Source organism: Poecilia mexicana, unplaced genomic scaffold, assembly GCF_051168715.1.
Source record: "Poecilia mexicana isolate PSO_F unplaced genomic scaffold, ASM5116871v1 scaffold_4, whole genome shotgun sequence".
NCBI classification, from domain to species: Eukaryota; Metazoa; Chordata; class Actinopteri; order Cyprinodontiformes; family Poeciliidae; genus Poecilia; species Poecilia mexicana.
In genome coordinates, this window is record NW_028263373.1 from 6896286 (window position 1) to 6966565 (window position 70280).

At 41.5% G+C, this 70280-nt stretch overlaps 5 protein-coding genes across 6 annotated transcripts; 1 reads left to right on the top strand and 4 right to left on the bottom strand.

Moving 5' to 3' along the window:
• Window positions 1-413: 413 nt before the first annotated feature.
• LOC106920904 (flavin-containing monooxygenase 5-like) lies at window positions 414-5903 on the bottom strand. 2 transcript variants are annotated; one of them, XM_014992221.2, is made up of 11 exons: window positions 4769-5903; window positions 4302-4435; window positions 3656-3844; window positions 3412-3577; window positions 3194-3336; window positions 2903-3102; window positions 2175-2408; window positions 1909-2030; window positions 1235-1307; window positions 1086-1155; window positions 414-1007 (listed from the first exon to the last, which is right to left on the bottom strand). In XM_014992221.2, the coding sequence occupies exons 2-11, from the start codon at window positions 4431-4433 to the stop codon at window positions 648-650; spliced, it is 1689 nt and encodes a 562-aa protein (XP_014847707.2). In that variant the 5' UTR covers window positions 4434-4435; window positions 4769-5903; the 3' UTR covers window positions 414-647. The 2 variants fall into 2 exon arrangements, with proteins under 2 accessions (XP_014847707.2, XP_014847717.2); XM_014992231.2 differs by having other exon boundaries at window positions 4302-5903.
• Window positions 5904-5990: 87 nt separating this feature from the next.
• Window positions 5991-13195, bottom strand: LOC106920895 (flavin-containing monooxygenase 5-like). The gene is made up of 11 exons (XM_014992210.2): window positions 13089-13195; window positions 11354-11492; window positions 11068-11256; window positions 10813-10978; window positions 10343-10485; window positions 10011-10207; window positions 8612-8747; window positions 8283-8502; window positions 8087-8159; window positions 7723-7975; window positions 5991-6986 (listed from the first exon to the last, which is right to left on the bottom strand). Exons 2-11 carry the CDS (start codon window positions 11483-11485, stop codon window positions 6837-6839), a joined length of 1659 nt encoding a protein of 552 aa, XP_014847696.2. The 5' UTR covers window positions 11486-11492; window positions 13089-13195; the 3' UTR covers window positions 5991-6836.
• A 3265-nt stretch (window positions 13196-16460) lies between these two features.
• On the bottom strand, window positions 16461-21502 carry LOC106920877 (flavin-containing monooxygenase 5-like). The gene is made up of 11 exons (XM_014992182.2): window positions 20633-21502; window positions 19925-20063; window positions 19468-19656; window positions 19215-19380; window positions 18953-19095; window positions 18660-18859; window positions 18019-18154; window positions 17714-17933; window positions 17542-17614; window positions 17194-17446; window positions 16461-17094 (listed from the first exon to the last, which is right to left on the bottom strand). The coding sequence occupies exons 2-11, from the start codon at window positions 20054-20056 to the stop codon at window positions 16939-16941; spliced, it is 1668 nt and encodes a 555-aa protein (XP_014847668.2). The 5' UTR covers window positions 20057-20063; window positions 20633-21502; the 3' UTR covers window positions 16461-16938.
• Window positions 21503-22238: 736 nt separating this feature from the next.
• Window positions 22239-29674, bottom strand: plpp6 (phospholipid phosphatase 6). Its single transcript, XM_014992157.2, has 2 exons — window positions 28575-29674; window positions 22239-25776 (listed from the first exon to the last, which is right to left on the bottom strand). The coding sequence occupies exons 1-2, from the start codon at window positions 29056-29058 to the stop codon at window positions 25409-25411; spliced, it is 852 nt and encodes a 283-aa protein (XP_014847643.1). The 5' UTR covers window positions 29059-29674; the 3' UTR covers window positions 22239-25408.
• Window positions 29675-31199: 1525 nt separating this feature from the next.
• Window positions 31200-36517, top strand: prdx6 (peroxiredoxin 6). The gene is made up of 5 exons (XM_014992169.2): window positions 31200-31404; window positions 32580-32736; window positions 34873-35016; window positions 35657-35803; window positions 35961-36517. The coding sequence occupies exons 1-5, from the start codon at window positions 31313-31315 to the stop codon at window positions 36084-36086; spliced, it is 666 nt and encodes a 221-aa protein (XP_014847655.2). The 5' UTR covers window positions 31200-31312; the 3' UTR covers window positions 36087-36517.
• Window positions 36518-70280: the final 33763 nt, after the last annotated feature.

Sequence of the window (70280 nt, forward strand, 5' to 3'; positions counted from 1 at the left end):
CATTAAATGTGACTTCTTACTACTTTCCTTATCAATTACAGACTATAACGTGACATCATTGGAGGCTGCAGTCACTTAAACTAAATGTTTTCAACCAATTTTGAGAAGATTTGCAGTAAAATCTGAAAACAAAAGTGGCGATATCTTGATTTTGTGTGAATTTTGCAGATTTGTTAAACACTGGAAGAAGTTATTGATGTAATTTGGAGTCTAAAGAGCCACATAAGATAAATATTACCAGGCCAGGACATTTAAACTGCATTTGCATCAACACTGCAACAACCTTGCTATCTGGGCTTTCCAGTTGTGATGTTGCACATTGTCAAAGAAATCATTTACGGTTATTCTCTGCTAGAAAATGATGTATGCTACGAAGAGGCAATATTGGATAATTAATAACTTAACGCAATAAATCTTCATACGCAATGGAAATTTAAGACAAATAAGTATCACTTTACAAGGGTGTGATTTTTTTTTTGTCAGTGATTATCTTGATTATCTTAGCTTGACATTCGTATGTTCTCGGTAAAGAAACACAAAACAAGACAAACCCATGTCCAGATTATCTCTGACTCCCTGTGACGTCTCTTTGGTGCAGCGACTCCACATCAGTTCTTCTAAGTGACGATTATTTCAAGTCTTTGAGGTTAGTCAGGGAACCATAAATCACACAGAAAACTCTTACTCCTGCTCAGCGTCTGGGTGGCACGTTGGACTAATGGGACAATCTTATGTGACAAAAGCAAAGCCACAACCATGGTTCCTGCACACGCCGTTAACCAGGGAGAACAGAGGAAAGACCTCCGGACCTCTGGTTCTGGAGCCGCTCTGCTCCTGAAAGGCTCAGCAACCCGCTCCCACTGCGTGAGGACAGCTCGTCTGGCTCCTGCCCACTGTCCAGGCCCAGTGAGGCGATACTGGTAAGGAGTGCAGGGACCGAAGAAGATCTTCGCCCAGAGGACTGGGTCTGTTAGGAGCAGTCTCCAGAGATGTGGTTTAACACCAATCTGTGAGGAAAAGCTTATTAGTATTCGGTTGTCTGTGTCTTAGATGCCGGAAACAACAAAGTGTTAGGAGCTGCTCACCTCCTCGGCCATGAAATCCAAGTAGTGGATGAAATCAACTTGGAGAACGGCTTGTTGTGGGTTAGGGAAGCTTGAAAAAACACAAGAAGGAATGCAAGTCAACTTATTTTGGCGTAAAAATCAACTTTGAGTGTGAGAATGACGGCTACCTGTGCATGTTTAGCCTCCTATCAGCTTCAAGGACTTCAAGCATTTTCTGCGTCGATGGGAGACGAGTCAAACCTGAGACATTAAACAAGTCGTCTTCTTCATCCCCAAATTAGTTTACAGTGTTTTGCAGTGATATTCAGAACTCTTGAACTGTTTTTAGATTTATTTAAAAAATTTAGATCAATAATATAATAGATGTTTTTGAACTCTTTACAAATTAGCTCAACCTGAGAATGGAAAACATTTGAGGACACAAAAAAAGTGCTGCCAGAATTTTTCAATTGCATTCATTTCAGGGCTTTGACTAGACCATTCTAACATGACCGGAATTTGATCGAAGCCCTCTGTTGCAGCCTTGGCTGTATCTGAGGTCGCTGATGTGTTGAAAGGTGAACACTTTGCCCCAGTCTCAAGTCATTTGCACTTTCCGACAGGTTGACTGTGGAAGGAAGACGGAGGGAGAATCCACACATGCTTGTGGAGGAAATGTATGACACACTTTCAGATTTTTATTTTTTTAAATTCTGAAAACCAATTTTACAATTAGGAATTGCCTTTTGTGGGTCTTCACACATAATTATTTTTAAAATACACTGAAGTTTGTGGGCTTAACGTGTCAGAAGGGCTAGGAATACTTTAGTAAGTCACTGTGTGTGTACATATTGTGTCTTACCTGAAAACACCTTAACAGCCCAGCGGACCTGCATCTCCACAATCGGCATGATTGGTCCCTTTACTTGGAAAAGACCCATGATGGCCAGCGTGGGTTGTTGCAGAGATGGAGGAAACACTCTTCTGAATTATGAAAAAATAAAAGTAAATAAATTAAGTAAACTTTCATGATACAAAGCACACGCTTTACCTCATGTTCTGTGACGTATCTCGTCTGTGCCCCTTAAACACTGAACTTTTCTCGTAAAGTGTTCCGCGTTGACTTACTTGTACAGCGTCAGCTCACGGTGTGGCCCTTCAGACAGAGCAGAGGGCAAGAACGGGAAGATTCCTTTGTATCCTGTGCAAAAGACCACGGCGTCAATGTTGTCTTCAACTGTCCCGTCTTTGAATGTAACTCCTGAGTCCTTGAAAGCTCGTATGTTGGGCTTCATGATAAGAGCGCCCTGGAGAATTCGACCAGGAAGATCATCATTGACCAGAGGCCTTTTGTCCAAAAGTCTGTGAAATAAATTGCAAAAGAGATGTTTATTGACAATTATTTGCAGGCTGCTGTGCAATAGCGCCTGCAAATTTTTATTTAGTCGTTTCAGTATTTTCTACATCTTTGGGTTTTTCTTCTTTTTCCCCCAGATTTCATGTCTGGTGCTTGACCTTGCTTTATGTTGTGTATTGCTGTAAGGTTTTTACCTTTTCCTTGATTTGTGTTTTTGTTTTTCAGCTGAACTTATAGGCTATACTGTGAGGGACATTTGAGATGCCCTTTCACCTATTGACCGGATAATCTGGTGCAGCTCCCACATTGCCCAACAGTCTGGTTCTGAATGATTGCTTGATTGACTTCGTGCCAGAGTGGTCCTCAAAACCAAACTCAGGCAGTTCCAGCTGGTATAAAAGCTTTTGCTGCGTGCTTTGCTAATTTGTCTGCGTTGAATTCAGCTTCTGTTGCTTTTGAGTAACAGTCAAAACTAGTCGATCGAGTCAAACTGTGATACCTGTGTCTGGGCTTCAGACCATAGAGTTCATGGTCATAGTTCTGGTTCAGTGCTCTCTCTCCTGCCCAGTTGATTAACGTCTTGGGGAGCAGCTGCAGCAGCAGGATGTTGAACCTGGAGATCAACGCCATATCCACGGGCAGGCCGCCACGGGCCATTCTGCTAATCACCCAGAACCCGTCCCGAACGCTGAGAAACGTCTGAGGAGGGAGGAGAATGTTAGACGTCGTCGTCGTCTCTCTTAGCTTCTCCAACAACGTGGCAGTTCTCCTGCGTCTGTCCTGCTCTCACCTTTTCTGCGGATCTGCTAATCTCTACCGCAATATCCCCTCCGGAGTTCCCAAAGCCAACGACCACCACCCTTTTACCCCTGAAGGAATCTGCGTCTTTATATTCCGAGCTGTGAAGAAGCCTGCCAAGGAATGTTTCGTGTCCTGGAGAGAAAACATAACAGCTCAATGGCAAAGGCTTTTTATGATAGTGTGAATTTACTGAAGTAACCTTAATACCTTGAAAATCAGACAGGGGTAAGACCGGACGGGTGTAATGTCCTGAACACACCAGAACCGCATCAAAGATGTGTCTTTCTTCCTCATTGTTTTTGTTCGTGGTCACTACATCCCACTGACCAGACACTGAGAAGTCTAACCTTTGTGTAACGCTCCTCACAGTGGTCTGAAGTGTGTGCAGAAACGCAAACATTAACATAGAGATCAACTACCTTTTCAAAGGCAACAACGGAAAAGGACGGACCTGCAAGCGAATGTGTTGGAGCAGGTGGAAATGCTCAGCGTAGAGCCTGAAGTACTGCAGCAGCAGGGAGTTGTGCATGTAGTTGGGATAGTCATCAGGCATGGGGAAATCACTGAAGCACATCATCTCTTTGGAGGTATTCACCACCAGAGAGCGGTAGATGCTGGATCGATCTGGTTCAGGAGACTCCTGCAGGCCCAGAAAAAAAAAAAGAAAGAAAAAAAAATATGGGAGCTTTAAAGAAGACCATTACTGTACGTTACACACTTACAAACACAAAAGACTTCATTGTTCTGAAGTGGAAGAAATTGAGTTCAATGTTTTTATTTTTGTAAATTAGAGGTTTGCATTTCTATTTAACTCCCTTTAAACCGTGAAACTCAGTGCAGCTGAATGCCTTCAGAATCAATTTAACCAAACATTCATGTGAAAGAAGGTCCTCTGGTAAGACAGGACAAAAATCAAATCAAAAACTAAAACTACACATCAACCTAAACCCAATTCTCTAAACTAACTAAAAGAAAAATAAAAAATGAGATAAAATAAATGCCTGACTTGAAAATGTATGTTTACCAAACAGCCTTAGGTTTTTCTTGGGTAGCAGCTTGACTAACAAGTTCTAACAAAATTACTCCACCTGTCCCACCTTAAATTTCCACAGGCCACCAATGTCATCACTACTTTCAAAGCAGACCGGGTCCAAGCCCTCCTCCAGGCAGACTTTGACGCAGGCCAGACCCGAACTGCCTGCTCCGACTACCGCCACACGGCGAACCATCGCTGAGGGGAAACGGGGTTGTCACAGAGGTTTCATCTTGCAAAACAACGTTTCTGTTTTCCGCAACAAAACCATCCTCACACAATCACTCTGTTTTGTTTCAATAAAGTTTTATTCAAAAGCAAAAAAAAAAAAAAAAAGTTATGTACTTCCTCGATTAGCTGTGAAAATGACACAAAAAGTGTTTGAATAACATCAAAAACTAAAATCTGTGTGAGTTACTGAACAATACAAAAATGAACGTAGCAGCAGTTAAGAATGATTAATTACCATTACATCATTTCACTAGTATTAGCTTGCAAAGCATGCATGACCTTAGACTTTACTTTACTCACCTGGACTCCACAGAGAGACAGAGGCAAGCTGTTGATTTGCAATTATTTAGCAACAATACTCATATTTTTGCAGTCTGTGAGAAATGCTACATGTGCTCAACAGCTTTTGTTGCAAGCTGTGTAAAAGAAAAGTTGCCTTCAGGCAGCAGCTGCGGCTTCGTCACCAGTCAAACAGTAAAGCAGAGGAGGGACTTTAACCCTCCGTGGTGCTGAGGGGATTATTTGTAGCGACCAGACAAGATGGTACGCTTAAAGTATTCTTTGCAAGATTTTAAACATACAAAGAAAAACAAACTGTTCACTGTGAACAACAAAGTAAGTTTTCAGAAGGTATAAACATCCTGTCTGTGTTCAAGTCTGAGAAAATACTGATATGTCTTCTGGCTACATCAAATATTTGAGCTGAACTAAACTAAACTAAACATGAACTCTAAAACGTGAACTGCATAATAAAAATATAGAGATCTGAATATAGACTTATTATTGGATTGGAATAAACTGAACTAATCTGAACCAAAATAGATTTGATAGTTTTGTGAAATAATATTTGCCCCCTAATGGTTACTTTTATTGTTTTCTTACTTACATTTTGCATCAAGGTTAAACATGAATAAACATAATATGCATTTTCAAATTATTATTTTTTTTAAAAAGGGGAAAAAGTTGTTCAAACAACCTGGTTCTATGTGAAGAAAAAAAAGAAGTAATTTCCCCCCCAGACATCGTAAGTTGTGCCCCTCCTTGGAGGCATTTACGGGTTAGGGTCTTTTTTGACCCACTCTTTTCAATATAAAAATATTCAATATTTTTTTAAATTCAGCCACATTGAAGGTTACGTATGAATGGGTAACTTTTTTAAGCCACGCCACAGAAGCTCAATCATATTTAAGTCTAGACTTTGACTAGACCAATGTGATTCAACAGAGATTTAAAGCCTTAAGAATGACTTTGTAATCCTTCTTTTCACGTTTTCATTAGATCAGGCCATGGTATGTTGCTTTTTGAGAGGTTTTGAGTTTGGGTTATAGTGTTTAAGTACCTTGACCAGCTGAATACGACCACATTTGTGGCTGCCAGCGAAAACAGAGCTGCAAGAGAGGTTTCATTTTACATTAAGATTTTCTAATTGCTTCTTAGAGTGAAAATAGAGATAATAAGCTTAAGACAGAAATAAGAAATAGAAAAACGAGCACTCAATCAAACTCTGGGTGGAAAAATAGTATTAGCAGCACCTATTGCTTTAATGTTCCTTTAAAACATTTATTCAAATGACAAAAGCCTCGTGTTCACTGAAAACACCAGAAGTTAGTAGTCTATATGAAAAATAATGTAATATCAAAAAGACAAAAAGAAACATGTCAGTTTTGTAATGGTAGCATATTTATGGTGATGACAGCGTCTGGTTGTTGGTGCAGGAGAAGAGCTGCAACAGAAACTGTGCAGAGTTTTTAATAAGTGCAGGCAATGTTTAAACCACAGGAGGGAGGAATCTATGGAGAAGTCAAATTGCGGCTCTTAAACCTAAGAATACGATTTACAACCTGAATGGTTGAACTTTAAACATAACTTGTTGTTCCAACCATAAACCTACCCCTAAAATGCACAAGAGCTGGGTTTGAAATGAACAAAGCAGGTTCACATTATTGTTTGGAATGCTTTTTGTACAATATAATCAGAGCCCAGTTCATTATAGGAAGATCTGATGTCTTTATTTTTGCTTTCCCTGACTTCTTGTGTCTCTCGCTCTGTTTTTCTACTTCCGTGGTTCAGGAAGGTGAACTCTGCCTGTCAGCTTTCTGATCCTGGCTCCATATCCTCCCTTCTTGTCAATAAACAATGATCTTCAGCACATCAGTGGTTTAGTTCTGGCCTGCTTGTAAACGGTTAAACTGCAATAGTTTATGCAATATGAAACTTTACTTCAGTGCAGACTAGAGTGAGTGTCACCAGCGTTGCATGTTAAAGTGAAAAGAGCTGCATTGTTCGATCTCAATAGATGGGGGTTACACTGCTGCATGACTGACAGATGTCCAGGGTTAACATCAGAGGTTCTGATCTTGGGGTTTCTTTAGACGGTTTGTGGATGAAGTTTGGACATCAGGGTGGGGATGAGGGTGGGACTGTGAACTTGGATGTAGTAGACGGCGCTTCCTCCAGCCACGAGCAGCAAGCTCCACTTGAAGAGGCGGCCTGCTGTCGAGCTCTCCTGAGGCCCCAGCTGTGGGAGCACACAAACAGTTATTGTCTGAATTTACTCGTCAATCGGCATGAAAGTCAAATTGATTTGGGGCTTTTGATGATGCATTAGAAGTGTTCTTTCTTTAAAGATGGCCTGATGATATACAATCAACAATATTTAGATGTAGAAATCAGGTCGAAGGGGTAATTTATTGTGGATTTTCCCGAAACATGATCAAATTAAACATACAGGTTCAGAGACGTAGGTCTGAATCCTCCCAGAAGCTTAAGGTTGGCCAGTTTGATCCATCCTGAAAACACTTTTAAAGTATGTTTGAGATTATTGAACTCTTGGATTGCGCAAGTGTGTCCAATTTTCTAACCATTTGTACTAAATGAACCTCTCAGATGGCAGGAAGTTAGTTAAAATGAACAGGAACGGCTCATGAACCACATTTCTTCGAGACATCCCCCATTTATGGGGTGACTGTGGCTCTATGGGTAGAGCTGTTGTCTTGTGATCTGAAGGTTGTAGTTTCAATTCCAGATTTTTCCTGCCACATGTTGATGTGCCCCTGGGCAAGGCACTTAACCCCAAATTGGAAAAGCGCTATATAAGTTCAGTCCATATACCATTTAATTCTTTTAACAATGAATGAAGTTCTGCGTTTTATTGTAATGTAAAAAAAAAAGAGAAGCAGTTAAAAAAATATTAGAGTGGATGATGACTGTATGTAAACTTGTGACCAGGAGTGTAAAAAGCACTCGTTTCAGACCTGTCGGGTCCTCAGGGGCTGGTACATCCGGTCGAGCTGCGTGAAGATCGCCCTGCGGGCCCCGTTCCATTTTCCCGGCCCCATCAGTCGGTACTGGTAAGCAGTGATGGGCCCCCAGAAAACCCGCATAAACAGGGGGAAGTCGGTGAGGAACAGCCAGAGGAGACTTGGGCGCACTCCGATGTCCTGCGCTAAGTCGTCCATGTACTCGACAAAGTCCACCTGCAGGGGCGTCAGCCTCGACACGACGTAGCTGTAGGAGAAAAACATGTAAGTTTATAAACCATTTCAACAGAACTAAAAGCCTTGCTTTTTAGTAATGTTAAGAACCGTTCATCTAAGTCATAATGAACGTCGCTCATACTTTTTCTCAATATTTCTGGTGTCCTTCTCAACAGCCTTGATCATGGTTTGATTTGAGGGAAGCTTCTTATGTCCTGAAGGCCCAAAGACAGAAAGCCGACATTTGACAACTGGACCTTCACGTCTGTGCAGAGGTTGGGACAAGCAAGTAACATTTACACCGTTTAAAGATGGCCTCTGTTGAAGTGAAGCCTCACCTTTGAAGACACGAGTGACAAAGCGGGCCTGCATCTCAGCCTGTGGCATGATGGATCCGTCAGAATGGATAAAGCCCACGATAGCCAGAGTGGGCTGCTCAAGGACCGGGGGGAAAACATGTTTGTAGAGACCCACACGGTGCCCCGACTTGTACATGACGTGCTTCGGCAGGTAGGGGAAATCGTAGTTGTACCCCGTGGCGAACACAATCAAATCCACCTGTGAGAGGAAATACATTGGTTAAAAGGTTGTTGTGGTTTTTTTTGGGTTTTTTTACCTCAGGGAAACAAAAGGCTGTGACAAGCGTCTCGTCAAATTTTCCTCTAACATTTTCCGCAGTGCTGCCATCATCGAAGACCACGGTGGAGCCACGGATCTCTTTCAAGTTTGGCTTGACAAGGACTGACCCGGACAAAATCTTGAAGGGAAGGTCATCGTTGATCACTGGAATCTGGCTGAAGAGTCTTGGGAAAAAGAAGAGGAGACATGATTGAATGTTGCAAACATGATGAGATCCTCTGAAAATCAAGTAGAGATAGTTTATTTTCTGAACTGCAATCAGGTAATGCAGGAGCAACCATGGCGGCTATTGTCTTGTAACAATTTTCTTGGCATGTTTTTCTCTTTTCATTTTGAAACGGTGGAAATAGAATCAGTGTTTGTGTAACATCGTGGGGTGTGGTGAGGCACACTGCTCTCTAGTGTTTGATACTTTAGGATCTTTGCAGCACGTCTTTAGCCTTTCTCTCTCTCCTGCCACATCCTGACTGATTACTGTTAGTAAAAAATGTTTTGTCTCAATGGAATTGCTGTCCATAAATTTGGATACTTCTTCTTAACATTTTATTTATTTATTTTTTTTTTTTTACCCTATATTGAATATTGAATAAATAGATTTACATTAAAAGTTGTTATCTTTCCCCACATTTTGCAGAGCAAGATTATGACACTGGAGTTACAGAAGAATTAATTTTCTGGGCTTTTTACCCATCTTAACCAGGTCTGTCTTAGTGGCGCGCAAAGAGATTTAAAATCAATTCCACTAGTGTCAAACTCCAGACCTCCAAGACTCTCTGATTTAACACAGACGAACCCAATAGTTGGGTCATTAGTAGAACATTAGCAGAATGAGAGTTTGATGCCCTCGTAGTCTAAAAAGTTCCTTTCTAACTTAATACTAAGCAGTCCTGTTTCTTGCTCCCACTAAAGATTTGATCAAATCCAGAACTGATTACACCGGCTCCTGCTCCGACAGTCTAACACAGTTGGGAAAACACGTGTTGGAGCTTTACCCCCAGATAACCCCGGCTGAGCTTAACCCCTGGTAGGTGGTGTATGTCAAAGCAACAAAGTATGCATACCTATTTCCCACAGTGCGGTTAATATTTTCCTGTTGGTCCGCTGACTCTACTGACTCCAGGAGACACTTGTGTCTGGCTCAGTTAACCCTCAGCGGCAACTTGAGCTACACATTGCAATCTAGTGGATTCTTAGGCGCCTATCTGTCCAAAGTTACGTTTTGGCAATTCAAGCTGCTCTTCTGCTGGATTGGACATAATGGCTTGTTGTTCTATAGCTGAAACCAGAAAGCTTTGATGACCATTGGAGCAGCTTTTAGACCATGCTCTCCAATAGAGAGATGCTGCAATTTAGTTTTGCTGAGGAAAACAATTATCTGCTCAGAAAACGACGATTGACCCCCTCATCATAACATTGTAGCATCCTACCTGTGTTTGGGTTTGAGGCCATACACCGCGTGGTCGTACATGGCGTTGAGCTTCTTCTCCCCAAGCCAGTTGAGAAAACTCATGGGCAGCAGCTTGAACATGACATGGACAAAGCGCGTGTTGAACCTGTCAACCGGCAAGCCGTTGTCGGAAACCTGACGGATGACCCAGGCACCGCTGCGAGTACTCAGGTACACCTGCAGGGAAAGTTTCAAGGACAACAAGTAAACGAAGCCGTTGATGAAAGTGTGCACCGCATTTTACAGGGAGTTCAAGACTTTCAATGTGGCAACGGTTGGGAAACCCCTTCCCCCCCAGAAAGACTTCCCGACCTGCTCTGCTACTCTGCTGCCCTCCACGGCGATGTCTCCTCCTGAGTTGCCGATGCCGATGACCACCACTCTCTTCCCGTGCATGTCCTCGGGTCCCTTGTAGTCCCAGCTGTGGAAGTATTTTCCTTCAAACGTCTCAATTCCTGCAACATATTGGAAAGATACTCAAGCGTGTGGAATGCAAATAGCGAGGATGATTAGCATTAAAACAGCAGCTTATGAAATTACTTGTACATTTTTCACATGTTATAAGTGAAAAATCTGGAACGTGTACTTCTTTAAAAAAAAATTGATATTAAGGAAGTATTCATTTAAAACAAGCTTATAAGTTAGTTTGGCCTATTTCAAGTTAATTGCACCAGAAACTAGACAAAAAAATAGAATACTTGATAAGATTTTGTGTTTTTGTAGCATAATATCAAACAGTTCAAGAATGAATACTTGCACAAGTGTTTCCCACCATGTATTACCTGGAAAGTCTTTTAGTGGCAGGTTGGGGTAGTTGAAATGACCGGAGCAGCAGATGACTGCATCAAAGATGTGCCTCTCCTCCAGTCCATCTTTATTCTCTATCACCACCTCCCACTGACCGGTACGGGAAAAGTCTGGTCTCTGCGTGACTTTCTTCACCGAGGTCTAAGTTATAAGCAAAGAACAAGGAAAAGGTCAACAAAGCTCTCTGAACAGCTCCAGAATGATTTAAGGTCTTCTTCCTGTGCATTTACCTGGAAACGAATGTGTTGCAGTATTTTAAAGTGCTCCGCGTACATCCTGAAGTACTTCAGGATCTTAGAGTGGTGCATGTAGTTTGGGTAATCACCGGGGATGGGGAAGTCACTGTAGCACATCATCTCCTTCCAGATGTTGATGGTCAGGGAGCGATATATGCTGGCCCTGTTTGGCTCCGAGACTTCCTGGGAAGACAGAGAATCGAAAGTAAATTTCCTCCTTTCCTCGGGGAAATCTGCAGGATTAAAACGATCTCCTCAGCAGCAGCCGGCAAATTCTTGCCTTGAACTTCCAGAGCCCTCCTATGTCGTCGCTGCTTTCGAAGCAGGTCGGCTCCATGCCCTCATCCAGGCAAGCCTTGACGCTGGTGAGACCAGAGGGGCCCGCCCCGATCACTGCCACTCTCTGCACCATGATGGAGCTGCAATAGGGCAGGAAGAAAGAAAAACTAGAAATATAATACAGTGTATAAGATACAGTAGACAAGATAAAATATTAATTTAAATTGTTCAATCACATTAAAGTAATGATGTGTCATAAATTCACTTTAAAAAGTCTTTTTAGCTCAGACTAGAATTACTCCCCCCACCCACAATTTTAGGGTTTTAGCATACAACTAACAGAGATATGTCTCAAAACTAATTACTAACCAGCTAATCAAGTTGGTTGCTTAAAGTAGGAAAACATTTTATGTGTGGATTATAAAATGTTTTCACCCCTCGCCGTTGAAATCCTGAATCCAACCTTATTTTTCCCAAACTGCCACCATTCCTAGAAGGATCTGTCTCTTTTGGAATGTGCTTACACATTTCAACGGATTTTGACTACGTTCCCTTGGCAAGACGCAGCTTGAGCTGTCAGCAATGTGGAAAAATGGTCGAGTCTCAGGTAATTTAGATGCGGTTTTCTCCAGCAATATTTTTCATATGATCACGAAATAAGAAAATATTTTTTATGCTTTAAAAAAAAAATAAAAATGTTACAATCAGCGCTTTTTGTCTTCAATCCTGTTTAAATGTTCAGCTTTGAAAAACTATTGTTCATGTTACTCGTATGCAGGTAATGGTGCAAGTGTAGCATTAGTAAACAGAAACAAAGCTAAATTAATGTCTTTTTTTTCTGGCAAAAACCATCTTACAAAGTAGTTTCTAAATGTGATCATATGTGATTTCAAAGCTGCAGATATCAGTTTTACGTGATGATGAAATCAGAGCACAGCACCAAACTGTTGCTCAGCTGAATTCACAAACATCGTTACAGTGCAAGCATTTAAAGATAAGTTTGAGTTTTGATAAACATGGCCAATACTTGAGGGGAGGCAGCCCTTTGTGGCTTCCAGATAAAACCCTCAGTAATGCTCTTGATTGCAGCCAGAGTCATAAAACAAGTTCCTAGAAGCCGCATGCAGAACAAAGGTTTTGCTTTAAATCACTTAAACCCAATGACCCTGCAAATTGTTATATCACATCTATGCAGTTCATGTTAAGACCTGTCTTTTTTCTTCCTGATGGAACTTTTTGCCTTGTCCAACTTTGGTCTCTTTGTTTTATTTAAAACTGTTTGGTTAATCCTTACATTTTTTCTTTTTGCACAGAAATACTTTGATTGCATTTTTCTTTCAACAAAATAAGCATAAATATGTCAAAGGCAATATATATGCAAAATGAAAATTATGTTCAAAAACCTTTTGCACAATGTTCTGATTTTTCATTTGCATGAATAAACTAACGGCGTGCATTTTCTTCTCAATCAAATTTATGTTCAAGAAAACGTAAAAGCTAGTAAATATTCTTACCTTTTAAAACACCGTTTGGAATGTTCTGTGTAAATGCATCATAACACAATCCATACGAAAAATAATAACGATGCAAAAACATTGCATTGATTTGCAACAATCTCATTATTTTCTTCATGACTTTAAAGAACAGGCATGTTAAAGATTAAATGATTTAATTATGAAAAACAACAAAAGAGCTGTAAACAAACAGGTTTTCTTGCAGCAGCTTATTTGTCTTACCTTGTGTGCTTCTTGGCCTGTCTCTGGAAAAGGGACGAATCTCATCAGAGCGCCGACTTTTATACAGACCCGCTGCTGACTTTTTTTTTCTCCTCCAGGCAACAAAGACACCCGACTGTATCTGCATACAGTCTGTGGATGACAGGATTATGAACGTTTTCTTTTGTCGATCAGAGAAATATACAATTAGTTAATTTATGGAAGTATTTTTAAAAATTATTTTAGAGAGTTTTCAGTGGTGCCGTAGTACAAACTATTGCAACTGTACTCATAAGTTTGGGTTGTGTGGTTTAAAAGGGGCGGTCCAAACTTTGAGGACCTGATCCTTCGATGCCGGGAAAACCGTGAGCTGTTAGACAACCGAGGAAGAAAAAACATGTCAAGCGTCGTTACAAATATGGTGAGAACAGTGTGGCCAGGATGTGCTTTTTTTTTTTTTTTTTTTTTTTTTTTAATAATGATAATAATAAAAAAAAATACATGGTGTTATTAATTACTCTACTGTCGACTGTCTGATGTGCGCTCGCTCGGACACGCGCGTTACTCGAACCTGTTTGAGAGGTTGCGCGTGCACGCCGCCATCTAGATGCGGGTTTATACACGACAGAGCGTGAAATGAATCTAAAAACACGAAGTAAAAAAAAAAAAAAAGGTTGAATTCTGCAGTTCGTGGTGCTCGTCTGTGCAGCTGCATCGTCTGTCCTCAGTCTGTCTACTGACGTCTGTTCAGCAGGTCGCAGTTTCGTCCCTTCCTCAGTCACTCAGTCCTTCATCACACTGACTGACTAAAAGTCAAGGTCACAACTGACTGAGTTGTATCGCTTTAATTCCCAAATCATTTTATGTGAACCAGATTGCACTTGGTAAGTCTACAGTAGATGGAGTCAATAAATTGGTTAATGTGTACAAACTTTCCCAGTTTATGAATGTCAACTATTCAGTAAACTATTGTTTACTCAGAGATTGCCTCTGATTGCCTTCCAGTCTGTGCTCAGACAGGACGGTTCTCTTGACGAAACTGGGACTATGGGTCATGTCCTTTGTAAGTGCTTTTCACATCAAGTTAGGGTTACTGTTGAATGACGTCCGGACCTCACATCAACACTTTAAACATCTCAGTTGCATCTAGAAGATGCTTTTCCCCCTCCGTTCAGCATTTCTAAAGATAGAAATTTGAAAAGTATATTTGTATTCTGTCCTTTTAAGTATATGATTCCTCCAGGAATGGGAAAACATACAACACAATAAACCTGTTAAGATAGGTTTATAGTAACTTTGGAGGAGCTGCAGAGATCCACAGCTCAAACGGGGGAATCTGTTGACAGAATTATTGTTATTATTGCACTCCACAAATCTGGCAAATAGAAAACTAGTGTTGAAAGAAAGTTTGTCCATAGACACCAACCGGAAAGAAGGTGAGCTGCCTAAAACGTTTGCCTACACTGACAGTATAGTGTGTTAAAGAAAAGTAGCAAAGCACATCTCTGTGAACATCACTTGATGCATCTCCATGGTGAAACAGGGTGGTGGCAGCATCATGCTGTGAGGAGGACAGAAAAGCTGATTAATGGAAGATGAATGGAGCTACATATGACAATATTGTGGGAAAATTTGTGTCATAGGCTGGAGCAGCATTGGGATTGTGATGGAGATTCACCTTCCATCAAGACATCAATTCAACCAGTTGCAATGGGAAGGTTTGGATCAAATTATTACTTTTGCAAGTCACTGGTTTCTCTCTTGTGGCTGAATAAAAATGATCAAAATGACCCGAGGTTTGGTTATTTTCCCATAATGCCCTTCATATTACGCACATTTTAGCTTCTTCCTTGACGCTCCACCAGTTACTCAAGATCACAAATCCTTTTTTGGTTTAATGGAAAAGCACAATCTACTAGCTCCAGGGGGGAGAGGGTCAAAGTTAGGAACCCTGATTTTGGTGCATACAAGGTTATTTGGAACTTAGTTTCAGAAAAAAAAGATCCCTTCCCAGTTAACAATGATTTATTACCAAATCTGTAGGAATACAGCAAGAACGGTTTGAGGATGTTGGAAGACCTATATATGGGGGAGGGGTAAAATAATCCCACATGCTGGAAAAACCCCCCATCAAGGTCACAAAGGTGACGTGGACAGAGCAGGCCAGACTTTGCCCAGGCTGATGGAAAATTCCACCCTTGTCTCTGGCACCTAAATGAGTTAAGTGCATCAACATTCTTCGTGAATAAAGTGTTTTAGACTACTCTTAATGGGACTACTAATGAGTAAATGCACTGGCTCATATTTATGCTGGATTAATAAAAGAGAAAACATCATAGCAGAAAAAAGACGATATCCTAACTTCTGGAGCCCTAAAAATTAAACATCTGAGAAAAGAAGGAAAGAAAAAAATCTGCTGCTAATGTTACTCATTAATGAAAGAAACTAGACGAGTGTGCTCTTTGTACCAGATTGCAATAGTTCCAGAGGATAAAGGTTCTGGGTAGCTTTGATCGAAACCCCCCCTTTGTGTTGAGCTGGGGAAAAAAAACCTTCTCAGCAAGTGAAAGTGCATGGAAAAATTTCACAAGTCCCAAAGAACACGGAGTGATTTCAAAAGCTCAAAGTTTCAACTCTTAAAGCAACATTCACATTTACAGCAGCTTTCAGCTTGAGCTGATCACCCACAATCAGGAGACTGCGAGATGTCAGCACCAGGGGGCGCACTATGATGATGTTTGAGATCCTCCAGACTCAGATTTTCACTTCACTTTTAAATCTGATGTAAAAAAAAAAAATCTCTTTTTGGACAATAGCTGGATTAAAAGGTGTTTTTCACAACTTCTCATGTTGATCTGGTCTGAACCATATTAAAAGGATTAGCTCAAATACATAATCATGATGTCCTATAAAGAGATGTACCTGTTTCTCTTCTGTGATTAAAAATAGCCCACAGGTGGAATCTGTGTCATTTGGTTTTGGATGTAGATTCAAAATAAAAATTACTTACTTGGTAAAGTGAACATTTATCAAAATCTTATATGCAGCCAACAAGAATATGGGAACTTAGATTGTTTTCAGGTGCTTGTGTGTGATCCGTGTATGATTTTTTTCTCACCAATTTGAGGAGAAACCATTTGTTTTGAAGTCATTGATACATTTACCTTGTTTATCTCCAAAACTGCTGTATTACAGCCCCTAAAAGTCCCTTTCGACAATCAAAGTTTGTCAAAAATTGATCAGAGCAACACATATTGCAAAAATATTTCATTTGGGACTTTAGTTTGGTGGTGCCGAGTAACCTCATGCAAAACATACAAGGTTAATGAATGAGGAGAAAAGATCAGATTTATACTCAACAGAAACAGGAAGTTATATGTCTGATAAAGCAGCTACAGGGTATGGTATAGTTTATTTTCTAATGTTCCTCAATTGTGGAAAAAAAAAAGTGACACATGCAGAATTAAACTGGAGTGGTATGTCTAAATGTACTTTTGAGGAAAAACAAAATATACTTACTAGACTTAATAAAAAAAAATCTGATGGACTCTATCAGTAAACAGAAAATGGGGGAAAAAAAATATTTTGAAAAACAAAAAAACCCCCGATAAAAACCAAAATCACTTACTTAAATATGTTTGAGCGTACCGCTTAGATTACAGCAGTTGATGTGAAGTTTTGCTGACCTGCTTCAAAGCACAAACACATTTTAAATCCACATTTGCATTTTGAAACAGTTGCCTAATGAGCATAATTTGGCAATTCACTTCCAAGAGTTCACAAAAAGTAAACGCACAAAAAAAACAACACAATATCACTGTCATCGGTCTGGTTTTGAGCCTATTGGATTGAACGATCCCGAGTTCTTCTCTCATCTCCAGGCTGCCTGTGGACGGATGTTGGACAGCAGGGTGGGTATGGCGTCTGGGTGGTGTGTGTGGAAGTAGTACGCCGCGGCTCCTCCACCCAGAATCACCAGGCTCAGTTTAACCAGGCGGCCCGTAATGGAGGACTCTGGCTCCTCCAGCTGGGCGGACGTGAAAAGAGAATGCATTTAGTTTATATTTAAAAGGATAATTGTAGATTACAAGTTTAAAACTGGTTTAACAACGGTGTTCATTCAGACCTTCCTGCTTTTTAGGGGCTGGTACATGCGATCGAACTGGGTGAAGATCGCTTTGCGGGCTCCATCCCACTTCCCCGGCCCCATCAACCGGTACTGGTAGGAGGAGACGGGTCCCCAGAGTACATGCTTGAACAGTTGGTAGTCTGTGAAGAAGAGCCAGGGAAGACTCGGCCTCACTCCGATCTCTCCAGCGATGTCGTCCATGTAGGAAACAAAGTCCACCTGCAGTGGGGTCAACTGTGACACAATGTAGCTGTGGAGGTGGCCAACAAATTGTTGTAAGATCAAACATTGAATGGACTGCGAAAAATAGGTGATCTATTATGGAAGACAATAATGGGAAGTTACTTTTTCTCAATGTCCTTAGTGTCCTTGTCAACAGCTTTGATCATGGTTTGGTTTGAGGGAAGCTTCTTAAGTCCTTAAAAGCAAAAAAAAATGATAAAGACATGTTAGGATCACTCAGGCTTTTGAAGGGTTTCAACTAACAACAGGAGCATATAAAAGCCTTGCCTCTCACCTTTGAAGACACGTGCCACCCAGCGGGCCTGCATTTCCGCTTGAGGCATGATGGCGCCGAGGGCATGAATGAAACCCACCACACCTAGAGTGGTATGCTCCAAGTTTGGAGGGAATACGTGCTTGTAGAGACCTACTCTGTGGCCTGACTTATAAAGAACATTGTTTGGCAAGTAGGGGAAGCCATAGTTGTACCCTGTGGCGAACACAATTGTGTCTACCTGCAATGAAGAAGACGTAGATCAGTGAAAAGGATTCTGGGAGTGTGGAAAGACTCTTGAAAATACTTAGGAGGAAGATTCTGACCTTTTCCACAGTGCTCCCGTCGTCAAACAACACAGTGGAGCCACAAATTTCCTTTACATTCGGTTTGATGATGACAGATCCTGAAAGAATCTTCAGAGGCAGATCGTCATTGATCACTGGGATCTGACTGAAGAGCCTGTGGAGGCAGGAAGGAGAGAGGAACACCGGACTTAGGAGAGATCAGGAGATAATCATCAATCAAAGGGAAGATGCACATCACCAAAGTGACTGACCAGTAAAGAGGTCCAGAAATCTAACCAACCTTGCCTTGTACTTTTCTACACTTTTTCCATAAACATCAGTGTGACTGATGGGATTTTAGTCAATAGACTAGGGATCTTCAACTCCAGTCCTCCAGGGTTGATGTCTTGCAACTTTAAGATGTTTCCCCTTTTGCTCTGAGTAATGAGGTCATTAACTTTGGAGAACTTTAGTGCATACTGAGATGGTAATTCAGCCATTTGATTCAGGTGTGTTGGATCAGGAAAACATGTAAAAGTTGCAGGACACCGGCTTTTGATGACTAAAGTTTAAGACCCCTTCGCTAGACCATCACTTTCTTTGTGGTTGTAGCATGACAAACATAATAGCCTTCCAAATGCTTTTTGCTCGGCATTGTGTATTTTCAGGAGAGCACCCACCTGTGTTTGGGCTTGAGGGCGTATGTTGTGTGGTCGTACATGGCGTTGAGTTTCTTCTCTCCAAACCAGTTGAAGAAGTTGATGGGCAGCAGCTGGAAAAGGATATGGACGAACCTGGTGTTGTACATCATGTCCACCGGAACGCCGTTATCTGAGACCTGACGAATCACCCAGGCGCCACGACGGGTGCTCATATACACCTGGGCAACAGAACAGATGCTAATTAACATTCCTGCAAGTAACAGAGAGATGTGTTACCTCAAAAACAAAGACAAGACAAAGAGAACAAGAACCTGCTCTGCAAATTTGCTACTCTCAACGGCGATGTCTCCTCCTGAGTTGCCGATGCCGATGACCACCACTCTCTTCCCGTGCATGTCCTCGGGTCCCTTGTAGTCCCAGCTGTGGAAGTATTTTCCTTCAAACGTCTCAATTCCTGCAGCAGGTATCACATGCTACAATCGCTTCTTGGGTTTTGGAAAATCCGTCACGATTGTTTTGCTATAAATTTTCTAACTGTATGTGCAAACTAAACAAGACAAGACCGAGACATACCTGGAAAGTCTTTGAGTGGCAGGTTAGGGTAGGTGTAATGACCGGAGCAGCAGATGACTGCGTCAAAGATGTGCCTCTCCTCCAGTCCATCTTTGGTCTTCGTCACCACCTCCCACTGACCGGTGCGAGAAAAGTCCGGTCTTTGTGTGACTTTCTTTACTGAGGTCTGAAAAAGAAAAACACCCAGCAGTTATAGAAACAGTCTTGACAGGCCAGATTTCGACCAATAAAGGTTTCTTAAGAATTAGGTTACCTGGAAACGAATGTATTTCAGTATTTTAAAGTGCTCCGCGTACATCCTGAAGTACTTCAGGATCTTAGAGTGGTGCATGTAGTTTGGGTAATCAGCGGGGATGGGGAAGTCGCTGTAGCACATCATCTCCTTGGAAATGTTGATGGTGAGAGAGCGGTAGATGCTGGCCCTGCTTGGCTCAGGCACTTCCTGCACAGAAAAACAAACAAACACTGTGCAGGAAAAGAGACTATGAAGAAAAGAAAAAACAAAACCACTGTTAAAAAGAGGACATCCCAGTTGACGGGAATCTGGGTGGATCTAATAACATGGCAAAACTAAGAGGCTTCAAACCAATACAGTGAAGTTCATGGCAATAATGTGAAAAATGTGGAAAACATCCGAGAGTGCGAATACTTCCTCGAGGTTGTGCTTGATGACTAAACATAGGGAAATTCAACTAGAGATGGCGTCTTGCCTTGAACATCCAGAGTCCTCCTATGTCGTCGCTGCTTTCGAAGCAGGTCGGCTCCAAGCCCTCCTCCAGGCAAGCCTTGACACTGGTGAGACCCGAGGGGCCCGCCCCGATCACTGCCACTCTCTGCACCATGATGGAGCTGCAACAGGACAGAAAATGAAGTCAATTTTAGCAAACGTACGTGCAGTTTTAGTTGAGCAATTCCACTGTTATCAAGGGTTTAATTTTATTTCCCTCCTCCCCATTTCTCAATTTATCAACTTTCCTCCCTCGTGTCATCCAGTGTTCTTCACATCACTGATATCTGTGATTCCTTATTTTACATAAGTCCACTTTCTGTAAATGCTGTTTTGACATTTTAAACCAAAAGTACACCTTTGCAGCAGTTCACTCTCTGGCTATTTGCACCCAAAGCAATTAATAGTTCACCTGCTGTCTGCATCGTGTTCTTATCAGCTTTTCCTTTCATGTCCTGTCATAAAATCTTCTCGGTTCTTAGAAGTACAAATCAGGGCAAAGGCAATCTTTCAGTTTTTTGAAAGCACTAGATTGTTATCTTTGTTTTTGATTCGATATTTTAAAGAGTGAACACTAATCAAACGGCCCATGCAAACTCCTTGAGCCCTTTAGTTACATCTTATTAAACCACACAGGGACTGGAATGTTTTACCTATAAAATGAACAGAAATCTAACGTGCCTCTTCTTACCGTGATGATCCTTATGTGCCGCTGTCCGGTCCAGTTTGGAGGAGCATCACCTGAAGTGCAGTCTTTTATACACAAAGGAACCATCGCAGAGCCTCATAGTTTTCTCTTGTTCCTGACCTAATTGCCCCAAAAGGCTTTTATTGGCTTGAGCAATGTTTACCCAAATCAGTGAGGTTTTACTTTGACTAAAGTCCAGTTTGTTTTCCAATCAAGTGGGAGGGAGACGGCTGGCGGGTGAACGAGCGGCACTCACTGCACACGCTGTCTGCATCATTGTATTATGATTTTTTATTTTTATTTTTTAATGCACAATGTCCGGCTTCAATCTACTGAAACACTGAAAGCATCTTCTACTGTATATTGAGGGGCCTTCTCATTTGTTGTGATTTAAATTCCCTTGAAGACTAATGCATTCAGATGATTTACTTTAACTTTTATTTCATGTCATTCGTGTGAATTAAAAGGAAATTGTTGCATGTTTGTTTTTTTGTTGTTTTATTTCAAATACAAATCTGAAGAGTTTGCTGTGTGTTTGCATTTAGACTCTCCACTCCTAAAATGTGCACTTGTTCTTCAAATCTACAGTTTCATTGGATCAGGAGCGTCTTTGAGAATCCCTTTTCAAGTATTGCCACAACTCTAGACTGGATTTAGTTGGGAACTTTGACTGGACCATTCTAATTACTGCTATGGGTTGTTAAATCTTTGGGATATTTTGTTTTATAAACTTAGTAGAGCTTTCTTATACAGAGATTTAATTACAAATGGGTAAACTCTGATAACTAAAAGTGACTTCTGGAAGAAACTGGTTGAGGTTTCTGTTGGTTTATCGCGTTAAATCCAAATCAAATGCATTGAAACATGTGGAGCTAAAGTGACAAAATTTGAAAGAGGTGAAGGGATGTACATGCTTTTATAAGTTGCTGTACATCTGTGTCCTCACTTTTTCAGCATAATCTGAACTGCCGATTCTCTTGGTTTTATCCTGTTTTACTGAGCATAAAAATATTTCATCTTTGTTGTTTATATACACCTGTACATTATTAAAAATAACAGGGTAGGACTCTAAATGTCGCCTCCCCTCCTGCACAGAAATGTTGATGAACTTTGCCAGAGCGCTGACGTAGTCTAGAATCATTAAAGAATAAGAATGATGAACAGTTTTATCTTACTATAATCTGTTTCCATTCTGATTAATGCTCCATCTTATGACACATGCAGTCCCTAAGAAATAGTAGCAGAACTTTAATAGTTGTAACCTTCCATGTTATTGTGCTTTGAAATTTTGTATGCATCATTCAACATCTTGGTTTATTTTCAACTTTTAGCTTAATTGAGTGACTCATTGGTTTTATCTTGATTCACAGATTAAAATATTTCACCACCAATTATGTAGCAATAGTATTTATGAATTGCTCTCTTTTGATCCAAGCACAGAACCCTGATGAACTCCAGTATTAAAGCTGCTGTTTAATGCATAATTAAAAACATCTTGCCCTGAAATTATATATGGAAATGAGGAATGACATATCTTTATGAGCTGAAAAACAAATGAGATTTCTCCAATAATTCGTCACACAAACACATCAGAGAAGACAGCAAGAGGTTTCAGTTGCGTTCCCCGTTTAATTAAAAATCTTTACATTCAAAGTGTAGAGAATATTCAACAGCAGAAGCAAATGTACTGACACGACAGTGCAATCACACTAACACATATCTGAACACTTCAAGATAAAGCTTCAATACAGTATATCGGTTTTCAGTAAGCAAAACCAAGAACAGCTGATGAGTGCAAAATCTATCCACCACTCAAATATTAACAATGTAGCAACTTATTTTACTTTGCTTCTCTTAGATTAAGGTCTATTCATATTCTTCACAGTAGGACAATCATAAAACAAATTTGGTCATAAATGTGCTATTCAGCATATTGTGATTCGCTACAGCACACAATATGCTGTGTGCTGAAAGGACGCTGAAATCTGGAAAGTCGCCATGTACCGGGAAGACCGTTGGTCCGTTATTGCAGAAAGAGGGCACAGTCTGACACGGGTCAACCAAACAGTCACTGATGGAAAAGTTTGTGGAACGGAGCGTGTGGATCTGGCTCAAACCAACCAGCAGAAAGTCACTACAGCTAACCAGAACTTCACACGCCTCAATCAGCCTCCGTGACCCCGTGTTGCTATTAAACACACATAACTGTTGCGTCATCTCCACCGACTGCGTCGCTACGACGCATCGACAATTTGCAGAAATGCCCTTTTTTATTAATGCAAATATTAAGTGCAAGAGGACGATAAAAAATGAACTCCTAAGCATGCACACTCAAACACACACTGTGAAATAATAGCTTAAGTCTAAAGGAAGACTCATCGTGTTCAGACACCTGGATGTCAGTCTGGCCCATTTGCAGGTTATTGCCTTTAGAGATCTTAGAAAGAAATGATGAGGGATTTCAAAACAAAGATCAGCAGCATATTCACAAGAAAGGCAACTTTTGCTATTTTGCAGAAGAGAAATAAGATTTTGTTTGGTTTTTGTCACAGTCAGGAAAATGTGTTTGACATTATATAGCAAACATCAGCTCCAGCAAAGATATGTTGTACTGGAAAATGTGCTTGGCTAGGCTAATTCCTTTTGGCATGCTGCACAGACGTCTTTATGTTTTTATTACTCTACGTGGTAAAGAAAGTTACAAAGCTGTACACCACCTGCCGACCTCTATGAACTTTCGGGCCGTATACCGGATCATTAGAGCACAAAACTAAGTTTTCGACACTTTCCAAAGATTTTTTTCGCAGTGTGAACTGGGAGCACAGGCCTGACACACCTGCAGTGGAGGAATTAGTTCATTTTCAGCTAGTTTTCGTATGAAGAAAGGAAAGTAGCGCATCTTCTCTGAAACCTCAGCCTTTGTCTGACTTCTGTTGTTTTTTTTCCCCTAAAGCATATATTTGTTCTGTTGATTTAAATGATTGACATTCAGAAGAAAATGAGTCTTACTCCATGCATCACACATGTAAACTTCCATATAGCAATAATAATAATAAAACAGCACATCTATGATTTTTGTCTTTATTTTCTCTACAGCTAAGGATGTACTGTAATTATTGATCAGTGAATACGTAGCTATAGAGGAGGTATCCATGACGATCAATCGTGTCCTTTGCTGTGTGGAAAGCCTGAAACTGTTCTCCATGCAGAGTGGAAAGCTAGCATTGTTAGCTGATTATCTAAACAAACAATATGCTTAGACAGTCTCTCAGAAATTTTGACTTTACAGTTCATAATTCTCTTATTTTCTCTGATTATTTTTGCAAACGTTTCATGTAGGAGTCCTTAAAAACAACAGTTTAGCTTTAATCCAAATGCATATTCTTCAGAGATTTTCTTTAAATGTTGGAAATTCAGGGGAGAATTTGTCCCTCATTAATCATAAATTATTAACAACAGTTTGTAAAAAGGAAATAATCAAGTGAAATTAAAAAAACCTGACACCCAAAGCAGGCGCACGCTGTGACGGATGACTGATTATAAGTGCTAGACGCATATCAAGTAGAAGATTTAAAAACTTATACATGTTCCCGCTGATATTAATATGGCTTAGTGAACCAGAACTTTATGATTGCTGCTGCTGGGTGAAGCAAAATCCACAGATACCAGCAGACATGGCCAAAAGGATCGAGTGTAAACACCCAACATTCGACCCCCAAATCCTTAAAATATCCCCTCAGTGGTCGGATCTGATCTGGCAGAGCAGGGAAACCAGATCGATGCAATGCAACAGACCAGATCATTAGTCAGAAAAAGTGTAAACATGATGACAATACTGATTATAAGAAGCTAATTGGGTTTACTCTGAGTGTGATGGGCTGAGTATAAAATCTTAGGCGTTAATGAATAATGAGAATAAGGAGAAGGAGGAGGACACCATATGGCTGATATTATTACTGATGAACTCCTGGTAATGCATCACATGGTTCACCCAACCCACATGTTTGAAACAACTTTACAAATCTTACTGTTACAACAGTGACCCATCCACAGTAGTAGAAAAACATCTAAACATGCATTAGTTTTATTGTTTTTTTTACCGCATCTTATTGATCAGAACTCAAAACTACTTCTTATGTTCGCTTGCCTCTGCATTAACTAATGGAAAATAACAAATGCTATTCTGATCATGTGATTTAAAAAAAATAAAAAAAACAACAAAAAAAACAACATAAGCACAACTTGGTCCTAGAAATGTATTTAGTCACCGTGTGTATCCTGATGAGCAGGTAGGTTGAAAGTTGAGTTAGCTAAAGTGCTAAGCAGAGTCTCTTCCAATTTGGTCTTGAAACCCTTGAACTAATCGCTAACAACATTGTGATTAACGCTAATGATGATCTGCAGAGATATTTGGACCCGTCTTGATGATCTGAGCTGCTCATCCAAACACAGGCCAGCTTCAGGACCCCCAGAAGACTCAACCCATGTCTTGCCTGATTATAAACATGTTAGCGACATAAGACAGACCTGCGCAGATTTAGTTTTGTTTCATAATGCTGTTGATGTTTAGTAGATACTTCCTATCTACAAACGCAAATAAAAGATAAGAACCCCAGTGAATGTCTGTAAAGTAGCAGAAAGCAGGACTTTGGGGAACTCTTCTCCTGAGTCTACCCCAATGAAAACAATTTTACAGCAGAGAAATTAAAGTAAAAAATGTGCAGAGGCCCTTAAAGCAAAACCATTTCACACCCCCCCTCTTCGTCTCAGTCTCTAAATTTAAGCTAAAAGCCCTAGCAGCCCCTGTAGAGTTTGTGGAGAGAGCCACAGTATCTCCACCAGTTTGTACTGGCAGTACCCCATCCAAAACCCAAACAGCACATCGGTAACATGGTGCCTGCCCAGCAGCACCCGGCTGAGCCCCACCAAGCCCACCCACAGCAAGACCAGGACCCTGAGCGGCGCAGCCAGCACCAGGTGGGCCAGCAGGAAGCGGCCACACATGGCGGCTCGGGTGGCGTGGCCGGAGGGGAAGGAGTAGCGGTCCACGGAGAAAGTGGCAAACATGTCCATTTGGTTGTGAGCCGGCCGACGCCGACGTACCACCGCTTTGACCGCGCCGACCAGGATGATGTCCAGCAGAAGGCCTGTGGGAGAGAAGAAGACACGGAGGAATATCACAACACTGCAGCACCAAAAGGAGGACTACCTCTATGTTACTAACAATTATTTTAATCTAACAATTATTCTGATGATTAATCGGATAAAAAAAACAGCACAGTCTACAGATTTTTTATAGTGTTAGAAATACATTAATGATGCAAAGAATCAAATACTTCAATTGCTTTTTGAAATAAGAAAATCAGCATTTTATATTACCTAAACTCCATAGCATTCCTTTAGTAAATCTAAACCAGGTGAAGCTAAAACTTACAGACTTCTGTGTAAAACTTATTTACAGACAAAGGTGTTTTTATTGTAAAGGCAAAACATATAGATTTTTTTGTACAGTTTTGGCTTAATTACTGCCATGAATATGTTGTTTTTTTCACCTAGTGGCCATTTTTTGAGTCTGTACACTCAAGTTAATGATTAATAATTTACTAAATTAGTTGACGATTAATTGTTTCAGCCCTACTCTACATACAGATTGCACATAAGATTAGTGAAGCCCATCAAACTTTAGTCCTGCAGACATCATTGTCTTGGCGCCATCTGGTGGCTGTGTGAAGAAAGTGCATGAGTCTCAGAACTGACATTTGCTCAAATCTGACAACGCGCAATTTTCACTCCAAGTTTATTCATCTTAATCAAGTTTCCAGACTCAGTTAATGCTTGCTGACCCTCAGAAGAGTCTGTATTACCTCATCAGAAACATGTGACATGATTAAACCTCAGAGCGCCTCCTCCTCAGTCCTCCTGGAATCAAGTTTTCCAACACAGACTTGACCTAAAACTAAAATTACATGTGCTACTAATAACATTGCCTAATGGCTTTACTCCAAGTGTCCTAATAAGTCCACACAGTATGAGAGACCGATGCATTTTTAAAGTTAATCTCACTAACATTAACAGGTTTCTCAAAGGTCAGTTTGCCTATTCCCCATTTCATACTTCTGGAGTCCTCTCCCACGAGGGAGTTTTGAACAAACCGTGCATCATTTCGGACCAACAAACGGGATGTTTCTGTGCTCCAGAACTTTAGATTTTCCACTCTGCAAGTAGAAGGCGGTAAATCGTGTTCAGTGAAATGCGAGTTGAAGCTGCCAAATGAGTATTTGAAGCAAAAGCCATTTAGAAATGACAGGAAACAAAACGGGGTCAGGTCAAAACTGTCGATGACAACGAAGCGTAAACCTCTAAAATAACCCGGCACCAACAACCACATCCTAGCCTGCTGGGTAAAAGTCTTCAGTGTGAACCGAGCCGATGTTTACTTCTCATGTTAACGAACGCAGACTGTAGATATTGTTTAATGTAAAAACCAGCTAATGTGGCGACAGTGCACTTTAATGTTAGACCATGATGCTGCAGAAATGTTCCCAGTAAGTAAAAGGGAATAAAACCATCAGCTCTGATTAGAAGAGCTTTTAAGACACGCCTGCTGTTTGGGAGGATTTATGTCCGCCAGCAACAGGGTGCTAAAAAATGAATGCAACTCCAGGGCGACTGCCAAAATCTGCTGGGAAACCACCCAGAAGAATAGATTTTAGGAAAATGCTAATGAAAACAAGCATTTCTCATCACATCATAAGCAGCACATTCAAATGCTTGGCTTCATTTGTTCTAAATTATTTGATTTTTCTCTTTTTAAAGGTCTAATGTTTTAGAATTTGGCAAAAACTTTTCAGTAAAAATAAAATTAATCTGTCAGTCACTAATCCTAAACTTGAGTCCTGTGGATAATTTTTTTTAATTGGTGCTATATTTAATTCACATCTTACTATGGTATTTTTTGTTACCAGAAGGAAATTGTGAAAATTCAGCCGATTTCCTCATCAGTAAAATACACTTCCTGTGTAGTTTAGAGATGATTTTATTTTGCTTTGAATGACTTTTAAAATCATTACTGGTCGTGGTAACAACACATATTTATATTTATATTTGAAATTCTTACAAGCCTCGTGTCTTCTAGTTATCAGAATCAACTTTATTTTCCAAGTTTGTGGGTACAAACAAGGAATTAGACCTTGTTTTTTTTATTGCTCATGGTCTAATCAAAGTAAAGTTGTAAGAACATTTAGGGGGATGAGTATGAACAACATCAGTATTTACAAGAGAGTAGGAGTACTTTTACTTTAACTATCTTGATTTAAAACACTATGAATGAACTAGATGAATACTTATTTAATTTCTGCTAATTCATTTTAATACCAGCCAATAAATGCAGAGTTTACTTGCTTCTCACTTTTTCCATTCTTTCTAATATTTGTGGTTTTATTTTTTAGTTTCATCAGCACCTATCTGGTTTAGAAATGTTATGCTTCCCTTTATCAGAATCTCATTTAAACCCAGTTGTTTCCTGTGTACATGTTGGATTTTCGCTTATGTGACGCACTCCCCTGCTTCCCCCTTATTTAAGTGCTTCACAAAGGTGAAAAGCATCCCAACTCAAGATCTGAATTAATGTAAAAAATAAAATAAAATAAAAAAGCTGGCAAATTTCAGGGGGTTTTTTTGATCAGAAAAACCTTTGGTTGTTTTGTATAACCCTGTTGTTCTCCATGAAATATTTCAGAATCCTGTGTCAGGTGGTGCTTCCACATACAAAGGAAAACATTATGATTGTGACGGGCAGCATCACTCACTTATAGCGAGGATTATGCAAGATGTGGAGGCGGGAGGATGCAGAGAAAAGCAGGGCTATTATGCAGATATGTGGATTAGCACTGAGCCCAGTTATTGTGTTGTTTACAATAATGAACGCATGACGGAGCGCATTTACCCATGAGCAGGTTGAGCATGACTTCCTGTCCTGCAGCACTGTCGCTCTTGTACATGGAGTAAGCAGCGCCTGCCAGCCACGGGATGCCGTGTCCGGATACCTCGATCAGCTTCATCAAGGGGCGCGCGCTGCCCCACGACGCGTCCTCGAAGGCGCACACGCTGAGGCGCTTGGAGAGCCAAAGGTCGATGGCGAGCAGGGAGCTGAGCGAGATGCCGATGAGGGACGGGTTGAGCCGTATGCCGTCCTCCTCGGGTGGCCCCTGACCGCTCGCCGAGCCCGTGGAGGAGCCGGAGCCTCGGCGGCGCGAGGGGCTCTCCGAGGCCCGGAGGCGAGCGGTGGTCGGGTCGGAGCCCTGTCGCTGGAGCAGGTGCGGCGGGGAGGAGCGGTTCAGCGGCTTGGTCAGAGACACGAAGTCGAAGTTACTGCCGAGCACCGGGCTGCCATCTCTGCGACCGGCGTTTTTAGCCTTTGGCGAAGGCATTTCCTGTTTTATGCTTTAGTAAGCCGTCCACTCAAGAAAAAAAGGTTACGAAAACGATAAATGAAAAATGTCAGCCGCTTTGTGAAGGTGTTCGCTCCTTTAGCTCATCTGTTGATGATTCCTGTCACGTCCGGGTACCTTGAAGCGAACCGCCATATTTGTTGCTCTTTACGCAGAGCACCCTGGGAAATTGAGTCTTCTTTCGTGTTTGTTACATTGTTCTGGTTGGCCCTTACGCTACGGAGCCCCTTAGGGGACATGGGGATTTCCCCCCCCCCCTTTTTGCGTTACATTTTGCGAGGTAACGCAAAAGGTTTGCGTTCCCTCGCATTAATGTACTGATTAGTTAATGCGGCATAACTGAGTACTGAAAGTCTTTCTTACGGTGTCGGTGGCCATTGTAAGGATTTCGTGAGGTTTTTACATACGTTAATGTCTCGTTGTGAAATATCTGAAGTTTTATATCTTTATCTTTAGGATAGAAATGCATCACAAACCTATTATATAAATAGAAACTTCCCGTAAGTGGGAAAGACGAAAAAATACATCAAAACTATTTGGAGTAAAATTATTATTGCGGGGTAAAAACTCATCCTACAGTTTTGATTGTGTCTCTTTTGTGTTGGTAGACTGAATGGTTTAGAGGGCCGTTTTTGTGTGCAGCTTGATCTCAACCTGACACAAACAGACATAAACATGCAGTGAATAAATTAAAATTAAATAACAGCATTTGCAGTCATTTGATAGTTTTCAGGTTGGCCCAACATTGTCTTAATTAAAAATCCAAACATTCTGATAATCCTTTTCTCTGCTTTTTTTATGTCTTGCACTCAATAAACCAACATTGGACATATGGAAAACAAATCTGAAGGAAATTGGTTCCACTAACCACACAGATGAAACAGAACAAATGAGTGTTTTATCTGGCTAAGCAGAATATGTTTTCCTAGGAAATGTTTTCTTTCCTAGGAAAGCAAACAGCTCAGCGGTAAACACAAAAAACAGGATAGAAATGCATCACAAACCTATTATATAAACATGGTCATCATATGGTCTGCAGTAATAAAAATACAAAGTGTTGGTCAATAATTATAAATCTGTAAATCCCAGTGAGCCCCATGTTTAGATTCTTAATTCATAGTACTTCTGTATTCTTTTTGAAACAGGGACATCTTTTGGTGTTTTCGATGATGCAAAGTAATTGAGATAGAACAAAAGCATTGAAACCACAGTGAACATCCAAACCATCAACAATGACTAACTTCCTCTGCCTCTTCACAGCTTGATGTTGTGGTATTTTGTGATGATTTGCTGTGCTTATTTTCCATCAGGAGTTTTTGATTTTGGCCAAAAAATTCCGTTTTGCTCTCATCTGGCCAGAACACCTTGTTTACTGCACATACATTTTTATGGTTTGTCAAACTGTAAATAGGACTTATGATTTTTTTTTTAACAATGGCTTTATTTTCATTTCCTCAAAGTCTGCATTTGTGCAGTGCAAAATAAATAGTTGCCTTGTCTGATTAATGATCTTGTCCACCCTGTGGGATTACATAACACACAGGTGGCTTCTGAAAGGAGGTTCGTGTACTAGACTTCACTTGGGGAAACTCAATAGAGAGGGCTGTACACAATGCATGCCACATTTTCAGATTTTGATTTGAAAATATTTTTCAAAACCTTGTTGCATTTCACTCCACTGTTGATCACTACTTTGCTTTGGTCTGCCGCAAAAAACAAACAAACAACAACAACAAAAAACACACTAGCACAAATTTTGTCGTTATAGAAAATGTGTAAAAGTTGACGATGTTTGATTAAAGGAAAATTACAGCTTTTTTCTTCGCTATCACTAAAACTATCACTAAAAATGCCTTCACATAAAACTCACTTTGAATTAATTTGAAATATTTCTTCACCATTGTGAGTGCCAATGTCTTTTTCTCTGCACATTTATAACAAAATAAAATTATGACATTTTATACATACAATGCTTCTTTCTCTTACTTTTTTTTGTATTTGTATAGTTTATATTATCCATTCAGATACTAGTGAAAGATGAAAAGAAGATAAATAATGACGAATTTAACGCCTCTTTTCTAATTGGTCAGCGGTCTACAGCGCGTTATTCTAACCACGCCCCCTTTTCCGGGTTCATTCATGCTTCCCTGATCCGCTATCGCAGTGCTTGCTGCTCTCTTCCAGGTCTGTCAGCCTTTTACTTCAGCTTGTGAGGTTCAGCTTAGACCCAACCATGCCTGGGATTCTGCTGGGAGAAGTGTTTCCAAACTTTGAGGCGGACACGACCTCCGGAAGTATTAAATTTCACGATTTTCTGGGCGACTCGTAAGTGCGCACGCTCGGAAGAGCTCTACCTCTAACCATAACTTCTCAATTTTCTACATCTTTGAGTAACAGTGTAACATGTGGTGAAAGCCTGCTCTCTAGAGTGAGGAGTAGAAAGTTAGGACATTGCAGTAGATTAATTCTGAATGTAGTTTTATTGTGTTTATCCGACTCCGTAAGACTCCACAGTTAAGTGATGCCAGCTGGCTGCAATAAGCAGGATGCATAACTTGAATCATTTACCTGTAATCTTTATTTTACATGTTTCACTGAAGCACAGAACTAATATAAAGCCTCAAAAACAGACAAATTTATGAAATTCATATAAAAAAAACATACCTTGAGGCTTGATTGTTCAAAAATGGTGTTGATTTGGTGGGACTGCATGTTTTTGCTCATGCTGCGTAAAGGTGCATGATCTTTTTAGATGTTTTCTTTCTAATAAAACTGATAAATCTTGACCAAACAGGAAAAACCTGTTGTCACCAACCTCTAAATTCAAATTTTGTGGATTTCTTTTCCTCCTGCTGACACCACGCAGATGAACGCATGTGCTGGACACTAACTCATTCCTTTCTCACTGTGGGAATAGTTGTTGGACTGGGAGAGGCAGTCATCTGTTAAAGCTGCGTCCTGGATTTTCTAGCCTCCTGTTATGCTTCTCATCGATTAAGATTGTTCCTGCTCGGTGCACGTGGAAGCTCGAATCCCTGGAAAACGCAGGACAAAGCCCATTTTGAATAATTTGTTGTTAGAACCTGCTCCAGAGGGCATAGGGGGGAGGGGGGAAGGTGGTGTGATTCTGGCCAGCTAGACATCAGGTGATCCTCATACCGCCTGGGGCGAGGGGTTTTTCTGTTCCCCTTTTACTGCATATGACGCCAAATCAAAAGAAACAATGTGATGTTTTGCTTTTGATGTCTGCCATAGCTTTCTCATTTTCTTAACTTATGTTGCTCTTATCAACACTTCAGGGGATTTGTGAATAATAAATCCAGAAAGCATGTGCCCCTCAGCCTGAGGTACCCAAACATGTGACTAGAATGAGGTGCACTGACCTTTCAGGCTTTACTGAGGTCCAATTGTTAATAGCATGTGCTCTTAAAATCATGTGTTCCTGAGTTAAGCTTGACGTAGAGACGATGGATTTTATTTGTTTGTTTTTTTTCCTGCAGGTGGGGTATCTTGTTTTCCCACCCGGCGGATTACACTCCCGTCTGCACCACCGAGCTCGCACGTGCCGCCAAGCTCACCGATGAGTTCAAGAAGCGCGGCGTGAAGATGATCGCCCTGTCCATCGACAGCGTTGAGGATCACAAGAACTGGAGCAAGGTGAAGCACACCAACTAGAGTGCTTGTGGATCGACCTATGACGATCAGTAGTCGTTTGCACTCTAGTGGCGTTGTTGCCTGAAATCCTCATGACTAGGGGAAGCAGGATTATTTTAATAAACCTCAAACTGAATCAGGGATTTGAGGATTTTATTGACGTTTTGTGCTCATTGACTTTTATTTTTGGTTCAAAGTCCAATCATTTCACCCGTAGAGACACTCCTCTAGTTCATGAATGTTTATTAGTCAATAAAACACGTTTTACTATTTCTGGTGGGTAAATCAATTTTCTTAAATTAGAAGTATTTTAGAAGAAGCTAAGGGAGGTTTAGTTTAATCCATGTGAAGGCTCACAGCCAGTGGAGTTAAACATTAGCGCTTGAGCACGTCCCAACTAGAAGCGCAGCAAGCAGAGGTTGGAATCATCCAGTTTTTTCTTGCTTGCTAATCTGCACCCAAAGAACATTTTTGTTTCCCTCCTCCGCCTCCCCCCTTCTATTCATTTTATTTATATGGACCTAATCACATGTAATCACAAGCCACTTTACAAAGAGGGGGGAAGAAAAAGTTATGCAATCCAATCATGCATGAATTCCAAAAGATTCCAGTTGTCAAACAATGTTTCAAGTTTATTACTCTAATCTGTTAAAAGGTTTTCTGAGATTGCTCAGTCATTGACTTGCAGCATTCGCTCCTCTCTCTGGGATGAGCGCGTCACGGCAGGAGAAAATCCCGTATGTTTGAGAAGACGGAGCGTACTTGTTTAAAAAAAGAAACGGAAACACTGATTGTAGAGAACTTTCTATGTCGCAGAGGTGTAAGAAGTTAATGGCAGCAGTGGCTCCTTTAGTGGCTTCATCTAGGAGAGAAGCACATCTTTAACAGATAAGTGTAGTGCCAATTTTCAAGCTTGTAGGATGACATCAGGTGATCCTCATACACATTAGTCACAGCAAAAGTTCAGCGAATAGCTTTATTTAGAAGAGATGCATGGTTAAACACTGACAGTCATGCCAAGTATGATTAAAGGATAATGCTCAATTGTTGGCAGCACTTGAACCTGGTTTTGGCTTTGTAGTTTTAAAAGTAACCGTCTGCCTCATGGAGCTGGTTCTTGCCTCCCATTCTACTTTTTCAAATTCTCTGGACCAGCAGTAAAGCTGCAGACTGAGAGCGAAGTGCTCTGTTGGGAACATATGCACCAATCGGATCTCTGATGTATGAGGGAGCCTGATTATTAAGGGCTCTTTATGAGAGAGGGGGAGGATCCCCATTCCCATTCCTGATTGCAAACAATTAGAGAAGTCCAGCTGTAACGTAACTAATGCATAGTCTAGTTTTTGCAGCATCAGTCGTGGACAAGATATTTAATGCCAACCAAATCAATGGACTTACAAAACAGTTTTTTTCCCTTCACTTTATTTTTCAATGATTGTGTCTTGTCAGAATTTAAAAGCAGAAAAATTAGTCAACCAGGTTTTTACATCTTCATGCCTGTAGTCTACCTAACGGATCGGATTTATGGATGAATATAGCTGAGTGTCATCAGCACAGGTGGAGATAAGAGTAAAGAGAATTGCTCCAAGCACTGAACCCTGTGGGACTCCACAAATGGACTGTGAAGAAGATTTGATTTGTATCAACAAACTGGAATCTGTCAGACAAATAAACCTGCTTAGTGGTTGTTCCCCGAGTCCCTATAGCATGTTCAAGTCTTTCTAAAAGAATATTGTTTGGCTGTTTTGAAAGCAGCACTGGGCTCTAAAAAGACCAGAACAGATACAAGTCCATTATATCAACAAATTGGCATGTCATTAGCAACTTTCACCTGTGCTATTGTTTAAAAAAAAAAAAAAAAAAAATCAAAATTAACCACTCCCACTATTTTCAGTTCCTGAAAGGGTTAATAACCAGCATCCCTTTTTTTATGGCATTTTTGGAGTTGATTGAAAACTGTTGCTTCTATCAAAGAACTGCTGTACTTTTTAGTTTCTCTTTAATGTGTTTTTATCTTAAAACTAGAACCAAAATCAGCCTGACCAGTGCACCTCTAGCTACAGTGACGCTGTAGAAAACTCTTCCGGCTGTAGCTCTAAGTAATGTGTAAAGCATAATGTGTCTGACGCCCTGTTACAGGATGTGATGGCGTATGCCAATGAGGCCGGCAGCCCTCTGCCTTTCCCCATCATCGCCGACGAAAAGCGAGAACTGTCGGTCCAGCTGGGCATGCTGGACCCCGATGAGAGGAACAAGGCTGGACTTCCCCTGACCGCTCGCTGCGTAAGAATCCCGCTTTCTGCCTGGTTTCAATAACGAATCAAAGCTAAAATTCAAGTTTGAGCTTTTTCTCTGGATTAAAATTGACATCAGATTATTTAAAAAAAAAAAAGGTAATTCAGTGCATCAAATCTGAAAACATCCACTTGTTCAGGCCACAAGCAACGACCCAGGATGTTCTCTGATGCACGTTGTGTAGACGGAGGTAATACTGTAATTCCTTCTTCTTCTGTTTGATTCAAGACTCCAACCTCTGCAGGTCCACAGAGAACATGATGCAGTTTTTGAACAGAACATTTTACAGAAATGAAGTTGTATGTGTTATACTCCTACATGGAATGGGATTTCAGTGTTTGTGAGGCTCTGGTTAAGTTTTTAAAATGGCATTGGGGAAAGACAAGTCCAGATTTTTTTCCCCCCCGCTTCCTTTCTTGTGTCCTTCCTTCTTTTCTTTCCTCATTTATCCTACCTAGCTCCTCTTTTCCTTATCTACCTCCCTCCTTCCTTTCCTAGTGTTCTACATCTCTACGTTTAAACACTCTGTTAGCCTTTATATTCTCAGGGCATTGACTGGTTGAGAGGCAATACTTTCTTGGTCTTGCTCTCTGAGACAAAATTCAAACATAATCTTTATTCCTTTCAGGTGTTTGTGATCGGCCCGGACAAGAAGCTGAAGCTGTCCATCCTCTACCCTGCCACCACCGGGAGGAACTTTGACGAGATCCTCAGAGTCATCGACTCTCTGCAGCTGACGGCACAGAAGAAGGTGGCCACGCCCGTCGACTGGAAGGTACGAAGTTCAAATTACGAACACACAGTCTCAGCACTGTCCCAGTCATGACACGCTACTTATTTTTTAATCATGTGATGTGACAAACCATTGCCTTCTTTTTAATTTATGTATTTACTTCTTAATTTATTTTTTGCTTTGTTTTATTTCTTATTAGCCTGGTGAGAAAGTCATGGTCGTTCCTTCACTTCCCGATTCTGAAGCCACCGCTCTCTTCCCCAACGGAGTAACAACCAAAGAGATGCCTTCTGGGAAAAAGTACCTGCGCTACACTCAGATCTGAAGATAAAGAAATGCAAACCAAATTAAAAAATATATACATCGCTGCTTTATGCTGTTTGCATGTAGACACGTAGAGGTTCTGTGACCGACCACTAGATGTCCTCCTCCAACCTTCAAACGTAAAGCTTTTATTCTGTCGCTGCAGAGCTGTACTCTGCCAGTAGATGGCGCTGAGCGCACACGTTACCTCCAACATGGAATAGAAACATCCTATTGTTGGAGTGAAAGAAGCGACTTGTTATAAACGACTAAGAACAAGAAGTATCATGGACTGAGATTACTATTTACACTCGAAGCCACATCTAAGAATGACAAAAACAGGTTAATTTCAGAGCCGATATCCACTTTCATTCATTGCACGTATAAGATGCAATCAACTTTCTCTCATCATGTTCTTTCTCTTTTTGCCAAATAAACACTCTTTGAAACAAACGCCTCTGTATGCGTTATCGTTCCTGAGTTTTGCTTGGCAACTACGAGCATGAAGAGCTCTCAAATGCTGACATAAGGATGAAACTTCAAACCCCTTGACTTTTCACTTAAAAGGTGATGAGTTTTTATGAAGCGCCACAATAAATACAATAATATAGTTGCATTTTAAATGCTCATTTCTCACATACCCTCTCTAAACTCTGCGTTCACACCGAAAGAATAACTTAAAGTAGGGGGGGAAATGCCGCCATCTTGAATTGTGATATTTTTTTTAGTTTCTCCCTTCCCTCCATTAATCATCCCCTGACCTCTCAGGTTTATCTTGTGAACCCTTAGAGGAGTCTGACCTCCGGGGCTAAGAAGAAGCATACTCCGGACATTGTCACTTACAGACATTATTCTCTAGAGGAAAATTTGGTTTTAAGGCTTTCACACATTTTTTTTTTCCTGTGGAGAATGCTGTAACATTTTTACATATAGGCCTAAAATTTTTGTCGTCTTCTAATCAACTTTGGCATGATTAGCTGACGCATATGAACTCTGTTGAATTACTTTTTAAGGCAATTATTTGCACTGGATTTGATTTAGATTCATCAGACTATAGGCATTCTGCACCTAGAATATGCTTTATTGGAAAAAGATAAAATAAAGTCGTATAGCATAAATTTATTTCCAGTTCACTATTGTTTCTGCCTGGTTTATCACATAATAATCCAATAAAGTATATCAAAGTACAAGGTGGAAATGTTATGGAACGTGTAAAACTTAATGGTATTTTTGTGCAGTGCTGCACGCTCATGAAGAATCCCAGCGCCTCCCAGCAAGCTGGCTTTATCACTACACAGGACACCGAAGCCAGGATTGGGGTGTCTGTTTCTTCTTTGGGTTATTCAGCTGTCAAAACTGCAGAGCTGGGGATCATATTAACTCCTTTAGTCCAAAGGTGAACACTCATCTTACACACCCGCACATTCACCATGAGGACAAAAGGGAAAGATGAGCGAGGTGGGAGTCACAAGGTGTTCGGGGTCCGGTGAAATAATACTCGGCTCCCTTTTACTCCTGCGAACTGGAATTTTGTTTTTACCTTTTCCCTCTTCAGCAAAGATCAATAGGAGTTTCATCCTATGATGAACTTAAGTAAGGATTTACATGTTCACGAAGTCGATGCCTCTCCTCTCCCTTCTCCGGTGGCTGCATCGTCCCCAGGAGTCATCCAAAATAACAGACACACCGCACTGATCAAATGCATTTCTCAAATTCCTGACCACAATGGCTTGTGCCAGAGCATGAGAACTGCTTTGGATGTCAGACTTTGGCTTAATTAGCCAGTACCAATCCCCCCCTTCACCTCCCCGCGTCTCCCATCACGCTGTTCATCTGTCACCCCTTCACTTTCTTGGCTCACTCCACCTTCCTTCATCCAAACTACTCTGTGTAATTCGACACCGATCCCAATCCAGGCCTCACGAGGCAAAACACACACACACACACACACACACCCTGTACCAGCTGTTGGTCTTTTTCTCTCTTTTGGCTACACAATGCACACAGATACGGAGCGGAGGGTTTTTGGTGTCTCAATTCTCCAAATTGGTTCTCAAGAAATGATCAGATCCGAAATGTTACAAACTAGTTATGAGAGTATGAATAAAAACTCTTAAAAGAATATTTTAAAGTTTTGACTTTGTCAGAAAAATGTGGTTATCTAAATACGGTGATGATGAGGACGTGCTGCCCAGAGCACCTTCTCAGACATGTTCAATGTGTTTAGTAATTGCTTAATGAAGGCATTTCATAATGTTGATCGTTGCTGCGATGATTGGGTCTAACCAGTGATTAAAAGTCATCCATGTTGGAAAAATCCATCAGTGCAAAATATCTATAACATATTGAATTAAGCAGTTTCCATGTTCTGATGGCATTAGACGAATTAATGTGTAAATAAAACACAGTTGTCCTGCTGAAAGGTCTGTGCTCCTCCATAGTGACCATGGACCCCTTGGCTTCCTCTCTGATTAACACACTTCCTCCTCCTTGGTCGTCATGACGATGCTTATTCTCTGACAAGCAACTGGATTTATTCTGAAATCAAATTAATCTCCTTAAGAAATAAATGACTTTTGAAGTCAATAGGTGCTAAAGCAAAGGGAGCTGATAAGTATGGACCACACTTTCCAGATTTTTTTTTACTTATAGAACATTTCTTCACTACTTTGTATTGATTTGTCACATCGAATTCTTACACAAACACAAAATGATACCAAGTATTTTAGGTCTAGTTTCTAGCGCAAATATCTTCATACACTTCAAATAAGACAATACTAAATTACAAGTAGTAACTTTTCAGCAAGACATGGAAGCTTGTATTATGTAAATAATTCCTTAATATTGATAAAAAGTATTAGTTCTATAACATAACTAGTAGTTATATTAGCTGTGGCAGATTATTTCACTTAAAACTAGTTCTACTTCTTCAATATTAAGGAATTACTGACTTAAAACAAGCTCCTATTTCTTGCTGAAAAGTTACTTGTAAGTTAGTTTTGTCTTATTGCAACTGCACTAAGATATTTGCACTAGAAACTAGACCCAAAATACTTGGTAGGATTTTGTATTTTTGCAGTGAAGTTCCAGAGTTTTGAATGCTTTTTCCAAAGCAGTGTGGTATAACTTTAATCCTTCTGACATAAGAACTGAATTTATTACGTTATTTACCTTTCGGGGGGGAAATACTGAATAAGCATAATCCCTTAAATGTCAAACTACTCCCTTAAAAGAGTTGTGGTGCAGAGAGGCCACAGCATATAAGCCTCTAAATATGTGTGTTTATTCATGAACATGTGCTCACCATGGGAGAGGTCTTTATTCCCATCTTGTGTGCCAGGCATTGACTTCATCACCTGAAGCTGCCCGTGACCCCCAGGTTAACAAGCCAGAGACCAGAGGAGCTGTGCAGCGCACACAGAAACACACACGCTCACACACACACACAAAACACACACACACACACACACGCACACACACACACACACACACACACACACACACACACACACACACACACACACACACACACACACACACACATTGGGCTACAGCTTGATGCTTTCCAGACGCCCAGCCTCCCTCCAACATCGCCTGGCACTCTCCGCTCTCCCCGTCTCCCACACACTCGCACAAAATCAGCCCCCTCCTCCATCTTCTTATCAAAGTTTTTTTTTTTTTTTTTTTTTTGCTTCTTCAGCTTCCCTTTTCCCATGCATAAACAAAAAAAACCAAAACTGCACATTCACTTTTTTTTTTCTTTGTTTACTTTTCTTCCCTCGTCGTCTTTATGCAGCGTTCGCGTTCTGAAAGCCGCCGCACATCAAAAGCATTATGGCGGAGATTGTCTTACTGATAGGCGGTGAGACAGATGAGCAGACTGAAGGTCAGGCAGACAAACAGAGATGTGAGTGATGACTTCATGATCTGGCTGAACTTTAAGGAACATTATCCGTCTCGCAGTCGAGCCTCACCTTTTTACGCTTCCTTCTCCGGCTAAAGCAGGGGTCAACCGGCCTTTCAGTAGACACACACACACACACACACACACACGTTTGTTTTGCTATCTTTGTGGGGACTTTCCATTGACTTCCATTCATTTCTACAGCCTAAACTTTACCATTACCCTTTTCCTAACCCTAACCATCACATACCTAACCCTAACCCTAACCAAAACTCAATTCATACCTTAGCCCTAACTCTGACCCCTGACCCAAAAACAGGGTTTCCCCTCGTGGGGACCAGGCTCTGGTCCCCACGAGGAGCGATTGGTCCCCACAATGTAGTATATGTCAGGAAAATCGTCCCCACAAGGTATTACAAACAAACGCACACACACACGCACGCACACACACACACGCACGCACACACACACACACACACACACACACTCGCACACGCACGCATGCACACACACAGTGTCTCACACATGCACGCGGGCATAATGATAAAGGTGTGTGATTCAAGTGCCCAGATAAATGCAGCTGTTTTGATGGCACCTTGTAAATACTCTCTCCAGACAGGCTATTAGAGCAGCGGGTTAGTGCTCCCAAAGAACAGGGTGATAAACGAGATGGTAAAAGTGCAGTCACTCTCGGTGCTTCTCTTTATCTCTCTCTATCAATTTCATTGCCTTTCTCTAGCTTTTTGCTCCTTCTCGTGCCCGCTATTAGAGACACATTGATCACCAGCCGGTGGCGTTTCACCTGAGTAATGGCTAAGGATGTCTGGGCTTTAAAACGGCCCCCAGAGAGGCGCCAAGAGCTTCATCAAGGTGACAACGCAAATGGTCGCTCACATGATAAAGTGCGAGTCCCCGTGCGCGATTGGAGCAAAGGTAACAAAGAGAAAACATGAAACGACGTCCAGGAATGAGAAGAAACTGCACTGCTCTGAGCTACTTCATTGTGTTCTCAAACATGGGAGCACGATTAGTTTAGACCAGGGGTGTCCAAATTTCTTGTCACGTGGGGCAAAATTGTAGAGACAAAAGTACTCAAGAAAATAAAGTAAAAAAAAAAAAAAAAAAGCCTGATTTATTTATTTATTTTTTGGTAGAAGAAAGTTATCCAAATGTTTAAAATTATTTTGCACTTTTGCTTTACTAAAAGTAAGGCATGTAGTTTTCAAATTCTTTTTGGACTCAGATGAACACATGTATTCCCAGTTGTAAGAACAGGATTCAATAAGTTTAATAAGTTAAATAATAGCTGATTTAAGCTGTTCAGTAAAAGTCCCTGGATAGACGTAGTTCTACTTATTATTAAAGCTTGGTTGTACGAAGACGAACTTTGTGTCATACTTAACGCCAAACGTTCTTCCCCCGGAGGGTCTCCTCCTTTTGGGGGAGCCTGGGAAACACATAAAGAGTGGCACTCACGAAGCAACCTGATCAGATGTCTGAACTACCTCCAATGATTCCTTTTGATGCGTTGGAGCAGAAATCCTTACTTTCGCTTTAAACCTGAGTTTATCCCGCCCTACGCAGGACGCTCACTGTGTCCAGGACATCCCACATCCTAAAAGCCACATTATGGGATAGAGAGAAAAGCCATGCCTCCCACCTAAGCTGCCAGTGAGTTTACATGACACCACCTTTGATCTTTCACCCTGGACGATCTTTTAGAGGGGTCAGTCTTCATCGGACAGAACTTCCCTGATCCCCAGAGACCAAGGTCAACCACCAGGCACTCATGGATGAACTACCCAAACAAATTGAACTGGAATAAGTTTGTTTTTGTTGTTAACTTATTAGAAAAGTAAAAAAAAAAAAAAAAAGTTCTGTTTTTGATTTAAGTCAAGAAAAAAAAAGATAATTTTACAAAGTAACTTGAGATGAAAAGAGTAAAGTTTCATTGTGTCACTTTCCTGCTTTGTCTCACACACGATCCCGGTCTGCAAAAAAAAAAGAAAGAAAAAAAACAGCAAGTGGAAGTATGGGAGCATAAACTCTCTAGCAACAAGAAAAATGGACACAAATAAAGCAGCAAGGAAAAGGACGGAGACAAAAAAACCTGCTGTTTTCTTTTCCACTGGCTTATTTATCTTTAAGCAGGAGGCAGCCAGAGTAAAAGGGCAGAGGGAGGGTAGCTGTGAAACTTTATCTCTGAGAGAAGAGAGTGCCATTTTCCTGTGCATGCGTGAGTGTGTGTGTGTGTGTGTGTGTGTGTGTGTGTGGGTGTGTGTGTGTGTGTGTAGTTTTCACTCAGATTGTTAGACGAGAAGACGAGGACGAGACAAACAAAATATTTTAAAAAAAACTACAACGAGCGCTGAAGCCATAGGAAGGAGAAAAGAGGAGAGGAAGAGCTGAGATGGCATTGCCATGGAAACAGCTCGGGGTTTGGATGATTTTTCCCAAACCATAATGAGCTAGTTTGGAGCATAATGAAACCAGTCTGGCTTTCCTGGCTCTCACACCCCCGTGTTGCGTCCACGTACACATGGGGTGGAGGGAGTCACATATGTTTTGGTTTAGTGCTTGTTTATGTTCATCTAACAGCGGGGGAGCAGAGCCATAGTTAACTATCAATTAAAGCGATGATCATAAAACAAGGACTTGTAAATAAACAGGGCCAGAATAACACTGACAAAGGCTAGGGAAGGAAAAAACAACAAGAAATATATTTTACGGGCCAATTATAAAATACATGTGCCTATATTGAAAACAATTGTTTCTTTATTAAAAGAAAAAGTTAAAAAAAATTAATAAAATTACCCCCAATGCAGGAAAATCTACTAACTTCAAGGTTTTGTGGAATAGTTCTTTAACAAATGTCACTTTTTTTTTTTTTTTTTGTGGTTTTACGTGAAATTTTAGCTCATGGCGCTTCAACTCTCCAGAAACCAGTTGGCTGTCTTGGCTACCGCTTTCAATAAGCACGCTTAAAAAGATTTTTACACCAGCGTACGCTACAACCCGGAGAGTAACAAGTCTCTGTGTGTGCGTTAAAAACATTCGGAGGTGTGAGCCTGAATCTGTGCTGGTAAGTTAACGTCTTCTCTGACCGAGTATAATGAGCTCCCCAGGGTCTCCCCTACCTTCCACCCCACTTTCCAGCTCCCCATCACTCCCTCCTCGCTCCTCCTCTTCCCTAAACTCGGCCTCATTAACCCACCCCCAACCTCCTCGTGTTTATCTTAAATAGTAGACGTTGAGGAGGAAAGCTGACTCGAGCGTTTATTTACACAGGTAGGCTTGAGGATCTTAGAGGATGGAAATGGCAGAGAGGGAACACTCTGTGTGACTTTGATTCCTTTGTGTGTGTGTGTGTGTGTGTGTGTGTGTGTGTGTGTGTGTGTGTGTGTGTGTGTGTGTTTGGATTTGACTGCTGGGAAGAGAAAGACCCAAAACACCAGGTTAGACGTTGGGTCAGTGGCTTCACACCTCTGACTGACCCAGCAGCCACGATTCTGGGGTCAACTCAGTCACTTAACAGGCACACACCAAACATCGAGCTGCACAGAGCGAAAGCTTGTGTCCTCTATCCTCGTTTAAATCTTTGTGGGGTCACTGCCCAGAATCTGGCCTTTCCTGTCCTCCAAAGGGTGGGGACCACAATCCATCGCAGCTCAACACCAAATTTCTTTTAAACAAAACTGAGCTCTTACGCTGCTGTCACTTTGCTTTTGTGACTTTCCCTGCATGTTGGTCTACTGCAGAAATCAAGAAAGTGAAGATGTGAAGAAATGAAGCTTGATTGAGACACCAATTGTAGAAGCCTAAATTCAATTTTAGTTCATTCAGACCTTTAGGATAAATTATGTTTATATTATGATTATATGGTAATTTGTTTATTTGGATAGAAATGATTAAAAGTTAAATCTCTATTGCATGCTAATTTGTTATACTGGACTATATACTAAGGCCTTCTTGTAAATTTGCATATGTAATTGCAGTTAAAGATTTGAGGGTGTGGCCAGGCAGAATTAGTTGGGTAGTTGGAGGGGAGCCACACAGTTTTTTGACCTCTCTCTCTGTCTCTCTGTCTCTCTCTCTCTCTCTCTCTCTCGCTTAAGACTCTCTTTTGTTTACTCTATTATTTTTGTGGAAAAGTAACATTTGTACCATTTTTATTTTTGAAGTAAACTGTTAACCTTTATCAAAAGGACCCAGTCTGGTTTTTTGTCGTTTTCGTCATCAAGTGGACCGAAGGGGAAGGACGGAGAGCGTCAAGCTTATGGCTTCATTATTTAGGAACCTACACCAACCTTGTGGATAGTGTGTGTGTGTGTGTGTGTGTGTGTGTGTGTGTGGGTGTGTGTGTGTGTGTGGGTGTGTGTGTGTGTGTGTTTTGGGCTGAAGGCTGTAAAATTCAAAGTGTTCAACTCCATCCCGATTTTCCTACACTTAATCATCTCTCCATGAGGGATTTAAAGTTCAATTCTTTACATGATCCCCATAGGAATCACAGAATTTAGATGAAAAGTAATCAATCAGCGCAAGCAGCATCAAGCATTCAGTATCCAGAGCTGATTAGATCTTCATCAGTGCAGACAGAACACATGCATAGCATAGCAAGTCATTTTATTATCAGGTCTTTGCAATTGGACATTTGAGTAGCGCTTCTTGTAGAAATAGTGTACAACACTATAAACATGAGGATTGCGCTCAGTTGAGATGAGAACTTGGTGTCGTTACACCACTGTGTAACAACTCTACAAACCTGTTTCAGTCTGTTTCATGTGGGAATCAGATCGTTTCTGGCAATTACAGTCTGACTGACCCCGAGCTATTTTTGCCAATAAGACTTGATAAATATTTTAGTTCTGAGATGTGCAAAGCCACAGAAGACTTGTGGCTGTAATTGAATGTAAACCTCCCACTTCATTATTATGCCATTTCAATAAAATACATTGAAGTTTGTGTTTGTAACGTGAAGCAACGTGTCAACGTTTACTGAGTTCTGATACTTTTGCAAGATCCTGCAGGTTTTTGAAAATCATACTTTTTTTTGTGCAAAAACATTGGCACTGTTGTCACCAGAGGAAACGGAGCGATTAACTCGAAAGTTCAGCCCGACATATTTCCATAGCCTGCATGGAGGGATTACTTGAAATATCACAAATCTTACAAATCCGGTTAAATGTCACAGATAACCTGCTGAGGTCAGGCTTGTTTTCTTAGCAAAAGAAGTGAGATTTTCCTTCCTGCTTTGTTAACTTGGTCAGACAAGTCAAACCGAAACAGCATTAGGTGGCTTAGTAACAGGTTTTAGAAGAGATTTAAAACCAGCTTGATGTAATGGCAAGATGGCAGGATGGATGGGGTTAGGAAGGGACTTCCCCACCGCCTAACTCTTGCCGTTCTCTCAGTTGTCATCTGGATCCACGCTGTTAGGCTTCTTACAGCGGATTAGTGCCTCGCTTCCACCTGAGTGCACCTAATCCCGGTCTCACATGAAGACAACGTAACCCTGTTGTCAGGGGGTTTTCACTGCAAGCACATGTGTAAACAGAGCCGGAAAGTCTTGTTTATGTGGAAAAACATGTTGCCGACAGGACATTGTGTGAAAGGACGAGCTGTTGTGAAATAGACAGTCTGTTCAATAATGCGCTAGGTGCTGCCAGAGATGAGGAGCGGGCACAGAAAGAAAGAGAGAAACAGAAAATGGAAAAAGAAACCTGGACATCATAAACGCAAACAGGAACAAAGGCAGGAAAATAAAAAACAGAATGACCGGATCGGGTTTAAAGACAGTGGATGGAAAAAAAAAAATAAAAAAAATCACTACTAAAGTGCTGCCTGGAGCTGCTGCCAGGGTGCAGTTTCAGTGTGCCACTCTGACACAGTGAGCCTTTGTAACTCTGGCTCTCCGAGGAGCTGAGGGCGGCTCCAGCTGGCCCGCGCCCAGCCGGCCTTTCTCATGTCAGGACACAGACAATCAGCCACAAAGGGCTACAGATGATGGAGGGGAATTTTGACTATTTTTCTCATCTCAACTGAGCGCAATATCACAACATATGCTAGATGCCACTTAAGTGACTAGGCCGGGCAAACAATGCTTCAGGATTTTAACAAGCCTCCTCTAAATAAAGGACTTTGTTTTTAGTGCATCTACTCTGGTTACTGTTCTGCAGGGAACTCTTTCGGAACAATACTGACACTGTACTACAGTGAGCAGCGTTCAGTAGCGCCACACTCCGTAAAAGGCTTACACTTGGCTATAAAAATCCCAAGGACTGTATTAAATGTCATTGATCTTTATATACTTTTAAAGAATATCATTTAAAGATAATTTTTTATGCACTTTGCGCTCTGAGGGTCCGACTTTATTAATATTTGTAGCTGGAACAGAATCGTTTAATCTGATGTTTTATTTTGGCGGGGTCCATGCTGTTTCCTGTCTTAGCAGCCAATCAGAAGCCTCCAAACAAATTAATAACTTTTCATATTACAAGTCGCTGTCAGAACTGGGTAGTAACTAGATAAATTTACTCAGATTTACTTCAGTAACCTTTTTGAAAAAAAAAAATAAAAAATTAGTTGTAATTTTTACTTTTACATGAGTAATTTTATTATGAAGTGTTACTACTCTTCTGCAAAATTTCTGGATACCCTACCCACTCAAAAACTTCACCAAATCAAGAAAAAACTTGTTTTAACCAATAAATAAATAAAAATCACCAGACTCAGACTTGCAGTTTCTGTTAAAGTTTCATAAGTTTTGTATTGAAAGAAACTGATTTGGAAAACTTCTTATATGTATATTATTCATCATAATATGAATTATATTTGAAATATTTCATTTTGGTCTTTAAAATACCAAAATTTCCACACAGCTTTATATGTTGCTATGTGTGATGATGGACATTTGAAATATTAAATCTCCCATTCATCAGCAAAATTATTGAAAAAGCAGTTTTTAAACAATTAAATAACTTCCTAACAATAATGAATCGGTTTGACTCCTTCCAGTCTGGTTTTCGTGCTCACCACAGCACGGAGACGGCCCTTGTAAAAGTGTTCAGTGATATCCATATAAATACAGATTGTGGCAGCAGAACCACAGTGCTGGTTCTGTTGGACCTCAGTGCAGCTTTCGACACTGTTGACCATGACATTTTACTGAATCGGCTAGAGTTGGGTCGGACTCTCCGGTCCAGAGCTCAACTGGTTTGAATCTTACATAAAGAACAGGGATTTCTTTGTTTCAATCGGAAACTTCTCATAAAAGAGGTCAAAGGTCACATGTGGGGTACCCCAAGGTTCAATCCTAGGACCCCTTCTTTTCAATATTCATATGCTCCCACTGGCTCAGGTTATAACAGGAAATAAGATCAGTTACCATAACTATGGGGATGATACACAGCTTTACATCACGATGTCACCAAGTGACTCTGAACCCATCCAATCACTGAACAGATGCTTAGAACAGATCAATGTGTGGATGTGCCAAAACTTTGTCCAACTGAACAGAAACAAAACTGAAGTTATTATCTTTGGACCTGAAGAGGAGCGAACTAGAATCAATGCACAGCTTCAGTTATTACAACTGAAAACCAGTGATCAGCCCAAAACCTGGGAGTAGTGATGAACTCTGACCTGAACCCTCAGAGCCACATTAAGACAGTCACAAAGTCGGCCTTCTATCACCTGAAGAACATTTCCAGGATTAGAGGACTAATGTCTCAGCACGATCTAGAGAAACTCATCCATGTATTTATCTTTAGCCGCATTGATTATTGCAACAGCATCTTCACAGGTCTGACTAATAAATCAATCAAACAGCTGCAGCTGATCCAGAACGCTGCTGCTCACGTTCTCACTAAAACCAGGAAGATAGAGCACATAACACCAGTTTTAAAGTCCCTACACTGGCTCCCTGTAGCTCAAAGAATATACTTTAAAATACTGTTGTTAGTTTATAAATCACTGAATGGTTTAGCACCACAATACATTAAAGATCTGTTATTGCTGTACCAACCATCTAGACCCCTCAGATCTTCTGGTTCTGGTCTGCTCTGCATCCCCAGAACCAGAACCAAACAAGGAGAAGCAGCATTCAGTTTCTATGCACCACAGATTTGGAACAAACTTCCAGAAAACTGTAAAACAGTTGAAACACTGGGTGCCTTTAAATCTCAACTTAAAACCCACCTGTTTAGAGTTGCTTATGGCTAAATTAGGTTAGAGTGTGAGTTTTGATGTCTTTGATGTTTTTAATGTCTTCATCTTTACTTTTTATCTATTTATTAAATTCTTTTTATTTCTCTTTCTCACTGTTTACGTTTTAATGATGTAAAGCCCCCCGGAAAACGTCCCAGTTAAACGACGCTTAACTAACGTCCTATGGGGTTTAGAGTCCCGGTTGACAGCGTCTCAACTAAAAACCTAGAGGTTGGAGTCCTTGTCAAACGGTGTTTTTAACTAAAGTCCCAGAGGGTTAGAGTCCCAGTTAAATGACACTTAACTGAAGTCCTAAAAGGGGTGCGGGTTTTAATGTTTTTATCTTTTTTAATCTTTTTTTTTTTCAAAATCTCTTTCTCTTTCTCATTGTTTATTCAATGTCACCTGCTGTTTTTATTTTAATTATGTAAAGCACTTTGAAATGCCTTGCTGCTGAAATGTGCTATACAAATAAAATTTGATTGATTGATTGATAAATGACAGATTTTTGGTACTTAAGTTGCCTTTCTACCAAATTCTTCTTTGTTTTTTATTCTTACTTTTACTTGAGTAAAAATATGCTTAAGTAGTGCTACTCTACCCGCCTCTGGTCCCTGCTGAAGAAAATCATCCCATCAGCATGATGATGCCACCACGCATGCAGGGAAGAAAGTTTAATGTTGACCTTATCTGACCAGGACATCTTCTTCACCGACATGGTTTGTGAAAAACTGCAAATAAAAATAAAACAAAGTTGTAAAATTGACCTTCTATTTCTCAATTACCCGTGAATTTATGATGGCACGTCTCATAAAATACCTTACAATTTGTGGCAATGTTGTGATAAGACATAATATTTCAGCAAGGCGCTGTGCATTTGTTACCTGTTCACTAAGCTCATTCCTGGTAAAATACTTGCAGTAAAATGAACTCGGATGCATGTTGCCGGCAGGTCTGGACAGTAGGAACGTGAGCAGACTCACAGAGACATCCGTCTACTCTGAGACAGAAGACCATACATGTGTGCAGCCGTGAGCTGACGGGTCATTTGTGCTTTCCTTTCTTTTCTTTAATTATGTCAGGCATAATTTAAAAACACACAGTCTGTCTTCTTAGTCAGCACTTAAAGGCAAACGTTATTTGCAGCCCAGGAGCAGTGAGTGAACAGAGAGCTTAACTACAACCTGTCAGCTGCTCGCCCTTCCTCCTGCTGCCCAGACGCACAGATAAGAGCAAACAGCGTGGCGCTCTGAATGCAAAAAGGGGACGACTGGAGCTTGACTTATGAGACACATGCAGCCCATTTGTAAGGAGATGTGTGACAGACGTACCTTCGAGTGTGTTATCCCCGTTTTTACGACTCTGACAGGAAGTCACTCCCTCACACGCACCTCAACACAAACCTTTTCACAGCTTATTGTAAGCGGAAAACGTTTTAGCAGGTACAGCCGCTTACACCCCTTGAACTTTTTTCACTTTTTTTTTTTTTTTTTACACGTCAAAAACCACAAACTTTCAGCGTATGAAATTGTATTTCGTATGACGGATTGGCGTGTTGTTTCGGCTTGAAAATCAAATGGATCCTGCGTGTATAAGTCGACGAATTTCGACATGCAAACTGTAAACAGGATTCTCTCTTGGAGTTCTTTCAGTGCTTTCTTTCCTTTATCATTCTGCAATAAAAGCCCAAAACATGGGATACATAAGTTATAAGCTGCTGTTGGCAGATTCTCCCATGTGAGCTTTGGATCTCTGCAGCTCCTCCAGAGTTAGCGTGGATCTCTCCGCTACGTCCTTAAAGCCATATGTAACTTTTATGAAGAATGTGTTTTTACGTATCTGTAAAACTCTCACGATGTCATGACAGCATAACATCAGACGGATAAACTGTGAAAAGTTTGACTTCTTCCACCTCCTGTCTGAGCTACAATCAAATCAACTCTTCCTATCGTGCAAAAATCCCAACAAACTCTTTGAAGTTTATATTGGTAAAGCGCGAATACTCCTGCACTAGAGCTCACCTGAAACAACACCGGTAAATGGAGGAGTCTGTATAAAACAAGCAGAGAGCTGAAAGGCCACTTTGCCACTTGGCACGCCGCCATTTTCCATTTAAAGTGCCCTCCTTTCTAATCCATCTCTCCCCACGAGAATCAGGTTGGGAGGTGAATCCATTTTGCTTCTTTCAGCAGAATAAAAAAAAAAAAAATCCTTTCAAATTTCCCCTAAACACACATCACTCAGTGCACCTTCATGTTATTAGTGTGTGGCGAGATTTCCCCTCGGCTCAAACAAGGCCTGTCTGTTTTGGTGATCAGATCCTCATCAAGAGAAGACAAAGAAGAGGGATTGAGGACAGATGTGCAGGGGGAAACGAGTGGTTTCAGAAAGATTTCCAAGACAGCTGCAGGCAGAGCGGTTACTCTTACAATAGTTTGGCAGCGATTCAGATTTCTGTGTGTTCCACCCTTCTTCCCAGCTCCTCTTTTTTTTCCCCCTCCCTTTTCCTTCCCAACTCACTGGCTCTCTGTTTAGAAAAAAAAAACATTTCGAAAGCTCTCTTCTACTCCAGCTGCTTTCATGGTTTCCTTTTCCTCCCTCGTATCAACCTTCCTTTTTTTTTTTTTTTTTTGCCACAGACGAAAAGGAAAAAAACAAAAACAAAAGAAAAGCACTCAAAGTGGGCCTGTAATCAGTATCTGAAGGTCACGCTTCACGTGACGGGAGGAGAGGGGAAGCAATGTGGAGGAGACGTGGAACAGTTTTGCTGGCAACGGCACACAAAAACAACGTCACGACGAAGGAGGAGGGAGGCAGTGCGGTGAGGCCTGGCTCTATTATCGTGATGTAAACACTCACACAGCCCCCACTGTTGTGGTTACCTGACACAGAGATAAAACGATCGCTCTTCTCAGCCACCTCGGGGACCGATGTGCGTCAGCGGCTTCTCGCTTTGAACTCCAAGACACAACTTTTGGTCGGCTCAGTTCAACCGTTGCGATCCCGCTACGTAGGGCGACGTCGGAAAGATGATCAGGTGGAGGAATGCGCCGTCCGCGATTATCGATCAGGGGGCTTTACGCGTTCTTGGCCGTCCCTCTGCGCGAAACAGGACATTTAATTGGTGCAAAGGGGGAACAATTTAGAGTGTGTGCTAGGATGCAAAGTGAGTTACAGTTTCAGGAGAAAGTGCAGAACAGGTCACATTACTTACCGAGATGAAGCACAAAACCAAAACACAGTTCTGCAAAGAGAAGCCAAGACGCATTCATTTAGGATTTTATGATATAGACTGGCAGGGGGAAAAAAAAAAAGGTGAATTGCAAAATAGTGATACGGCTTTCAAAATGTGGATCCCATTCGTGCTCTGGTCTCTGCTTCTAAACTAACAGCCCAGGTTACTGTGGATTGGTTTAGACCAGTGGTCTGCAACTTTTAGATACGTTTCTGTTTCAGCACACCTGGCTCCAATAGTAGTTCATTAGCAGAGTAGAGTCTGGCTACATGTTCAGGAGGTAAAGTAGCCATTTAGTCCAAGTGTGTAGGACAAGAGACGCATCTAAAAGTTGCAGGACTCGATGAGGCCAGTGGTTTTGATCAAAGCGTACTCATGTATCAGACTGGCTCAGTTGATACTCTGTTTTGTGTTCCTCTTGCTTCTCGTAATGTTCCAAGGATTCTCCACTGCCTTGAAGAGAGGAGAAATGCTTCACTAATAGTTTTATGCTTTATTCTACATAAATCACGTGAAATCTGCACAGCCTGTACTTTTGATCAACCGTGAACACTGTTTAAATGTCATCCTCCTTGCAAGGGGTTTTCCCATGTGCTCCCCCCATATTGCCACTCTCCCACCTCTGTGCATTCACTGTGGCGTCCTGTCTCACTCGCTACACTTCAAAAGGTGCTGGATCGAAATTTGTACAGCAAATTTAAACATCCATCCATTTTCTTTACACCCTTGTCCCTTGGTGGGGTCGGGAGGGGTGCAGCTAACGAATCCAGGCGAGAGGCGGGGTACACCCTGGACAGGTCACCAGTCTGTCGCAGGGCAACACAGAGACACACAGGACAAACAACCATGCACACACACACTCACACCTAGGGGCAATTTGGAGAGGCCAATTAACCTGACAGTCATGTTTTTGGACTGTGAGAGGAAACCGGAGTACCTGGAGAGAACCTATGCATGCACAGGGAGAACATGCAAACTCCATGCAGAAAGACCGGGGTTGGGAATTGAACCCAGAACCTTCTTGCTGCAAGACAACAGCTCTGTGCAGCCCAAAATTTAAACATGCATCAGCATTTCCTAGTTCATTTTACTCAGCCTCGAATACCCAGGAAGCTCTGCTCTACAACAATGTTTGCAAAAACTCTGCTGCTTTGTCCATCAGGTACTTTCAGTACAACAAGTTGGGGGGGGGGAAGGCAATACTAATAGTTTTGGGTACTTATGATCCACTAGAATCTGTTTTCATCTTTCTGAAGTCCCTGATCTTGCTAGTACTTTGCTTCACATGTGGGCACATGAAGCAGATGTGCAGGTGAAGCCCGTAAGTCTTCTGCTTAGACGGTTCTGGTGTCCACATGTCCTCCTGTAGCTGGTTCACAGAGATCCGCCTCGTTAAAAGTCACAGATGCTCTCGGATCGGAGCACAATAGACCAAATGTTTTGGCTCAAGCATCTGTTTTCACAACTGATGCAGAGAGGTCGGACAGTTTCCTTCATGCTATGTCTCGTACTGTTTTTTTTTTTTTTTTTTTCCAAAACAGCTGAGCGCGAAAGCAAGAAATGTGTTTTTAAAAACTCTACTGCACTAAGTTACAATGAGTGCATTCAATTCCAACCAGAGAAGTAAATACACATCTTGCATGGCTTATATATGGGGGTTTATTCTGAATTGTTACAGCTTGCTGAAGAGTAGAGGGCCGTGTTTGATACTGGTTTCTCGATTGGTGACTGTATGACGTTTTTATGACTTTTTGTTTTTGCGTTTTTACGACGTAAAGCACTTTGAACTGCCTTGCTGCTGAAATGTGCTATCCAAATAAACTTGATTGATCGATAGGCTGATTAAAGAGAAGATTGTTTAAAGAAATGCATGGAGGGAATCAACAGAATGTCTCAGAGGCACAAACCCGCTCCACACACACACGCACACACACACACAGTTGGAAAGCGCCGTGGTCCAATTTGCTGAAATGTTTTGAGAAAGCTTTATTTTGACTTGTTGGACGAGTCAGACGTTTGACACTTGCTGAGCACTGACAGACAGCAGAGCGTGGACCAACTGTCTGTCCGCTCAAGTCTCACGCGGGACGAGAAGAGAGAACCCTCTCTCCGACCCCTTCCCCCGGCCCCCACAAGTGGAAACCCGATCCCCTTCAGATTTCCAGTTCAAACGCTGAGAGAAAAGCCTGAGAAATGCAATTTGCTTGAGAGCCTCAACAACTCGGATGACAACGGCGGCGAAACCCAGTGAACTCAATGGGAAAAGCATGAGCGGCAATGAGCTTCTTGGCAGATTTAATGTACAATATGTGTGCGCGAGTCTGTGTGTGAGTCTGAGTGCGGGTAGGTTCCCATAGAAAGGCTTCGCCGAGAAGTGACTTTGATTCCTTTAACGATTTGAGGAAGCAAAATATGCGCAGCCGTCATTAAGCGCTGAAAATTATGTTGCATATCTTGAAAATACAGCAATTATTGTCGCTCAATGTTGCATAATCTGCCGTCGAACACTTAAGTCTGATTGTAATTGCCAAGTAATGGGATACACATGATGGCCCACTCTGGGCAGACTGAAGCGCTTTTTCAGTTTTCAGCTGAACGTATTTATTTTACCTTCAGCTACTGCAGCACATCCATCAGGTTAGCAAAAGAAAAAAAAAAGACAACCGAAATCAGCACAGTTTGTTTTTACTTTAAATAGATTTATTTCTCCGTGAGCCTTTAATCGTCCGTAAGACCCCTGAAGGACCGGATGATGGATGGCGCGGTGCACAAAGAAAAGCAGCAGAACGGGCGAGGACAGGTGAACATCTGCGCCCAAGAAGATCGTCCAAACGTCTGGTCAGATGTAAAACGCAGCGCAGGACAGTGTTTGCATTTATTCGTCCTCGTGAGCTCAAAGGTCACGCGTTGGCAGGTAGGAAAGGTTATTTCTCATTGGATCATTGGAGGCTTGTAAAACCGTAAAAGCGGTTATAAAAATCACCCCCAGAACCGGCTCAGATGCCATCCATATGGTGGCGAGTTTAACAAGGAGAACCTGCACCTCCTTGCAGCTGCTCGCTCTCTGGTGCCTAATTTCCCGTTTTTCCTCCCTCAAAGTCTCTTCCCTGTTGATCCCCCACCATTTTATTTTTTTTTTCCAACTGCATTTTCTCACCAGCTCACCTTCCAGTTCAACAACATTTTACATTTCTTCGTGTGTAATAAACATACACATGAAGTCCGTTTATATGTTCAGCCGCTGCACGCCACACAAAAAGAAATTATAAAGTATCAGGAGCATATAAACCCTTTATTTAAAAAAAAAAAAAAATCAAATGTCCAAAGCAAGAAGCCGTCATCTTCCGCTCAATGTTCAAAAAATGTTTAATGACAGAAAGGGGGGTTGTGATTTAAGATGTAAAACAACAACAAAGCATCAGAACAACCAGTAGGAGATTTTGTGTATCAGCGTGTGGGTCAGATTTATGGAAGTGACAATAAAATGATGAACTGGAAATTCAAAATATAAACCAGTTTAAAATGCTGAACCGATTGTCGTTGATATATTCTGTGTTCCTGAGTCAAATGACTTTGGTTAGATCAGCTTTGTTTCTGTTTTGCTTTAGCTTGGTCTTTTCTTAGTCATTCTAGTTTGTTTTTGTCTACTTGTTTGTTATTTAGATTCATTCTCTCTCTCTCTCTCTCTCTCTCTCTCTCTCTCTCTCTCTCTCTCTCTCTCTCTCTCTTTCCCCTCACACCTGCAACCTGTTAGCCAATCAGCCCAGGTCTATTGTTCCAACATTCACCCTGACAGTATTTAAACACTTCTGCTGCTCTCAATCCTCATTGGTTCCTCTCATTAAATCCCATTCCTTCCCTGGTTTACCCTGCTGCCTTTTTGTTTGTTTCTGATTCCTGTTTTTGCTCCACTCTGCTCCCTGTGTTCTCCAGGCTTTTGTTTTTTGGTAAGTTTGTTTTATTGTTACTTTTAACTCTTTATTAATCACTACATCATGACAGTTGTGTAGGATGGGTGACTCAAAGGGCAAAACTGCTATGAATGTTAGTGCGTAAGTAATTGTTCAGTCAATAATGAGAATGTCAGGTTCGAGGTTTTTTTTTTATGTGGGGATACTTTAAGGGTGTGGAGAGACTTAAATGATTGTACGAGGGATGTTTTATCTACTACTGGCTCATTTTTGAACTGTTTGTAAAATTGGTATGACTACTTGGCTTGTTTATGTATTTAGGTTTTATTGTCTGATTGAAATAAATAAACCTTTTCACACCGTGTCAAGCTGCAACCAGAGCAGAGCATAACTGTGACGTCGTGACATCCATCTTCCCCTCAATACCGAAGTGGAGCGTTCCCAAAGCATGATGCTGCCACCACCATGTTTTATGAGAGAACTGTTGTCAGGCGTTAGTTTTCCGACGCTCCCTCATACGACTTGTGGCAAACAAAATCTTTAATATTCTCTCAATAGCACTCCTTATATAAAGTTTCTTTCCATTTTTAGATGAATTGGAGAAGCCTCCATGATTTAGTTCAAATATTTGACAAAAATCAGATTCAATGTGGATGGATACAAATGCATGCCACAGTTTTTATTTATTTACTTTTTAGGTCTCTCACTTAAATTCCCAATAAACCCATTACACTTTGTGGTGGCCAACATCTATACAGGCGTGAATAGTTTTGCAATGCATTCACCTTATTTAATTTTTTTCTGAATCTTTCTTTAGCTAGAAATTTTAGCAGAACATTTTTACAGAAATATGCTTCTATTTTTTTTTTAAGTCAAAACTGGATTTCACAAATGTTTTTCTTTACCAAATAAAGTTTTTGTCTGTTTGAAAAACGAAACAAAAAACCAACAGAGATCTTCAGTCTTCATGTAAACCCGGTCCGGTTATCCTCTACCCTCTGGGCCTCAGTTCTTTTCAAAAGCCACTCCTGCCTGCCTCCCTGTTATTACCTCTGAGCTTTAATTAACAGACACACCTGTCACTTTGCAGCACATTTACACCGAAGGTCAAAACGGGGGCGCTTGGGGAATTTATGCTACAACTGTATTTTACAATAGACCACGAAGCCCCCATTCAGCTGCCGATCGCTGCCACAGGAAAGCTGCTCTTTGGTAGGGTTTCTTGTGTGTGTGTGTGTGTGTGTGTGTGTGTGTGTGTGTGGTTGAGGCAGGACTCTCACCTCGCATGTGGGACCCGTGTGTGTTTGGAGCAGCCTGGTTAGAGAACAATGCTAATGGAAACATCTGTGAGGGCTTGCTGGTTGTCTGCCGTGCTAACAAGCAGAGCTAAAAGCCCAGAGTGACAGCCCTATTAGTGACTAATGGATCCTGAGACAGCTGAGACCCTCTCACACACCCACCCACACACACACACCACACACACACACACACACACACAGTTAAAGACCACCACGCCCAAGAACAAGCCATCGACTCCCCTTCTTGGTTTTTTTTTTTTTTTTTTTTTTTTACCTCCGTCCCTCTAGTTAAAGATCTTTATGGGTGAGGGAGGGGCTCGGGGATGTGCTCTCAAGTTATCAGCGATCGCTCGGGGTAACAAAAGGTCAAGGACTCTCATTTTTCATCTCAGCCAATTACCCTCCTGTCCCAACCTGGCTTTCCCCTGCCTCTCCATCCCCACCTCCTAACCTGCCGCGCTCCATCCCGTCCTCTAATCACAGCCGGCCACATGAACGCATGCATCACTCTCCTCGGAGACGCGCAAACAACCCCAAACCGTCCTTCAAACAAACAGGGGGGGAAACAGGATGATAAACTTCAGCCCTCCAATAAAGTGAATTACTTTGATTTTTATTCCTTTTTTTTTTTCTTTTACGGATCACTCTGTTCATTTCTTAGTGTCCTTGGCGGCACTCGGTCACACTGCGACTGCATTTCTGAGACGGCGGTTTTGTTGTGTGTTTGGGTGAACCCAGGGGGGGCAGAAGAGGAGGGAGAGAGTGCTGTGTATGATCCAAATCAAGTAAAGAGGGGAGAGGCTAGGGCAAGGCCTGACCTTCCAGCTCTCTGTGGTATGCTGAACATGCAGCAGGAAACAAGAAGAACATCTATCTGTCGACAAAAAGGGGGGACTGTTCGCCTGGAGGCAGGGATACGGGACTCTCCAGAAGACGGCGAAGCTGCCGGAGCTGTCCAATGTGTGTGTGTGTGTTGGCTGACAGACTTGTAGCGGGGTGAAGGCACCAAGCATGGGCGATGTTGGCGATTATTCGTGAAAAAGGACGACAATTAACCCTTCACTTCTTGGTGACCCTCTCATTCTCGTAGTTGACCCCTCCTGAAGGTCAAAGGGCAACGGGCTCTAAGTAGCCTGTGGGTGTGCAGCAGACCAATTTGCAAACAAATCCGTGACATAGTAGCAGGACACCCATCATAGCTGCGACTCTGTCAAAAAAATATCAGAGAAGAGTGTGAAGTTTGCAACTTGTGAAAATATTCACAGCCCTTCCGCTTCCTCTTTTTCTGCACGGCGAAGACAAACCTCAACTTTATCTGACAGACCAGCCCATGACAATTCGAGAAATTGTCGTGATCGATCCATTATTGAAATAACTGTCAAATCATTTCAGAATTGATTAACAACAAACTCTAAAAAGACAATTTGCTGAAGTAGCAACACATTCAGAGCAGCAATTGAAGCCAAAACTGTGCAACATATACACGTTTTGAATTTAAGATAAAAAGAAAAAAACCTTTGTTAATATGCTCTACCAAAAACTTCAGCTTCAGTTGGTTCAAATTCTGCAAAGAAAAATGTCCTGCTAAGCACCTTTTGGATCAGTTTATTAATCAGCAAAAAACAAAAAAAAAACAGATTAGCCCTGCACTGTATTGACAAGTTAAACAGAACCGAGTTTCCACATGATGAAGACGATCAAATGTTCACTACAGGAGTGTTTTAGTGCTTTAAGTGCAAAAAAAAAAATGTTTCTTTTTCTTTTTTTTTTAAAAAAAGAAAGGAATTGAGTTTTTTGCATCTTTTAATGCATTTCTAATATTGCATATAAATGAGGCTTAAATGAAAAAAATCTGCAGAATGTGATTAATCGTCAGAATAATCAATAGATTGATCAATGACTACAATAATCGTTAGTTGCAGCTCTAGAAAATGGTGAATAGTGTTAAAAATTTGTGTGGGGCATGTATTTTTTATTTACCCCCCTTTACTGTGATATCCCAAAGCATGGTCGGGGGTATAGAACAAAATTTCAAGCTTTGGAGAGCGAATTGGACTCTGGGCGTCCACTTATACTGAGAGGCTGTGAGCAGAGAGCATCAATCATAGAAGCAGTCCAGACAGCCCAGGTTTCTCTGGAGGAACAGCGGAGATCCACAGCTCAGGTGGGACAACCTGTGAACAGCATAACTTTTATAAACGTGTGGCCGAGAGAAATTCTTATGAAGTGCAAAAGTAGTGTGATGGAACACAGCAAGCAAGTGAAAAAACTTGTTCAAATAAAATATATTTTTTTAATATATTTTGGCTACTTTAGGCAGACAAACTATTTGATTCAAGAGTTGAACTGGTAGCACATCCAGATGTTGCTGATGAACACTGGGAGTTTCAAAGCATGTTGACGAGTTAAAACGACTCAAACCCAGTTCAGAACACTGCTGCTCAGACAAGACGGCCTGCATCCCATCTGACTATCCTGCAAATAAACAAGAGCCGAAAATGTCAGTCTGAACTTGCAGAGACAGAAGGTCTGCCGCCACAACCGGAGCAAAACAATTTTTCTAAAAACGTGTCGAATCCGAGGAGGAAGAAATCCCAGCCACATTTTTCAAATTTTTTATGTGCAAAAAAAAAAAAAGTTCTCAACCTTTTATCATTTTTCTTTCACTTCACAGTTATGCACTGCCTTGTGTTGGTTTATCACCAAATACCTTGCAGGTTGCGGTTGTTAATGGGTATAAACACTTTTACAAGGCACAGTATGTACTTCGTACTCATTTTTGAGGCTACGATAACGTTTATTAGGACGGTTCTCAAGCCTGAAACTGAGAACATGGGGTCTAAAAAACCACAACTGGCATCTTTGGTTTCCAGCCCTTGTGTGTTAAAATGTTTGATGTCTAACTGCGTCTGTTCAAGGCACACCACCGCTACCTCTCATCCAGCCCAGCAAGGGAAACACGCCTGTTCTCACCTTAGCTGCAAAGGAGTCTGGTGAATCAGAGGAGACTCGAGTTGATTCTTGTCATAAAACCACCGGAGGACATAGTGTAAAAAGTCAAACTTGGGCAATGATGTGCAACAAGCCTTAAAATCAAATAAACTTTTATTGCACTTGCATTTTTGTCGATCTAAAAAGGTTAGAACATTTAGAAAAGGAAACAAAAAAGACCCTACACAGAAATAATTGTGATGCTGATTAATTACAGCTTGATTAAAGCCGTAATTAATCAGAATGTATTTTCTTAGTGATCCATGACTTCTGGGGGGGGGGGGTTGCATCTGTTTGTTGCCCTCCAGACAAGTGAAAATGCCACCAGTTCGGGCAGGTGCTTTTGCTGATCTGCAGTGGCAGAAAACGGCCTCCAGAACGAACTTCAACTCATCCATAACAAGAGCTGGAGAAACAGTGAAAACATCTTAAAAAGGATGGAGGGGAAGGTGTGAAAGTTCCCAACATTCACTCTGACAGAGCTTCAGTAAAGACCGTCTTCTCGGACTCGTCAAGCCTCCGTCTATTTTAAGGCTTTGGTACACCAAGGTCCGATTTAAGTGTGGCACTCGGGGTGCGGAGGTGGCAAAGGGGGAGAGTGCAGCAAATTTTGGAGGTCTTAGTACTCGACGCAGGCTCCACGGGTTTGAGTCCCGACCCGAAGACCCTTGCTGCACCTCTCACAACCCACCTTCCTGTCCTGCGTCTTTCAAAGAAAAGCCACTTGAGCCAACACGACCTTTAAAAGCACCATCCGCGGTTCTCCACAACAAGAACTCCCATGAAGAGTCCTTGTTGCTCGCTTTAGAGGAATCCTTAAGCAAAGTATAAAAAAATCCTGGTATTTCTTCTTTGTATAATAGAAAAAATATTATTTTTGTGCAAATTCTGTGCTTTTTGAAAACACTCTAGTCTGCCTTAGCTGCAGTTAGCAACAACGACTGAAAAATCCTTTACCCCCCCATCCAGTTTTCTTCTGCTTCTGCTTTGAGTCGCACTCAGATCGTCCTATCAACACATTTTTATCAACACAGAGGTAAGCTGAGTAAATGCAAAATGAGTTTCACTCACTGAAGGGGGGAAAACTATCCAAACTGAATTTCATATTAAAACGCAGTCAAGATGCCGGGACCCTAAACAGTCTGTTTAAGGTTAAACTTCTCCAATATGGCTGAATTAAAACCACACTGTAGTCGCGTTGCCAGGTTGGTTTAGAGGGCATTTTCCCCTTCAATAAAATCATAGCTGAAAACTGCTGTGTTTACTCTGGTTGTCTGATATTAAAACGAGTTTGATGATCCGAAACATTTAGAAGTGACAAATAAAAGGGAAGAAGATAAAACAGAAAGAAATGAATGAGACAAATGCTTTTTTTCACGGCATTGTACAAACCCCTCGTTTGTGCGAAACCATGCTATGCTAATCCTACACCGATGACGATTCTCTCATAACAGGAAGTGGCTTCAATAGCAGGACAGTGTTTATATTTTCTTATTTCATAACTATGAGGGAGCAAAATGAAGCGACACTATAACACAAGAGTAAAATCAGATTAGCTTGCCAATTGAGATTATAACATATAGTTTTAAAATATTTGCAAATTTGGTAAAATTATTAGCAGATTTGTACTTATCGATGAAGACTAAAAATAGTTTTATGAATTGTGTGTTGGTTTGTAGTTTGCTTGTTTTCAGTGAGATTTGAATAATGACTCATTAAAAATGTATGTAATTAATTAATAAACTGGCTTTTCACCAAGTCATAATCTGCTAAATCGTATGTGACTGCGTCAACCTGTCCAGGAAATTGACATTTTTTTGGTACAACGTGGCACCATGCACCTTTTAAAAGGTTGATGGAGTGTTGTGCATTGTCTCTCTATAAAATAAATAAACAGCATAAACATGTTTTTTTTTTCATCACAATAACAAACCGTGTGACTTCAGCTTAAAAAGCCTCGGCAAAAACGTTTTACTGCATTTGTGTCACGTAGATATAAAGACTCAGAACAGGAAAGCACAGGACGTGACTGGTTTCAAAGAATGAGGTCATGATTTGTGTTTGTGGTCCTCAATTAGTTCTGCATTTTGTTTATTTGTGGTTGTTGATTATTATCACTATTCTCTGCATGTTCAGTCTATTTGTTGAGGCTCTTGGAGCTTCAGTGGTCCTGCTCTTTGTGTATTCATTTAGATTCTGTTTCTAAATGTTAGTCTTTAGCTCTTGGTTAGCAGGAACCTGCTGTGTTTGTGTTGTGTGTTTGTTGCACCTGCGTTCGTCTCTGTGGTTGTTTGTCCCCTTCGTACCTGCTCCGGGGTCTTCCCCCCAGCTGTTCTGCGTTCTCCTGATGAGTTAAACCTGCTCTCGTGTTTTTCATCCACCTTCCAAGTAGCTGAAAGCTTTTCAGTCTTTTGCCAGATTCTCTGTTGTCCGTCGTCGATGTCCCGCTTGCCTGGTTTTTATTCTTCAGGTCTTTTTTTCCTGCCAGTTCTCAAAGTCTGAAATTTAAGAAACTGCCATCACTTTGCCTGTCTGTTTGGAGGGGATTCAGCACCATCATTAAACACAAAGGCATCAGAAAAAAACATTCACATATTTTTTTGATAGGGTATATTAAATGACAGCATAAAGGGGTGCGAGTTAAAAACAGTGAAAACTTCCTCTCTTTTCGGACAAGTTAAAAAGACTGATTCTAATTTTGTGTATGTGTTTAAATGTGTGCGCGTACATATTCTTGCTTTTTTTTTAATTATTTGCTCAAAAATAAATAAAGAAAATATACACATTGGTGTGCTAACAACTTGGAACCCCATGTTGACGTTTAGCTCAACTTAAACAGCTTCATTACTTTCGCTTGCTCTCTGCGATCTTTGTTTTTCAGATGCAATTCCTCTTTATTTATTTATTCATTTATTTTCACAACCGGGTTGATCAGAAGAGGCGATCCAAAGTGCAGAGAGGAAATGAGACCAGACGTTATGGGAGAGTCATTTTCCTCGCTGTTCTTCTCAATAACCTTCTTGCCTAAATTTCCACCGAATACAGTGGAAATTCAGCCAAAATTGAGAATTTACTGTGAGTCATTAAGCGAGCTCATACCTTGTTTATGAGCACATGTGACCCTGTTTTGCTCTGATTCCAGGAAGATGAGTGTACCTGCACCACCGCAGGGAATCATAGCGTGGGTACGCCCCCCCCCCCCCCAAATCCTCACAGCCCCCATGAAGACCCCCTTGGTGTTAGTACAGAACGCTGGAGCCAGGCAGCTTGTGGCGTCTCCCCCCTGAGACACCAGAGGAGAGGAGGGTCGGCCGAAGCATCCCGGCGTAGGAGTGTTTCAGGGATGATTATGGCACTATATTTCATCCAGCATCTGCTCAACTCCTTCACTCGGTCGTTTATTTCACGCGTCAAAAGTCACACGGTACAAACGCGGGAGGGTGGAATGAGGCGTTTCCAGGCCTCTCTTTGCAACATTGCGAGGACTTTAAAAAAAGCGTCCGCGCGCGCAATTGTTCGTTTGAACGCGGCTTTGACAGCTCAACACGCTCTGAACAATGGCGAAAAAGCTCTGAAGAAAGAGACGTCGCTGCGGTGTTTGACAGGGCCTGTCGGCGCTGGCTCCGAAGCGGAAAGGAAGACTGAAAACGAGGAAAGAACAACAAAAACACAGCTGGCGAAGTTAGAGGAGAGAGAGAGAGAGAGAGAGAGAGAGAGAGAGAAAAGAGAAGATAAAAAAACACACATTCTCAGGTTGAGTCTCGGTTGTGTTTGAATACAGTAGCCCCCCTGTTGCGAGGGGAACTACAGTCAGCTGGGTTCTCGGTGCGTTCGCCCCAACACTTATTAACTCCCTTGGTGGTTTGAGGTTGTTCTACAGTAGTAACAAGTGTGTGTAGCAAAGTTTACTGCGCTGCTTTATTTGATCTGAATGAGTTTGTTGTATAGAAATATTACACTAGACCGTGGGCTGCTGGAAGTCTTGGGTGGAACGGAGCTCGGTTTATTGTTTTGTTGTTATTTTTTTTGCTGCCACCAATATACAGGAGCGTGTTCAAATGAGTCACATTCATTTTTTTTTTAGAGCATAAATGATTTTCTAATAAACTTCCACTGAGCTCGACTCTCCCTTGTTAATAAACTCTAATTGCTCCACTCTAATTGACCTGCAATTACATCATTTTAAAGTGACTGGTGTTTATACACAGAGACTCGATGCGCTTTGTTTGTTTTCTGTGTCCATTTTTATCTTATATTCTTATATATGTTTTTGTTTTCTTTTCATAAGCCTTTACAATTCTTGAGTTGGAGAAACACACAAGAATTCAAATGTGCGTGTAATGCATCTGCATGAATGGTAGGTAATTCTATTATTTTCTATTCTATAACATTATGATGCAAACTACTAACATCTTTGGGGTGGTCAAAGTTTTGTTCCCAAAGCTTTTTTCCCTCGAATGCGAGAAGAGCTTGGTGGCTGTTGTGTGCTTGCATGAGGTCAGGGTTTAAGCTGGTAAGAATATTTATCTGTTCTTATAGGGATCTGTTAATATTCTTCACCTCTCACCACGTGTTTGGGTGGTGTACTACAAATGTGGATTCGTTCAGCTATAACCTCAGGAAACTGAGCGTTTTGTTTAGGAATCGCACAGTATTTTGGGACGTACGAGACTCTTAGTTACTCTCATGTTTATGAAGGTGAAAGGCAGTGGTGGGAAGTAATGAAGTACAAGTACTTCGTTACTGTACTTAAGTACAATTTTCGTGAATCTGTACTTTACTTAAGTAGATTTAATAATGGGTACTTTCTACTTTTACTCCACTACATTTTACAGTAAGTATCTGTACTTTCTACTTCACTACATTTCTACAAAAGTGCCGCGTTACTCGTTACATCCAAGTCTCGTCGCGCTTTTTGTCCGTTAAAATGTGAAGTTCAGGGACTTAAGGTGGCGCCGTAAAATCCAAGCAATAACGTGACTTAGTGTCTGTTGTCACCCATCGCCTCCACCTTTACTCGCACCCGGAGCTCCAGACATGCGCAGTGGTTTCCTCTGAGCGGGAGAAAATGTCTGTCTAATCGTCAGTTATATAATAGCGCTGCAAAAATCATAAGATTTGGCGACATGTAAAATCAGCAGCGCTTCGCTTTCACAGACGGTGGGGACTTTGTCCAACTTTTAGGGTCACTTGGAAGGAAAGCTTAAAGAAAGGTAAGCTCCGTGGACGTGATGCTAGCAAAGCTAGCTGTACAGAGACATGTTCCATCTGGGATGAAAAAAAGTTGTCACTCATGCGCTGAATTATTGTGTGGAGGTGTTGACTGAGGTGTTGGGACGCTTTGGTCACTTTGCACTGTGACCAAAGTGCAATATAGTGATATGACATTCAGGAACGATCCGATTCTTCTGGACGGATCTTTATTGATTAAATTTATTTCAGCTCTAAGTATTTAATATCTTGGTGTTTTATGGGAATGTGGATCTTTCAGATCAATTTGAGAAGCAATTTTGAAGGTAAAACTTAATTTTTTTGTGTCACATAGCATGGGCTGCTGGTCTTGACTTGGTCTCAGGTTCGGTGGTCTTGAGTACAACTCTGCTACGCTCCTCGGTTGCATGTCCTCCCCACCCACCTTCTTTCCATCCCCTTTCTGTTGGATTTCTTTAAAAATAAAAGCCACTAGTGGCAAAAAAGTGAAGTTCATGCTATGTTAGGACAGGAGACAAGATGTTTCCATCCCTGAAATTATGATGCATAGAATCACATATCTAAGTGTAAACTATGTTACAGAGAGTAAACATAATAAAAACATGCTTTAACTGTGGCATTGTTCAATAAAATGGCACATTTCTAATGTATTAAAATTAAATACGATCGGTTCACTTAATGATATTGTATTAGGGATTAGGTAATGCATTCAGCAAGTACTTTTACTTTTAATACTTAAGTATTTTTAAAAGCCAGTACTTTTTAACTTTTACTTAAGTACAAATGTTAATGTGGTAGTTTTACTTTTACTTGAGTACATTTTTGTCTGTGTACTTGTACTTAAGTACATTTTGTGAGTACTTTCTCCACCAATGGTGAAAGGTCAAATGTTTTTGTGTCAGTCGTGAAATGGACTGGTGACTTTCCCGGTTCTCACTCTCTGACGGACAAGATGGATGGACGGATGGATGCTAATCCTGCATGAAGGTATTCAGTAGCAACACTTTAGCCGCGCCCAATCCAGTAATAATTGGACTTTTAAATGCCCCCCCCTGGGTGCAGCCAGTCATATCACTTAATACTTTAAGGATGAATTGCCCTTTTTCCAACTCCAGCTCACCAGTCATTATGATTCAGCCTCTCTGTCAAACATTGCCCATTTTCCAAAGCGGGACAAAAATAATCCCACAAAAAAAAAAAAGAAATGAAGAAAAAATAAAAAAACTCTCTCACTGAACTTCTTTGCCAGCTGAAACTGTCGATGTTTAACTTTGATACTGGGTTTCCAGGATTGCCGGTGTTGATCGCCTGCCGACCCAGAGACAAACAGTGCTGTCCGCAGCAGGACAGACAACCAGGCCGGATTCTTTCGAGTGTTTCTGTTGACTTCACAGAAACTCAGAGGAGGTGAGGAGGGGGGGGGGGATATTTAAAAAAAAAAGCCTCCTGGATTCTGTCCAGGCAGCCGATCGCACCGCCGCGCGTCCATTTCGACTCCCAGGTGCCGCCGGGGCATCGTTTATGTAACGCACTAACAAAGAAAGAATCTTCTCCCTTTTCTGTATCCAAATGACGACAATTATGATTATAGAGAACCGGTCCAGCTTGGCAGCGCCGTGGAGTTCACAGTGGGTCAGTGTTTGAATTACATGCATTTAAGAACTGTGTTTAACTCTGCAGGATTGTCATTTGCCTGGCATGCAATTATCCTGCTGGGTAATTACGCAACTCTCGAGAGCACATGCGGACATTTTCTGCACGTGAGCGGAGGTGGATGGCTGTGCTTTCAGGGCAGCAGCTACACCTGTGAGGCTCGTCTCTCATTACACCGTTATCTGGACTCATCTGCTTGTAATTTCAAATCCTGCTCACTGGGTCAGAGATAACGCACATAGCAGGGGAGCAGAATCGAATGAACTTTTTTGGCTCAGACGTGAGCGTTTTTTAACACTTTTGCTATACTTAGCGATCAGTTTGGCTTTTAATGTTGCGCACATATCTGGAAATCAGAGCTGCGAGCATGTGACAGATCCATCTTTGTTCACTTAAGTGCTTCGTCTCTCTCCTCCTCCTGCCTCTCTTTCATCCTGCTCTCGCAGAGCCGTGGCCAGGGCTCAGTTTCCCCCCGGCTGAAATTGAATTAAGAAAATCAACCTCATGTTCATCCCTCGTCTTTAATGAGAGAGGCGGAGGGATTTCGGAGGTGTTTTCTTTAGAAAGGTCTCGGCGTTCTGGGAAGGAAGCCTGGAGAGGTGGATTAGCCAACCCCAACCGCTACCCCGAAGGAAGGAAGAAACCAAAATATGCTGGACTACATCATCCGAGGCTATCCGAAAAAGAAAGGGGAAAAAAAAAAACAACAACCCTGGACTAAGCCAGGACAACAAGAGGTGTTATGAGAACTCTTACGGGGTTATTCTCTTCCAGCTCACAATCAAACAAAGCCGAAGAGGAGAAGGAAGCAGGTGGTGGTGGTGGGGGGGATATCTAAATCTAAAACACATTTTCAACCTTCGCCTCGACATGTGGAACCTGAACTGGAGCTGTTTTCTTTTCATCTGACTGGGACGGGGCTGAAGGCCTTCCACCGGGTCCCCTCTGCCCGCGGTGGGAGGGATCCGAGCTGACCTGGTCATCAGCCGGGACGCGGCCGAGCTTCACGTCACGCCCTCCACCGCGCATCGCCGCCGCGCTCAACACGCACGGCGGCTCTCGGTTCTGCAGGATTTGAGTGTTTCGGGAAGAGGCTGCAACATCTGATTGTTTTCATCACCCCAGAACTTTTTAATAATTGGTCAGAGTACAAAACAGATATTTTGCTGCAATTTTAGGTAATATAGCAACACAATGTACCTCGTAATTGTAGACGTGGAAGGATAATGACGCACGCTTCTATTGTTTTACAAAGAAAAATCAGCAAACTGTGAACAGCGTTTATCTTCATCCCTCAGTCTCACCCCGGTGCAGGTCCAGGTCACACCTCTACCAGCTCCTCACATCTACAGACTGAAGTGTTTGTCCGTTAAGTTTGGATGGAGAGCATCTTTGAGCATTAATGTTTTAGTCTCTAACCACAGACCAGACTTTGACTGAACCATTCAAGCACATGAATATGTTTGATTCAAGTTTTTATTTTTTATGCTGTCCTGCTGGATTGTCTCATCCTTTCACAATACTTTTTTCTTTTGCACTGCCATGATTCTCTTTCCTCTCCCCACTGAAGAAAAGCATCCCCACAGGATGGTGCTGCCACCGCCACAGTGTTAATTTCCCACCACACATATTCAGATTTATGAAGAAAATGACTCATAGCTGCCGTGTCGATGTGTTCGTCGATGTGTGTAAGGAGATTTCTGCATCTCCTCACACACATCATAACTACATAAATTATTTGACTTCTGAGGACAATTTATTTGTGAGTATGACAATAAAGAAGCCTGAATGCAAATGCATATTTTTTTTATTTTTATTTTTTTTTAAATCCAATGTTTGTCCTTCACTTTGCAATTATCTGGATAAAAGCCAAATAAAAATGTATTAATGTTTGTGACAAAAAGTGAAACTCAAGCTGGGAAGTACGGAAATGCTTGCAAGAGCAACGATTAAGTTTCTGGGTAAGCTGTGATGAGGGGACACTATTGTCTTCAAGGCTGAAATAAGTTGAGGACTTTTTTCCCCTGTGTTTGCTGTAGTTGGTGATGTAGACATGGCTGACCTCCAGGCATCAGTCGGTTTAAGCGTAACCCAGCGCTACATGTGCGTCTGATGCAATGGAAGGATTTTCTGGCGAAATAATGCTGAAATCAAGCAAATGCGGCTTCGGAACATTAGGGGGGAAAGCGTGGGTGTGACGTAGACCACCAGACTCTCAGCAGCTCCAGTCTGCCGCGTACCTGCGACCTCAGCTCTCACACAAACACGCACACTTTGAGAGGGTTTTCCTCTCCCCTCGCTTCACCCCCCCCAACGCTCAGTGACGAGTAACCGTCCGCCCACAGCCGGTGCGTGGGGTCCGTGTCAGCTCGCTGCAGAACACTCTGCAGCGAGTGAGTGTGTGTATGTGTGCGTGTGTTTGTGTGAAACGTGGGATTCCCTCTGCCACATGTAATGTCACTCAGATGAAACAGTGTGACCTCCTAAAGGTCAGGGAGCTCTCTTGCAACTGAGTCTGGTTTTAAAAGAGGAATAAACCCAGTTTGGAGACTACCCTCTCTTATCAAAGTCGAACTGCTCCAATCTGTCTTTTTGTTTTCATTCGTAGCGCCACCCCTCACACACGATGACAGGTTTTGGCCTAAATGTATCGCCGTTCAACCAAGAAGTTTGTTTTCTGACAGGAAACGAGAATCAAACTCAAACAAAAGATCTGCATAGTAGCATTTAAATATTATTTATAGTCTTTGCAAAAGACCGAGAGAAGCGGAAACATTAGCATTGCAAAGATCAAAACCCCGTTTTCGTAACAGATGAGCAGCTTTTGGCGCGCTACTGTCATTTTGATTATTTAGTTTTGGTGACGACTCGCTGGAAGCCCTCCTCGCCGTCACCCTAATCGTCAGCGTTCTCCACTCTCTGCAATATTCAAGTCGGTTACTTTGGCTGGGCCAACCCTAACTGTTAGTGTTACGTACAGACAGAAGAAAAATGTTGGTAAAATGAAAGCCCTAACCTCACCAGTGGGTATGGATTATTGTGGCTCTAAGTGCATATGACAACAGCTCTTGGTGTGCTGCCCCAAGATTATAACCAGACTCTATGAAAACTTTCTGCAGAACTAAATTTATAAGTATGAGAATTAGTCGGTTGAACAAGTATTGTTCAACTGTGTATACAAAAACCCAACTATTTTGTTAGAAGTTGTGTTAAAGCAACCCAATCTATGCTTTAAAACAATTGGAACAGAAAAGAACACGTTTTATATATTTTTTTATTCCTCGATATCATTTTTTTTTTTGCTTCAGCTGAAGTTATGTCTCTCCTTTCATCCAACTCTCGTAACAAGTCTTGTTGCATTACTTTTGATTCAGCGTTGCACATTAAGACCAAGCAGCCCAGACCGTGCTCCGCTGAGTTTCACTTCTGCAAAAAAAAGAAAGGAAAAAAAAACGCGGCTCTCGCATTTTGCATTTGCTACTGGTTTTGGTCGAGACGTGCTGTAGGTTTCCATATGGATTCTCGTCGGGGAGACCGTAAAGATCAACAAACCACAGCGTGTCAGCATGATTGCACTCAACTGACTCATGAGCAGTGACTTGATCCCCACAGCGTAGGCAGAGCAAAAACCGCAGGGGAGGTGGGAGGTGATAACGGTGCAGACAGGGGCAACAGCTAACCGTGAAGCCGCTGGGAATCCCTCTCAGGCTGATCAGAAGAGGTGTGGCGAGTGAAAAAGAGGACAAAACGCACGAACTGAACATCTTTTCACAAGAGGGTTCAGATCTCTGCAGCTCACGGGGGGCAG

Coding starts and splice junctions, on each gene's coding strand:
- LOC106920904 (XM_014992221.2), bottom strand. CDS start 4,433: ATGGTTCGCCGTGTGGCGGTAGTCGGAGCAGGCAGTTCGGGTCTGGCC. Junction 1,156..1,234: donor AGGAGGCTAAACATGCACAG/GTAGCCGTCATT, acceptor TGTTTTTTCAAG/CTTCCCTAACCCACAACAAG. Junction 1,008..1,085: donor TGGATTTCATGGCCGAGGAG/GTGAGCAGCTCC, acceptor TTTTCCTCACAG/ATTGGTGTTAAACCACATCT.
- LOC106920895 (XM_014992210.2), bottom strand. CDS start 11,485: ATGGTGCAGAGAGTGGCAGTGATCGGGGCGGGCCCCTCTGGTCTCACC. Junction 10,486..10,812: donor GCCACTAAAAGACTTTCCAG/GTAATACATGGT, acceptor AATATGTTGCAG/GAATTGAGACGTTTGAAGGA. Junction 8,503..8,611: donor ATGGCAGCACTGCGGAAAAT/GTTAGAGGAAAA, acceptor TTCCTCTCACAG/GTGGATTTGATTGTGTTCGC.
- LOC106920877 (XM_014992182.2), bottom strand. CDS start 20,056: ATGGTGCAGAGAGTGGCAGTGATCGGGGCGGGCCCCTCGGGTCTCACC. Junction 18,860..18,952: donor GTAGCAAATTTGCAGAGCAG/GTTCTTGTTCTC, acceptor TCTGTTGCCCAG/GTGTATATGAGCACCCGTCG. Junction 17,934..18,018: donor ACGGGAGCACTGTGGAAAAG/GTCAGAATCTTC, acceptor TCTTCATTGCAG/GTAGACACAATTGTGTTCGC.
- plpp6 (XM_014992157.2), bottom strand. CDS start 29,058: ATGCCTTCGCCAAAGGCTAAAAACGCCGGTCGCAGAGATGGCAGCCCG. Junction 25,777..28,574: donor CATGCTCAACCTGCTCATGG/GTAAATGCGCTC, acceptor TCTCTCCCACAG/GCCTTCTGCTGGACATCATC.
- prdx6 (XM_014992169.2), top strand. CDS start 31,313: ATGCCTGGGATTCTGCTGGGAGAAGTGTTTCCAAACTTTGAGGCGGAC. Junction 32,737..34,872: donor ATCACAAGAACTGGAGCAAG/GTGAAGCACACC, acceptor GCCCTGTTACAG/GATGTGATGGCGTATGCCAA. Junction 35,017..35,656: donor TTCCCCTGACCGCTCGCTGC/GTAAGAATCCCG, acceptor TATTCCTTTCAG/GTGTTTGTGATCGGCCCGGA.